Here is a 72,089-nt window from a genome sequence, read left to right as displayed (position 1 = left end):
GTTCTTGCATGCTAATGCTGCAATTTAATAATTCTAGCAAAACCAAGTGTCCGCGCTTGTCATAGAGCGCGTATGAGGGATTCCAACGCGGCAGAACATTAACAGTTTCCGCGATATTTACATGAAACCTACAATAAGTTTATTCCTTAGAATACAGTTTAATTTTCTCAAACTAGATGGAACTTTTACAGCAAAAGCGACCGGATATTTAACGATAAGTCATCTGATTTATTTTTGTTATTTAACAACCGAGCATTATTTTAAAAATTGTCTCATCAGCCAAGACGGCTATTTAGACAGCCCGACGCTTAGAAGCTTATAGAACCCGTTCTAAATTTTTCAAGCCTGAAACAAGTTAGCTGAACTCCTCATGAGCATTTAAGCACCAGGAAATAATCCGCACGATGAAAATACAACTGCTTGCCCAGAAAGCAAGCGCCCAGAGCAAAATCAATGTGAAACGGCTCAGATCTGTGTGCATCACATATATAATTCCAAAATCCACAAAATGAACGCACTGGCTCACTTACCTTGCCAGCATACCGCATCATTCAATCATCAATTTTCTCGTATATACATCATTACAGCAGCAAAAAAATAATAATAATAATAATAAACACGGCATAAATCTTGTACTGAGTCCTGGCACGAGCTTGCTTGGCAGTAGCGATGATGCTAGTACAGCTTCTGATCGCTCCTATGGCGAAGGGTGCTGCAATATTTATACCAGTGATAGCATTTGACATTTAACTGGGTTGCATGCGTCCCATCGATGTGAGTCGGATAAATTTTCCGGACAAAATCAGCGCTAATACCTGTCCGGCAAGTGCACCGCCATGAAGAAGCGAAAGACCAGCGTTTTAGTGTAGAGGAGACCAAGGACTTCGGGCTTCGGCGAAACGAGCTTCCACTGTCGAAGCCATTTTCCAGATCAGCTGATATCGCCTCCCTGCACGATCAGCGCAAGGCGCGCACACCAATTACAAAATATGCATTTACAGTAACAAGATGCGCATAAGTCTCAAAACAATACATAATTAGTTGCAGTACATTATCGTATAGAGGAAAATCAGCGATAATTTGACTTACCTGGTCGGTATACATGTCAGTGCATGCACTTCGATGTGAAGAAGTGAAAGACGGGCGTTTTGGGGCAGAGGAGATCGGACCTCGGACTGCAGCGAAAAGAGCTAATTCCACCGCCGCAGCATCGTTTACAAGTCGGCTCAGCACGTCTTCCTGCGCAATCAGAGCGAAATGCGAACACATCGATTATATTAAAAAAAAAATGTACGTAGTAACAAGATGCGTATATATATATACGCGCTCCAGAAACAGTTGCAGTATATTGTCGTATCGAACAAAATCTGTGCTAATTGGACTTACCTGATCGGTATAGTGAGTGTCCCTCCATATTAAAAGGCGAGCATTTTGGGGCAGGAGATACCCAAAGACCCAGACTGCAGCAAAATGAGCCAATTCTGCCACCGCAGCCAGCCGCAGCCTTGTTTCCAAACAGCTCAGCAAGTCTTCCTGTGCGATCAGCGCCCACACCAATTATATATATATATATATATATATATATATATATATATATATTATATATATATATATATATATATATATATAAAGATGCAAGGGGTATATAACAAGATGAAGATATGCTCCAAAAGAATACATTATTCTGTTCAGTATAATATCGAATCGAGCAAAAAGCTCCTCTGATCAAGACCGAAAGATCATGTACTTGCGCATGTTTTGGTGAACTTCGGCACGAAGAATCTGTACAGAGCGGCTGCAATCATCAGCTGCATATATGGGCTGTTCTTTTCAAACGCTGACTGCTGCAGGAGGTTGAGACAGATTGAATTTGCGCGAAATAAAAGCGGACGATAAAATTAGGCAGTAGGCATCCCGCGCGCCCACACGGACTCACGGAGCTGGCCGTCGACTGAGTGGCGCCGCGCATCTTTGCTCGCGCGGGATGTGTTTTCCCGCCATTTGGCCACTTGACCTTAAGAAAGAGGGGGGGGGGGAGAAGCAAAACCAAGCAAAACCAAGAGAGATTCTCGCTGCAAAAGCAGCGAGAATCTCTCTGTGTGCGGTGCATGCAATTCTTTCTTTTCTTTTTTTTTGCCGCTATTTGTCTCCGCTTCGGCATTCCTGTCGCCCCCGCGGTAGGGTGCCTGAATGCCTTTCGCCTCCCCGTGGTTCTTTCCGCTTTGCCGCAGGGAGAAGAAATGGACCGATGTGGGGCAGCGGGTCCCGCGCAGCAAGAAGCAGTTTTCTTTCTTCTTCACGCCCCCTCCCTCGTCGTTCAAGAAGGTTCGAGGTCGTTTCTTTTCTTTTTTCTAGGGCTTCTGCAGAGCCCTCTTCTTGATACCAGCGGCTGTAGTTCTTTGCATGAAAAAATATGGCTGGGGGCGAATGCATGTAATGTTCTTTTAACCGAATATCTTCCACACAAACCAAGTCTGGGTCAGTAGAATACCTGCAGCTTCATTTAGCCAAAATAGCAAGAAATACGTATATAGTGTTCAGCAACTTTATCGGAACCGTCTTGGAAAATGTTTCCACCGGTCAAGGTGTGAAAATTTTCCAAGACGGTTAAGTTTCAGAACACTATTATATTATGAGTACTTTTGCAGAAATTACAAGTCCATGCGGATTTATACTTCCCAAAGCAGTACGTGGGTTATTTAGAGTCCCTCGGGGTGTCATATTAACCGCAACCCACATTTCCGTTTTCGCGTTTGGTTTCCATCATAATGCGGCTTCTGCTGCTCGACTAAAGCCCGTGACCTCGAGCTCAAGCTGGTAAATACCGATTGAACCACATAGTAAGTGCTGCAAGTTTCTGACAAAAATATATTTTGTCCATTTGTTCTAGGAATGCATGAAAAGCAGTAGAAGGTCGCAGGGCAAAGTGCACCGGATCCGGATGAAAGCTCATAAAAGCTCACCGCCTCTTTTCTTGACCCCGTATGAAAGGTAAACTCACGGAGGCTGCGAAATGAATTTAAGGGCGTTTAGGATTGATAGGTTTCGAGGGCACTGGCAAAAGTAATTGACGGGTAACATATAAACCTTAAAGGCACGTGATATCTTCGGTTTACCGTGGGTTTGCTTAGGGTTATGTTATAGGTTAACTTTATGATAAGGTTGTTTAAATTCAGAGGTTACCATTTAACCATAAAAAAATGAACAATTACATTCCTAGGCTCATAGCAGTTTACCGCGCAAATCTTAGGCACTTAATACTACGTATGCTTCAAACAGACAATCAGCGCCTACCAGTTCACAAATTCAAGCTTAAGTTCATGACAACTCGCGATCAACTACAAAGTGTACCATATCCGCCGCGGCTCAATTAGCGCGCGGTTAAAGCTTTATTTCAAAATATGTATAAATAACAGTTAATTCCGCCTGTTGCGCAATGTAAAATTCTATCAGCAGGCTCAAATGATATAATGTCAATATATATCATGCACGCGGTATAATTCAATATTGCATAAAAATAGCTGTTTCAATGATACGAATTTTCCACTTTTCTCCTGCTAAGCCGACTGTCTCATGGAACGTAGAGGGGAAACCTGCTGTATTGCAGGGGACTTTACTTTGATATGCACAATGTTATTTAATGACATATTGTAGCAGCAGTGAATACGCGGCTGTGGAAAAGGGGATTCGAGGATCTTTATATATATTCTGGCATTTCATACCATATTTCTGCGTGTGAGGCTGACGTTGAAGAATTTAACACAATGTAGACCGCCACTGGTGCAGGAGCAGATCGATCCTCGTCATGTTGCGCGGGATTCTCAAAACGCAATCCCTTTGAATTTTCTCAAAAGAACGAAAGGTTACTTCTTGCACAATGCTTGTGTTCGCAGGAAGTTACGTTCGACAGGCGAATCGTCCGGGCGATCGGCTCTTTGCGTGCCTTTCATTTTTATTTGGAAACTATCAAGACCCCATTTGTGTTCTGGATAAAGACAGTCCGCCTCGGCATATTGATATATCAGGAATATAGCTTTCCTAATCCCCGTGTTTCAACTGAGGCGGGCAAATATTTGTCCCAAGCTGTTCCACTTACCCTCATGTCGGCAATATACCCGAGTTTCGTCTATCGAGAGTGTAGCATATATGTATATATGCGAAGCGTTACAGCTCATTTGGTCCAAAAGCCACCTCGCTAACCCGGTTTTCGCTTGAGTATTGTCGAGTTTTGTCAGAAATATTCGGAATGTGGTAGTAAATATGGAGATGCGGTCCAGGTTCCCACCGCGATCTGTGACAGATGCTGCGCCTTTGCTTTCCTATAACCAATTTACAATTAACTGCGGTTGTCCACCGAAATAGAGGGATAGAGAGAAGAATGAGAAAGCGTTGTATCCCGTCGAATGTTGAAGGGAAGCTTGAGCGTCCCCCTAATTTTTATTTCCTTCTTTCAATTATTATTAACTATTCCATCGTACCACTGTGTAAGGTCGTGGAACAATTTACTCTGTGCGACTGCAGACGTGCGTACGTGCATGCGTCACACACGGCTTCGTGCCGATGTCGGGATAGACTATTAACTCAATAATCTCGGACATTTTGTTCATCCTAAAGTTATAGCTAATTAACGTATGCGCGAAACTTCTGATAAAGCCTAGTGCACACAGGTGCCTACTTTCCCACATCTGTGTTCCTTGATTGTTTATTGATCCAGCCTCCCAATGATACGACCCTGCATGGCTTAGCACGTTTTCTTCTGTATTCCTCTTGCAAAGTCAATCTACTTTGATTATATTTTCACTATAGCTAGGTGGTGGCGCCTGTTTGGGTTCCACCTTGTCTTCATCCTGCCCTTTGTTGTGCGCTATTGGATATCCGAGTTAGTGGATCACATAGGTTAAGTTGGGCGGCCTTAACTTTTATACTGGCTTGGAAGTAGAAGGCAGATGTTTGTAGTGCATGATCAGGGGAAAGATAGGCGCACGTGTTCGCATAGTTAGAGGAGATGTTTGTAGACGGAGCATGGATAGCCATAGCAGTATCTAATCTCTGTGAAGCGCTCTGCTATTCTGCGCCCCTAGACATATGTGCCAAAAGTATGCGAAGTGGGAGACGCCTGTTGCACCCAATCTCCCGCATTCTGTAAGAGACTTTCGGTGGCGCCCTGAGTGTGGCGTATTCGATCCCCACCAAACTAAGACAGGCTTTACAGCTGGCATATTGATCCGCACTGTATCAACTTTGGTCAGGTCGAGTCTCACACACGTGTCCTTAAGGACTGCGTCGCAGCTTGGACATTCCGCTGCCTAGCGCCGTGAGCTTTTTCGTCTCACAGTGGAAGGCCGCGCGAAGCGTTCGAACAACGTGTAGTGAAGTCCGTGGGATTGATTATTTGGCAGAATAGGAACGCGGTCGATCGTATTCTTTCGGTGACCCCGTTGTGTACTGTTCCCCATGCTAGTGCGTCTCACCTAGATATAGCCATCTGTTAGCTCTTGGAGAGCAAAGCTTTATCCGGCGGTTGTTGACGCGGCACCTCCACCTCAGGAAGGTCACTTGTACATCGAAGTGATTTGAACTCGGTTCTTGTCTTGAAAGACGCAAGCCTGCGGCTCACGCGTATATGTGTGAGCACAAAGGATCGAGCAATCGACTGTCTGGAAATTTGTTAGGTGGTCATAGCTCCCGAGGGATTCCTGTTGCAGCTCCGCATTATTGATATACAACGTGTGACCAGAAACCCACTGCATTATATATTTATTGCCGCTACCTTATATGTTCGGTGCTGTTTGCTGCTTTACTGAAACATTATTTATTGTCCCAGTGTGCTTTGCTATTTCCATGTTTATCAATAAGATTTCTTTGGTTCCCTGCTATGCAAATGGTTGAAGTTCACGCCTATGACGTCATGATCGTTTCTACTTTCTTATCCCGGTACTTTTCAAGGAGAACTCTTAAGTTTCTGGACCTATGCAGCATTCCTTCCATATGCAGGGCTATTCTAGAAGCGATCTCTCGGCTTAGTACGTACGACAGATAATTCGCTTTAATCACTTACATGTTCACGCCTTAAAACAAAGTTCTCCATATTATTAGTCTGCAAGCCACAAAAAAACCCCCGAAATTGCGGCAGCTGCTTCAAGAAAGAATTCTTTTCAATTAGCTTCTTTTATTGCGCGTACTTCGTGTAGCTCTCAATAAATATTCTTAATTTTCAATCACTCTGTCTAACATAGGGGTCTCAAACTCATATTGATATGCAGGATGCGTTGAGAAAATATGTCTCTCGCGGACCAAGAGTGGACAGTAACAAGCAAGGAAATATAGAAGCCATAATTCAAAACAATCTGTAAAACAAAAGCGAAATACTAATAAAATAAATAAAAATCAACTGTTTCGTTCCTATGAAACCACACTCCCATTATTTGAGCAAAAAGAAAAAAGAAAAAAAAAACAGGAAAAGCGGAGCATCTTCGATTTTTTGTGTCCAAACGCGCCGGAGGAGCGCGTTACTTCAGGATGGCTTGGCGGAGTTACTGAAAGGATACAGCGGTTGAAAACTACTACAATCACTTGTCCTGACAATATATAAATGCGAATGAAAGAGAGGTCTGGTTGTCCAGCGCCTAGTTATTGAAGGTAACAAAGTTGACTGTCTTGTAATTTTAACTAATAACGCGCAACTTTGGAAAACGCGCTTACATTTCCAACATTTCGTTCGCACGTACAGCGTCCTCGCGCGCTCGAGATCGCGCTCTACACTTCTACAACGAACTTGAAAGCACGCACCCACGAGCACAAGCTGCCGAGGAACTTCTTAGGGTAGGGTCCAACCCCACCAAGGTGGACCTGACAGTAAGGTTAGAAGGCGAAAATATACCGGAAAGGGACATGATACGCATCCTAGGCATGTGGATCCAAGGAAGCAGAAGATGTACCCACATAATCAGTCTACTCAAGACGTCAACAGAACAAGTAAGCCGCATGATAAAGAGGGTATCGCAGAACAGAAGCGGGATGAAGGAAAGCGACACGATCAAGCTCGTCAAAAGCCTGATAGTCAGTAGAGTCACGTACTCGTTGCCATACCACCGCATGACCAAGAAAGACAAAGAACAGACGGAGGCGCTGCTAAGAATAGCGACAAGACGGCATTCCACCTACCAAAAAACACATCAAATGAAAAGCTGCTACAAATGGGCCTAAACAACACATTCGAAGAACTAACAGACGCCCAGCTAAGTGCGCAAATAGTCAGGCTCCAACAGACAGTCACCGGCCGCAAGCTCCTAGAGAGATTAGGACACGACGTAGAAGGGATCGTAGATAGAACAGCCACCATTCCAGACGAGGTCCGTCAAACACTGGATGTCAGCCCCCTGCCGAGGAACATGGATCCCAACCTGCCACAGAGGGCGGATATTCAAATACCCACCACCCCACACATCATTAACACAGCACGAGGCTGTATGCTGGCGGAGACTGCAAGCAGGGACATTCCACAATCTATACATACTACACAAGATGTTCCTTACACAATACAGGAACACATGTCCGTGGTGCGGGGCAACCCCCACACTATACCACATCACATGGGAATGCGAACGAAACAGAGCCTTCCACAAACTAAATAACCCGAGTGCGGAACAACGGGAGGGTCTGCTGACCAGCAGCGAGCTCACGGCCCAAAGGGCACTGGTGCGGCACGCCTGCGAAGCAGCAAGACTCAGCGGTGCCCTGGAATAGGGGCGCCGACCTTGTGAAGAGGCCGAAGATATGAAGACATCAGCCCGCCACTAAAACCAGAAACTTTTTAGAGCAATAAATGTTTTCTCTCTCTCTCTCTCCAAGAACTGCTGACAAGAAGCGGGGGAGGAAATGGGGGTAGTTTCCGGTCCATTGTAGAATCGGACCGCTCGCTGCGAAAATGCGCCCCTCCGACTTCCGAAAAAAAAAATGAAATGAGCCGCCCGTCCCACCCCGCCAGGTAGTAAAAGAGGATGAATGGGCCACACGCAAAGAAACAAAACCAAATGACAAGGACGCTAGCCCGTTTTCTCGCGGTTCTTAGCTTTACCTTCCTTCGTTTTTATTTTCGTTTTATTTTCCTTCGTTTTTTTTTCTTCATGTATTTGATCGTAAGACAACTTTGTTCGAAAAGAGCTCCTTCAAAAATAGTATACAAATGCCACAAAACTGCATGCTCTCTTCAAAGTCGGTGTGTACACATCTCTTCTCTCGCCCCGTCAGGAACGCTCGTCACCAACTTTCGAAGGAGGAGGAAAAAAACATTTATTTAAACCCAATAACTAGGCACTGGTGATTAGGTGGTCGTGTCCACTTCAGGCGGCCTCCTCAGTCCAGGATGCCGGCAGCTGCTGCTATCCCGCGCGCCCGCTCGATCAGTCGTTGCTGATCTTGCAGGTGTGAGCTAGACAGAGCAGCTTCCCAAGAGGAGACGGTGGGGTGGGGAATGGGCGGGAAGCCTTGCGGCTTTGGGCACGCCCATATGGAGTGGTATAGTGTTGGTTTGGTGCTGGCGCATGATTGGCAGATTGAAGGGTACCGCGAGGGAAAGAAAAGGTGTTTGTGGTAGAGGTTCGGGAATGTGTGCGTTTGAAGTTGTCGCCAAGCAGTGGCATCTGCTCTGGAGAGAGATTTGTGCGGTGCGGGGAGTGTTCTTCGTTGTTCTCTGTAGTATTCGAGGGTAAGTGTGTACGTGAGTGGTTCTGTGGTGGTTGATAGCTGAGAGCTTGATGATGGCCTCGGAGCAGCTTCCTCTCCGGTTTCCGTATTAGCTGGTAATCGGCCGTCTTCAGTCTTCCCTCCTGGTGCCCGGCAAGTTAGTTCGCGGGCGAGCGCGTGAGCGCGCTCGTTGCCAGAAAGAAATGCGTGACCTGGTGCCCAAAGTATTCGAATAAGCGGCGTTTGCGTCTTTTCTTTGCACTGACGAAGGATTTGGTGGGTTTTGGGAGACAGCATACCGTTTGAGAAGGCTCGGCATGCTGCCTGTGAGTCTGTGACAATAGTGCAGGTTTTCAAGTGTTTGTTCAGGGGGTTGGATGAGATGTATCGGATGGCGAGGGCTATGGCTGTCTCTTCCGCCGTTCTGATCGAGGTCGTGAGGATGGAGCCTGTTACTTGTACCTGACCGTCATCGTTCGTGACGGCCAGGCTCGTGGCAGGTTTGCCGGGGTAGCTTGTTGCGTCGGTGTATAATACGAATTCATTATGAATTCTTAATGTACGTTGAAGTGTCCGTACTCGGGCCTGCCGTCGGCCCGCGTTAAGGTCTGGATGCATGTTTTTCGGGATCGGGGCCACTTGGATCTTTGCTCTCATTAAGGGGTCCATGGGCTCCGGATCTGGTGGTAAGGGGGCGCTGGGGGCTGGATAGCCGAGTCTCGCGAGTAGGGCACGTCCGGTGCGTGTGCTTCGTAGTCTAGTTACTTGTTCTACCCGCTGTGCGTCAATTAATTCTTCCACCGTATTGTGGATGCCCAAGTGAAGAAGGCGTTGAGTGGCCGCGTGGGGAGGGACACCCAGTGCCGTCTTTACCGCCGACCGGAGTGCCGCGTCAAGTTTTTCTAGTTCGGCCCGATTGAGGTGATGGTACGGGAGGTGGTACGTGAGGCGACTGATGATGAGCGCCTGAACTATGCGAAGCGTTTCCCTCTCCTTAAGACCGCTTCGTCGGTTGGAGACCCGTCTTATCATGTGGGTGATTTGAGACATATTTGTTTGCGGAGAAGATGTACTGTGTGTGTGGCTCTACCATTAGATTGGAGTTGTAGCCCCAGCACCCGAAGTCTCTCCACTTGTGGTATTGGCGCACCTTTAAAGAAAAGGTCGATCTCTGGAGGCTGTTTTCTCCTTCCATGGCTGTTCTTGCTTATAACCAAGAGTTCGGACTTCTCCGCTGCGCAGGTTAGCCCGTCAGCGGCGGCGTACGTCTGGACCACGTCGATGGCTTCCTGAAGCGCGTCTTGCACATCGCCGTCAGAGCCCCCCGTGACCCAGATTGTGACGTCATCCGCGTAGAGAGCATGACGAACCCGGGGGATGTTGTCTAGCAGAGGTGGCAGTTTTGCCATCGCCACATTGAAAAGAGTCGGAGAGAGGACCGAGCCCTGTGGCGTCCCTCGGCCTGTAAGAGCGATATTGTCGGAGCGTTGTTCGCCTAGTCCTATGGTGGCCGTGCGGTCCGTCAGAAATGCTCTGATGTAGTTGTACATCCTATTCCCACAGTGGGACGATGCCAGGTTGTCAAGGATGAGGTCATGTGCAACGTTATCAAAAGCGCCTTTTAAGTCGAGCGCAAGTATCGCCCTCGTTTTCAGCTTGCTAGGATGGTCCATTACTTCCTCCTTCAGTTGCAGCATGACATCTTGTGTGGATAAATTTGGTCGGAAACCAAACAGCGTGTCCGGGAAGAATCTTCGTGCTTCGAGGTGGGGGTGGCGCCGGGATAATACGATGTGTTCGAATAGTTTTCCGATACACGAGGTGAGCGAGATTGGCCGAAGAGTTGCGAGTGAGAGTTGTTTGCCAGGTTTGGGCGTAATTTCGGCGTGCTTCCACTTTTGAGGGAGGGCTCCCGTCGTCCAGGCTTGGTTGTAGAACGACGTCAGCTGGGAGATTGATTGGTCGTCCAGGTTTCTAAGTACCTTGTATTGAATGTCATCCGTACCCGGCGCCGTATTCTTCGTGACATTTTGTAGAGCTGCTCGGACTTCGGCCTCTGTTATGTCAGCGTCGAGTGGACTGTTCTCGTCGTCGTAGGGGTAGTCCTTGTACTGGGGGCGCGGGCCAGAGCTGATGTAGCGCTGTTCTAGTTGGGCGAGGATAGCGTCGTCGTCACACTGTTCCTTGCACAGGAGCGTACGTATCGCCTTGCTCGTCTCGAATTTGGATTGTTTGGGGTCTAGTAAAGCGCGGAGCAGCGACTACGTGCGAGCCATGCCGAGTGCCTTGGAGATGGTCGCAGAAGCGGTGCCAGTTGTTATTTGTCAGCTCGGCAGCATAGTGGTGAGGGCGGATTGGGTGTTCCTTTTACCCCGTTACACCCTCTCTCCGTCGCGGTCCCTCCTGTCTGTCGATCCCGGCTGAAGGAGTCCCAGTTGGTTAATCTTATCTTGCGACCAACCTTGCGGGTGCCGGCTGTTTCAATATCGGCGGTTATTATGTAATGACCGCTACCCAACGTCTCTCCTAAGGCGATACTCAGGGCAAGATTGCGGTCTTTCGGGGTCTCCGATTCGTAGCCCCACATTGGATGGGCCGCGTTGAAGTCTCCCACAATTATAACTTGATTTCTCTTGCTGGCTAATTTTAGGGTCGCTTCTATTATTTCGTCGACTGCATCCCGTTTCCCTCCTTTAGGTGGACTGTACAAGTTAAGGATGAACAGGGATGCCTGGTTGCGTTTGGCGGGGACCACCTCGAGCAGAACGTGCGCGATGTGCGTGTTCTCGATAGTGTGTTCTATAGCGGTGAGGTGCTTGGATACCAAGGTAGCTACTTTGGGTGGCGTCGTGTCTGCTTCGTCGTGCGTTCTTGGCTTATTGGTGTGTGCTGTGAAGCCTGTGAGGGTGGGTTCGCAGTTTACTTCTTGCATTGCTATTATATCTGGAAGGGGAAGCGGGGAGGAAGGGTTAGATAGACTGTGTGAGGAGTCCCTTCTTGCGTCGGTATCCTCGACAGTTCCACTGCCATAGCCGAATGGGCGGATGGCCTACTTGTATTTTTGTTTTAGTTTTTCGTTCAGAGCTGCTATCCATGCTGTTGTTGTTGTTGGTGATTATGAGGCGGAGGCGTCAGATATGGCTTGACTGATGCCTGTGGTGAAGTTATCGCGGTATCGGCGGTGCCAGTGTCGGCTGCCGTCGGTAGGGCTGGTGCAGCGGCAGCGAATATCAGTGAGGTGGGAGGCGGTCGCGCATATGGGTGCAGGCGTCGTGCTTCACGGTTGTCGCGCTCGCCGTGCGTGTCTACCGGGAGGTTTACTTCAGGCGGACACTGTGCCGGAGGGGAGGGTGTAGGGGGTTGTTGATCTGTCGTGAGAAACTGGCGCAACAACACCGTCTGTTGATGAATCTGTTGTTGCATTCGCTGGTCAATATGTTGGAGAAGTCGTTCGAATGTATCTTCCCTTTCCCTCCTGACTTCCTCATGGAGGCTCCCTACCATCGTTTTTGTTTCGGCTCGAAGAGTAACGGTCATGGCCTCCATCGACCGGTCTATCATAGCTTGAATCTTTTCGATAGAGAGATCTGGGGAGGGAGGAGCAAGTGGCGCTGTTTTTGGAGTGAGGGGTTTGGTGTTAGGTTGTGATGAGGAGGTGTGAGAATTTTTAGTGGAGTTCGTGGCTTGCGTGATTTGTCTGCGGCGGTTGAATTGGGAGGAGTGGCTTTGGGGAAAGGGAGAGGAGGGAATTGTTCTGTCGAGCTCACCTTCAGATGGCTTCGATTTTCATAGCCCTTGTTTTTGGACGGGGGCTGTCGTGTCGGGCTTTCCCAGCGGGGCCCTCGACCGGTGCTAGGTTGTTGGGGTGGTGGCGCAGTAAAGTCCGTCCCCGGGCCTTTTTTTTCTTGAAGTGTTTCACGGTTGCCTTCTGGGTGCGAGCCTCTCGTCGTCGCTGTCACTGCAGCTGCCACGTCGTGGGCGTTGCTGCGCGACTGGTGCTGATTTTCCCGGTTTGAGTGTTGTGCTGGGGGACCGTTCGAGGCACTCCCTTGTAGTTGGGATTCTTTTTGCTGATTGTGTGCGACTGCCAACTTCTTGTTGAAGGGCTTCCGCTGTCGGCTTGGGCAGTGGGGGTCCGTGGCCGGGTGTTCGCCGCCGCAATTGATGCAGCAGGTTTGGCACTGGTGGCTTTATCCGGGATCGTTTGCGCCGCATTTGGCACATCTTGTTTTTTCCGGGTTGGGACACACGTCTGCCCTATGGCCCATGCCGAGGCATACACTGCACACTTGGTACCTGGGTTTGTGTGGCCGGCATCGATACTCGGCGCCGCCGTATTTGACGTAGTAAGGGACGTGGAATCCCTTGAAGGTGATCAGGGCGGCGGTGGATTTTCCCAACATTCTGGCGTGTAGAATCTTCGTGTTTTTTACTCGCAGTTCTGCCATGAGGTGTTCTATGCTGGTTCCCTCCTCCACGCCCGTGATCACCCCTTTGCATGAGGCTTCCGGGGTTGCCACGTACGCGACGACTTCATATTGCTTGTTGCCGAAGTCTAGCGAGTTGATACCGCGTAGCCGGTGAGCGAGCTCTTCACTCGGGGTGCTGATGACCGCCAGGTTTTGTTCTGGTCTTACTCGGATTATTAGTTCGCGCCGGATTTCTGCCGGAAGCTGTGCTGCAGCACCGATGGCTAGGGCAATTTGATGCGTTGTCCAATTTCGTAAATTAAGTCCGTCTCGGGGTCCTATCACAGTTTTGAGGTCGTCAATTGGGAGGGGTGGTGGCATTTGCTGCTTTTGTCGGCGTTGCTGTGGCTGTTTTTTTCATTTCATTGGCGGCTCTGTTGCTGCAGCAGTCGTCTCTCTGCGCGCCGTTGGCGCACGGTTTTGACAGTAAACCAGTCATCGCCGACGCGTCCGGTGTCTTCGTCATCTGCGTCAGATACCTCGTTGTTGCCCCCGGTGTCCATGGCAGCAGAGTACTGATCCGGGTCACCCATATGTTGAAGCCGCGCGGCTGACGTTCTGGGCGGTGTAGGTGTTAACACGCTGCCTCAATCCCTGGCCACGCCTGGACTGAAAGGTTTGTCCCTGCCTCGGCCACCGGGACGCAAATCCAGGGTGTCGGTGCAACGTCACTGCTGCGCCACGCAGAGGAGTCCACGGGATGCGGGCTCGGAGCCGGCGCTGCCCGCCGGACGGAGGAAACAGCCGCGGAGGCGCGAGGTTAGCCAGACGTTTTTCGGGGAAAAACTGGGGCCCCGTGCGGGCCGGCGGGGCTGTCGACAAACACCGGAGCTGTCGACAAACACGTCTGCTCTCGGTGCCTGCTCGGAGAGAACTCCACCAACTTTCGAGCTGCGGGGGTGACACAGTTGCCCCGCCCTTCCCACCATTTCCCCCCTCTTTTCCGCCCTTCCTTCGAAACGTCCGAGCGCAGGTCGGTTTGTTTCGTCCGGGTCCCTCCGTGTACGCATTTCTTCTCTAGCTGCGAAGTCGTGTTTTTAGAATTTGTCTCTTTGCTTGCCTGCCGGAGCGTTTGCCGCGGCCAAGGCTTGCCAGTGCCCTACGCATGTCTGCTCCCGTGTGCTTTTTCTTTTCTGTCCGCTTCTTTTATTTTACGCAATAGCCTTTTCCTCCCTTACAATGCGAAGTTGCGTCTACTCAAGTGCCCTGCCATATAGCGGACGAATTTCAGTGAGTGATACGGGCTAAATGGGATGTACGAGAGCTTGTGCGCCAAAATATAACTGATGTTACATCACCTACTGCTGCGCTTCGTAACAAGCAAACAGTATAATGACATGATCTACACATGAAATCGCGGTCACCTTGTGGCTTGCTGTTTATCAGAACTAGGTAAATAATTTTACAAACAGCTATAGGGTTCACTAAAATGTGAGCGACAAGATAGACAAACAATAGCATTAATTAATGTAACAAAACATTTACACTAAATAGCATGTATCATTGTGTTCCATACTAAGCGCAAATTACATAACATCGCGAAAAACCAAAGCCAAGTAACAGGGAGATTAAAAAAAAAAGTAGCAGTCGTGCTCTTCCTAACTTTTTTTCAATGTACCGCCTCAACAGTCGGGCCGACGCATTGCCGCACTCTTGCCATTAACCTGGCGCCGTGCGCGGCATTTTGGTCTGCCCGGAAAGTCGGGCCAAAGCCCGCTGCGAACTACTTGCCGAAATGGCTGGCGGCTACCTCCGGGCCGACCGCTTGCCGTGGTTTACTAGCCGACTAAGTAGGCTGCCGACCATTTTCCGAACGTCGGCCACAGGTAAATGGTCGGCCAAGGATGCTTGGGACCATGCGAAATGGCCACGTCAACGCAGTAAAAAGCGAAAGCGCCCCCCCCCCCCCTTTCTTTTTTCCTTCGGGGCGGAAATTAGTAACAGCGATTGCAGTTCCATGTTCACGCAGTATGGGGGAATGTTTCAGCGTTTTCACAATTCACTCATAGCGCATGCATTATACTGTCTTCGTATTGTAAGAGCGAGTAGCGCGGGCCATATATTTTCGATGTGACAGAATGAGACTCTCTCAGCGTGTAGATTCACGACCGACTTAAATTTATTGTAAAAAAAACAATCGAAGGATAGCGCTGAGGCAGAGAGAGAGAGTAGGATTTCAAAGGGAAAAGCAGCCAGGGGTTTGTTGATGCTGCAGAGCAAGGTGAAATCGTCACGTCCTAGCTGTGACTTACGAGCGGCGCATATGCGCGGGGTGTCTTAAGTTACCGAGCACAATGCGGTCACCGCGGTGCCGGCATGGTGCAATGAGCGTCGCTTCCTCCTCGCGTCATCTACAAGGTGCAGCTATAGGATTAATCATCAACGAAGCTCGGCAGAGAGGCACTTAATTATCCACACCCCCTGAACAGGGCATTGTCCCGGCCGCAATGCACACTTGCAGGAAACACGCTGATTTTTTTTTCTTTGGGGGGGGGGGGGCAATGAATGATTCAGAGCTGTAGCCGGTTTCTGCCCCCAGAACAGATGTGGTCGCAGTGGGGAAAAGGTTCTCGATTCTGTTGTGGAAGAATCCACAACCTTTCTGCCTCCGCAGCGATTTCTGCGGAATCGACGACTGCATGGTGACACAGGCACATCTACACATGCATCTGATGCGCATTTCGGTAGTTTGGGTCATGAACCAACGCTGTTCTACGTCCAGTCGAGCGCTCCGCTCCGCAAGTGAACGAGCATGAACCCTCCAGGAGACTCATTTAATTTGTGCCCGGCGGTTTCCGTGCCGTTCCAGACGTTTGGATGAGGCCGACGACTTTCAAGTTCCTTAATGTGCAGCTGATTGCGTACACCGAAGGTACAAAATCCGAATGCTTTGGCGAGAACGAAGGCGAGCTTATAAAAAGAAAAAAAAAAGCACTTGCGTCGTGCAAGGATATGTCAAGTGCGTCATATGCTCCGAGCGACAAAAACAGATACTACAGGTATGTATACATCTAAAGGAAATATGCATGGTTAAATGTACCTTTACTGGAGTTCGCACCAGGCTGTAATGCACACTGATAGCTGCAATGAGGATTTGTTCGGTGCGTGTTTGCTTTATATGTGCGACGGGGCCTGATGAGATATATTTTCTCGTTTGTTTCCTTTATGTGCGAAAGGGCCAGATAGCACAGATATCGCAGGCGGCTGTGTGCGCTAGACCATGATATTTATCATGTTTTATCGTGGCTGCAGCTGCCTGACTAACAAGAAAAACAATACGGCGTTTTTTATGATGCACCGCCGTTCGCGAGCCGAGTGAACGTTGAGCTGGTCATGAGGCTCGCGAACGGCGGTGCATCACAACAAATGCCGCATTTGTTTTTCTTGTTAGTCAGGCAGCAGTCGCGATAAAACATGCTAAATATTACGGTCTAGCGCACATAGCCGCCTTGCGCTACCCGGCCCCTTCGCACATAAAGAAAACAAACGACAAAATTAATACATCGCGATCAGGCCCCGTCGCTCATAAACCAAACACGCACCTAGCAAATCCTCATTGAGGCTATAACTGTTGGGTTACAGGTTTGGTGCTAACTTCAGTATGTACTTTTCATCATGCACATTTCGTTTAGATGCATACATATCTGCAACGAAGTGACAGTCGAGAGTACGCAGTCGGTTGCCGAGGTCGCCCATTCACATCTTGACGCTTCACGTCATTGTTGGTCGCGGCTACACGAAGGGAAACTCAAAAACCTCGTCTTGCATCCCGGCACGCCTCGAGAGTGGCAACCGTACGCGGCAGATGTGGTTGGCATCGCTTTGCCGAGCCTGTGACGGTCACCATGCTGCCAGCTCCCGTGCACTGGCTACGACGAGAAACTCCGTCGACGCCGGCCAATACGTTTCCATCAGTCGCCGGTGGGACTTCGCGCATGCGCATAGAAATCGCGAAAAAGGTAGTGAAGGGCAAAAGCCTGAGTGCCTCATTCTGCTGCGCAAGTGGCACTAATTAATAATGATTTATTAGTCATTGTGTAGGTAATTAATTTATCAATTAGTTAGTATTAATTAGTTAATAATTTGAAATACTTATTAATTAGTAATTAATTAAAATGAAAAGGAGGGTGTAGGTATATATATTGTCAGGATTTAGACTGGTCATTTTCCGTTCGTCTTCCGGACTTCACAATTTTTGAAGCGAGTACCGTAAAGGGGTACTCGCTTTACGGAAACTAGACTGCTTGTCAGAGAAAGAACGCTAGCAGACGACGAACAAGGAAGAGTGGGACACACACATGCGCTTTTTCTAAAGTGGCTGTAATTTCGACTCTCTATCCTTGTGTTCATCCCTCTCTTCGTCAGTGGATTCTGCAATTGTAAAAACCTTTCTCTCCTTGGTACCTCGACATTTGAAACTTGTACATATGGTATGGGTACCAGGCCACAGCAATGTGACTTTAAATGAATATGCTGATAGTTTGGCAAAAAGAGTCCCTCAATGGCCCCGTACTTATCCTTCCGGCGACAGCGTACATCACCGCAGTGAGGATTTGGAGGAACGTTCTATTAATTATGCAAACTGGACATCTTTTAAGATCTGATGACTACCTGCACTGAATTATTCTTGGAATAGGAAATTATGTCCTTCACGGCAACTTGATATTTCTCTAACAAGGCTGCGATGCCGTACCCCACTTTTAAATTTCTATCTTCACAGGACTGGTTTGGCACTTTCTCCTGTCTGCGCATCTTGCAGCGAACAGAAATCATTAGATCATTTTTTATTTTTTTGTCGCCGCTTCACTACGTTGAGAAGACAGATGATGAAAAGGCCATTGCAACAGCTTGGCCTCAGTTTAAGTAGCCCGATATTGTTATCATTTGGTGCTACCATCCTTGGGCAGTCACTAGGTATGTTTTCACCGCCATGCAAAATTTTTACTGGAATTAAATCGTTTGCCTTGCTAAATATTTCAACATCACTTGTTCTACAATTCCAGTGTCAATCTGGCCGTGTGTGTTACCACTTTTCATTTTATATTTCATTTATTTCCCTTTTTGTTTCCTTGCTCTACCCCACCAATCACATTCTTTTTTTTTTTTCTTTTTTTATTACATGAAGGTATACTTCAAAAAATTTCTTTGCTACCCAATTCTTGGCTGACCCCCTCTGTGGTTATGTGTTATATGTTATTTGGACAACAGCAACAGCCGTATATTTATGTCGCTCGGGTCTATCCGTTACTAACCTATGTGAGTCTTGTGGAGGAATTGAATCCATAGACCACGTTTTCCTCTTCTGCTGGCGGTTCGCATTTCCACGCAAAATTTACTTAGCAACTCCACTTTCTAGATTAGCACTTCCTTTTACCGTTCCAGTTCTCCTTTCCTGATCGGGGCAGACGTCACGGAATATTCCTTGAAACCAGTTTATTCCTATATGCTAGTGGTATTTCATTGCTTTTTTTCTTGTCCTCTTTATATTTCCAAATTCTAGTTAATCACCCATACTCCACTCTTTGACTGTATATATTTTGTATCTGCAATGTACAATCCCCTGCCATGGGTATGTGCCGTTTTGACAGGACATCATCATCATCAACACCCATCGTCCACCACTGAAACTATGGTCCCCGAAACGGTAGCGGGTGCAATGACTGCTTACAACAGATTATAATCTGGTGGCTGGCTAGCTCCTAGTTGATGGCGAGGAGGTGACGCGGCTGCGGCGAAGTATGCAAAGCGGGGTGGTAGTATACTTTCTTCTCAACGAGGGACTTTTTTCACTCACCACTGCAAGTCTAGGCCGTCAAGCCAGCTGGGTTTCCTCATCAGGGCTTTCTTTTTTTTAATCAAAGAGCAAACATCACATGTGCATTGTGAACACTTATGTAGTACCTTTTTAATGCCATGAAATTTCATTCATATGTGGCATGAAAGTAGAGAAATAACGGGGTTGCATCTTTGAATACTTTTATTATTATTTCACTTAAAAATCTGCGCAACCTATATTTAACTGTTTTTTTTTTCAGAAAGCAGCCCATCTCAGACCTCAAGTTCAGCGGTGAGAATATTGCCTTCATCAGCCAACCTCACTGCATGGAGCTTGCTGGTATGATCATCTTCAAGAATGAAAGCAGGCCTTGATATGCCATGAATAAAATTATTTAAATCTTCTTTGCAGTCAGTTTCATTGAGGTATGCATATGACATGGTTGGGTGTGTCTATATTTCGAGCATCCTCTGGGCTTAAGCCCACAGTCCCTGCCCGGTTTATTATGTAGGCTCCAGTGCCTTCATATCATGCCTTCATTCTTTTTGCAATGCGTGACATGTCAGATTTATATATTTTTGGCCTTATAATGAGTTCATGACATTATGCTGGATAATTATTGGCTGCGATCATTGAGGCCCGCTACATGAATGGACAAAAAGCTTTATATACATATTTCGTCTGTAGGTCTGCTGGGGACTTGAGGGATATGAGTCACTCGATGTCCATATGGGAGATCATTTTAATTGTAAGCCTTTCTAGGTTCCACATTTCTAGGCACCACCTACCACATGTTGTGGGCCTGCCAGAAGAACCCATCCCCACCCCATATCACCAACCCCACCCAAGAAAACTGAGAGGCGACCCTGTCTGGCTGCTGCACCCTCCCGGCTGCGGCAAACGACAATGGAGTGACTGTAATATAACAAATGTTTTCACCACCACCACCCATTGTGACGGGCGGTCCTTCATGTCCAACAGTTCCTGCTGATGGTAAAATAAATGCCTAGACAAACCGCCACGAGTTGCATTTTCGAGTTTTACAGGCCCAGAAACGCAGCCTTTAAAAGAGTCCCAGTCAAAGCCCCTGTTATTTATTCAGGTTACCCCTAAATAAATAAAAATAAAAGGGGCTTTGATTGGGATTCTTTTGCTAGAGGTTATAATCATTTAAGCCTATGAAAAGTCAAATGAATATGGAGCTGCGCCGACGTGATGCCCGCGCTTTGATAAAAAAAAAAAGCCTGAAGATGGTGGCTTGACGGCCGAGACTTCAGGACGTGATATCTATGCCTGCCATGCCGTACTTTCCAGCCGTTTTTGCTGTTGTCATTCGGGTGTACGTCGCCCTTACGGATGGCAAAGCTTGGCAAGCTCGCCGCCGCTTCCTACGTGGAGCCAGCTGGCCAATGTCAGCCTCTCTCGTATCGAGTACTGTACGTGGGAGAGGTTATCTGCAGTACGTGCCACATGGGTCTGCTCTGCGCATGCGCGGCCGTCGCCTAGCGACGGAGACGCTCGCTTTTTCTCGCCGCACTTTTATTTTTATTGTTTCTCGCGCCTGGGCACGCCGCTCGCACGACCTGTGTGCACCCGCTTCCTGCAACGCTACGGTGTACCGATGGCGCTTTCTTTCTCCGTGCTGGATATGACTGCTGTGGAAAGTTGCGCTGTGTGCGCGGCAGCGCTCCTCGTGCAGTGCATCAAGGGACAGCCAGACGCACCAACGATGCCTCCGCCTGCACGGGGCAATGCAACAGCTGCGTGCTCGCCGTCGGGGGGTACGGGTCAATGAGCGGCGGGCTTTTGTCCAATATCCTCTACCTCATGTCCTTTCTCACTATCCACTCCCCTATATTTACTTCTCTCCTGCCTTTCTACTCCCTGTCCGCGCTGGCTGCGGCTTAGGGGCCTCTAGATATATTGGTAGATGCTGCAGCCAGCAATAATCTTTTTCCTTCCTTTTAATTATTATTTTAATAAAACCACTTACTTACTCAATCGTTCTTCCCTGCCACTTTTCCTCCTGGCGCAATGCGAATTTTCGCCTTTCGCGTCGTCCTGCACCGCTTGCAAAGTTGCTGCATTACAGGTAATTTCAGTTAGGTGCGCTTCTGGAGTGGCTGGGGGTTATCTAAATAACACCCTTAGGGACGCCGTAGTGCAGCTCCGGATTATTTCGACCACCTGGGGTTCTTTAACGCGTACTGCATGTCAACACACAGTACACGGTTCCCTGGCATTTCGCCTCCATCAAAATTCGACCGCTACAGCCGGGATCGAACCTGCGTCTTTCGGGTCAGTGCAGCTCCGGATTATTTCGACCATCTGGGGTTCTTTAACGTGTACTGCATGTCAACACACAGTACACGGTTCCCTGGCATTTCGCCTCCATCAAAATTCGACCGCTACAGCCGGGATCGAACCTGCGTCTTTCGGGTCAGTGCAGCTCCGGATTATTTCGACCATCTGGGGTTCTTTAACGTGTACTGCATGTCAACACACAGTACACGGTTCCCTGGCATTTCGCCTCCATCAAAATTCAACCGCTACGGCTGGGATCGAACCTGCGTCTTTCGGGTCAGTGCAGCTCCGGATTATTTCGACCACCTGGGGTTCTTTAACGGGTACTGCATGTCAACACACAGTACACGGTTCCCTGGCATTTCGCCTCCATCAAAATTCGACCGCTACGGCCGGGATCGAACCTGCGTCTTTCGGGTCAGTGCAGCTCCGGATTATTTCGACCACCTGGGGTTCTTTAACGTGTACTGCATGTCAACACACAGTACACGGTTCCCTGGCATTTCGCCTCCATCAAAATTCAACCGCTACGGCTGGGATCGAACCTGCGTTTTTCGGGTCAGTGCAGCTCCGGATTATTTTGACCACCTGGGGTTCTTTAACGGGTACTGCATGTCAACACACAGTACACGGTTCCCTGGCATTTCGCCTCCATCAAAATTCAACCGCTACGGCTGGGATCGAACCTGCGTCTTTCGGGTCAGTGCAGCTCCGGATTATTTCGACCACCTGGGGTTCTTTAACGGGTGGCATTTCGCCTCCATCAAAATTCAACCGCTACGGCTGGGATCGAACCTGCATCTTTCGGGTCAGTGCAGCTCCGGATTATTTCGACCACCTGGGGTTCTTTAACGGGTACTGCATGTCAACACACAGTACACGGTTCCCTGGCATTTCGCCTCCATCAAAATTCGACCGCTACGACCGGGATCGAACCTGCGTCTTTCGGGTCAGCAGCCGAGCTACTATGGGCTATCACAACGGCTGTAGACGGATGTATCGTGCGGCATGTGTATGAGCCTTAAATGCTAACCATGCAAGACGGCCATGCATGAACAAGCAAAACATGTCGCCCCCACCCCCCTCCAAAAAATAGAAAGACAACACTTGCAGCCGCGCTGGTAAATTATGAAGGCTGGCGGACACAATGCAATTCAGCCTGTTTCCCTGCCAAGTCTATGCGCACGTTTGCTCCGGCTGTGTGCACTGTTTTTATCGCAGTAATGTTTGCAAGAATCGGAGTACAGGCTGCTGAACATGGGATATCAAAATTAGATAAAGTTTATTTTTTACTAATACTTGGTACTTATACAAAGCACAGAAAACGGTCATATATTTTAAGGGCTTATTGTAGGAATTATCAACCAGGAAGAAGAATGTTGCACAAGAAAACTACATTAGAGGCAAAGTTTACATTTTTTTTAGTGTTACAAATTGATGTCCCAAATTCTTAAATCAGCTTCAAAAATAAATTCAAAAGCAATGAATAATATGCATGAGGTAAATATGTATTGGAACACAGAAATATATTATGAGCCATGAAATAATACTACCCAAACAAAATTACAGCAACTCATAACACAAAAGAACAAGTAAAAAACACTGGTATGTGTGAGAGATGCTAGTGAAGACAGTGCAGAAGAGCAAAATCATGAAACACTGTTAATGAAATGCGAAGAAAAGAAATAAGGTGTGTCTCTGGCATGTCAAGGACTACAGTTTGCCAGCACGCCGTCTTTCATAAACTCTAGTTGTATGAGCCAACAAAGAATACTACACAAGTTATTTGCCACAAAAAATATTACACAGAAGGTCAAGAAAAACAAAAACAAGAAATCAAATGGTGTGACAGATGCAGGTGAACATTGTGAATGGAGCATGAGAGAGAATAAACATGCACATGCCAAAGGCTTGCTGTCTGCCAGTACGTCTTTTACTAACTCTAACAGTGCGAACCAATAAAGAATATCACATGAACTTAATTACAGCAAAGAATATTAGACAAAAGGTGTAGCAAAAAAATAAACTTTGTCGTACAAAGAACGAAGAGCGCCAAACATTTTCTGTCGGCTTGCAAATCACAACAGCGGGGATTTGTAACTTTCCCTCATAATTTCGGCCTTTCTGCCCACCCTTCCTCACGAGAACCAGTGTTCCTTCTGCGGCAGATAATCCTTGTGCAACCGCAGTTTTTTCACTGCAATTCCAGTTGCTAGTGATCCCGATGTTCCTTGTTTTTGCTTTAACTCCAGAGCATCCTTTTATTGGTGAGCCTCTGACAGCAATTCCATTGCTCGTGCTCACATTTTCTTCAGCAAAGACGCTTGCTTCGTGTAACTTGCCGGATAATTGCTGCAACGCTGTGTCATGAATGTAGTGCAGGGAAGATAGTATGCGCTCGATTTCAGCCCTTATCTTCAGTTTGAAATGGCACCTGCTCTGTTCAGATGCTTTCTGCAAACCACATTGACGCTGTTCAGTGTCTACATCAGCTGGGACTTCAGTGTCTTCTGTATCAACAGATGTGCAGACAGCATGGGCAGCCATGTTCGGCCCTTCCCTATATCCCTCAGGCAGACGTGAGAAGCCCCACCCATCAACAAGCAAAAAAACAGCGGCAAAGTGCTTGCACGGTAATTTCGACTTATTGAAGTCGAAGCATGTACAGCTTGGGGTGCTGAAGTTAACTTCATGAAAGCCCCTACTCTGGTTGACGGAACGAATGAGAAAAGTTCCTTCTTCACTGCCAACTTGCACGTCCTGAGATCTGTATTCAGATGCTCGTTCAAGCCGTTCCATAATGTGTTTTGCTACAACAGGAGGCCTTCCGTGGAGGAAATCGGGCACAGCATGATGATACAGGCGGTAAGAGGGAACTCGGGCACAGCATGATGATACAGGCGGTAAGAAGGTGAAAAACTCAGATTTGCCTGCAGGAATTGCTTCTCTTTCTCAGGAAAAAAAATTTTCAACCAGAACTCTCAAAAGACCCTGCAGGCTACGACGACCACTATTTCCAGCTAAGTAGGCCTTGAGCTCCTTGTTTTTTGATTCCGTTCCGTTGTTTGTGCCGAAAGGGAGGTCGAACCTATACATCTTCACCCACATTTCCTTTACTGATAGCCATTAACTGTTTACATAGGTTTGCAACTTCTCGTTTTCTTCCCATTGTGGTGACTGCTTTAGGGTTTCAATTAATTTTTTTAGGTCATTTTCATTTGCACTGGCTGCCACTTGCATCAGCATTTTCTTGACAATGTCGACATCTGCCACTTCATTTTCTTTTTTCGAAAGGCATCTGTGCCAAGTGTGAAAGTCGCACTGGACTGGCAGACTATTTGGGAAGGCAGCAGAAAGTGCGCTTATCTCCGCTTTGCTATAGTCCACCATCCAAAATTTAGGACTCAGAGTCGGGTTGCACGCCTTGAAGATGTTAAGTGCCTCTTCGATGCAGTGAGCGGTTTCAAATTGTACGATGAAGGCACCTGCAACAGCATATGAGATTGCCGTCTTCACCACAATCAGGAAGAGTGGAAGTGCATAATCCGTTGTCTTGTACATAGCATCTAGACATACCACATTGTCGCTATACTTGAGTATCAGCTCCTTCATAAACTCGGTCTGAACGCAAAGGAGCAGTGTCTGCTCACATTTCTGTGCCACAGTCTCCAAAACGTCGCAGTCAGGTAAATCGGCCTGTGGTTCCCTTTGACCTTGTGAATCATTTTTCACAGACTTGACATTATAAGCTCGAAAAAAACATTTTGTTCCTGGTGCTTTCTTTTCCAGGTTCTCTAGTACATTGCCACATTCTCTTGATCAACTGAACTAAATCTGTCTTTACGAAGCGCCTTCTGGATATGGTTTCTTACGTCTGTCTTTGTAGGGTAAAAAATCTCTGCATGTGGTTGGGGGGCACTGCTTGTTTGCAAACAGAACGTCTCGGACAAAGAACCTTAGGCAACTCTCAACCGTTTTTACAGATGTCACGCCTTGTTGCACAAGCTCAGAAATTTTTTTGGACACCTGAGTTTATTGGCTGTGTGTAGCCTGCACAACGAGCATCAATGTCATGGTTGCAGTGCCTTTCCCAGTCGGACATACAGACATAGAAGCGATGCTGGCGCAGCACAGGTTTACCGCTACCTTCTTCTTGCAATGCCAACCTCAGTCGGGACATCACTTCCTTTGAAGCAGCTTCGTGCTGCCATTGTGTACATTGCTGTGATGTGTTGATCTAAAAAGATAAGAAAAGATGGTACACAGTGTTAAGCAAATTGATTGGATTTGAAAATTGGCTGAAGAAAACGAGAATGTTTCTTAGTGATAGAGAATAGAGGCACGTATTTGAGATAGGAAAGCCCGAAGAATATGACCACTAAAACATATAAACAACAGAAGGCCGTGTCATGATAACGGTGACATTGCAGAGAAATACTCTCAATATGTAATTGTAAAAATAATTCCAAACAATCGCTTCTACAGCTTTAGCTGTATTTGCCAGGAATCTACGCATAGCCAAATATCATTTATCCCCGAATACTGCACTTCGACTTTATTTTATTATTAGAGCATACTTTATTTTCTAATGCTTCTCCATTGAAGTTCAATCAGTGTCATCAAACTTAAGATCTGCTAAGATCTTGGAGCAAGGATTGCAGTATCAATAAATAAAGAGATGCAAAAAAAGAATAACAATGACAAGACAATTTCGTACATAACCGCTCATAGAGAGTGCTACAAAATGACGAATGCCAAAGAAATCAACAAATGTATTTGTTAAAAAGAGTTACAAGATGTTTGTACCACACTCTCCTCGGGCCTCGTAATATGCCGTAGTTATCATACTACTAAACTAAACTCGTGCACTTATTGGTGTTCAAAAAGAAGTGTAGTGAGTGATATATCTCATCTCACCAGGCATTCCTGGGATTATAAAGCTATTGTTAAAACATTAAGGAAAAGTTATTACAGTTGAATCCCGCTATAACGAAATTCACGATGCACGAAAAAAAATTCGTTCTCGCGGAACTTCGTTATCGCAAAAATTTGACGTGAAACGCAGAAAGAATTGCCCAAGCAGCAGCAAAGGCGTTTAATGCCAAAAATCTGTAAGCTTGGTTTGCTTACGCTTCACGGCGAGCAACGCCGTCACGCGATTTTCGCACTCGGTCAGCAAACCCATTGCAACATCGTCGTCTCGGACAGCAACGAAATTCCTGATGACATCAAAAGCGTCCATCACCTGTACGGCGGTTGCCGCAGCCGGCGCTTCCTGTACGTCGTCGTCTTCTTCATCGGAAGAGTCCTTATCATTCCGGGCAGCTTTTATGATCTGCTCATCACTCACATCTTCGTGAACAACAACACAAGCGTCAGCGCCGATGTATTCGTCGAGCTCGAGATTAGGCGGCACGGTTCCTATTTCTCCCAGCGTTTTCCAGGCGGCCGCGATCCCCGGAGCCGGTGACGCCTCTTCGTCGTCGTCTGTAACGCCTGGTGTTAGGCCAGCAGAGTGTACGAGTCGACCTTCGGCAAATCCGGCGTGCCTGAAACAGTTCACAATTACTGAGCGCCCCAGTGTGCTCCAGGCAGCAGACATAATCTGCAGTGCCACGTACAAGTCCACCTTCGTGTCTCGGCCGGTTTCAGTGTTAAAAAGCAGCCGCTGAATTAACCTCCCGCGATAAGCGCGCTTCAGGCTAAGAATCACGCCCTGATCGAGAGGCTGTAAGACAGACGTGCAATTGGGAGGGAAAAACCTCAGCTCCGTGTTAGTGAGCTTGACTTCGTCGGAGTGATGCGCTGAACAATTGTCCAAAAGCAAGCAAACTTTATGGCCCTGCCGCTTCATGTCGCGGTCGAATGCCATCATCCACTCGGTGAAAATAGCGCGGGTCATCCATGACTTGTTGTTCGCCTTGTACTGCACAGGTAGGCTACGAGTTCCCTTAAAACAGCGCGGCTTGGCACTTTTGCCTATGACTAACGGCGGACGCTTGTCCGAGCCATCCATGTTTGTGCAAAGCAGCACTGTGATGCGTTTTTTGCCGTGTTTGCCGCCGTGACAGCGCTGCCCCTTGAAGTCGAGCGTCCTAGCCGGCAACATCTCGTAGAATAGCCCGGTCTCGTCGGCGTTGTAAATGTCTGCAGGCGCGAAGTTGCTTAAAATTCCGGCCATGTTACTCGCCTTCCAAGCAGCTGCTCCGTCCACGTCTGCTGACATTGACTCGCCGCACAACACTTTTCCAACGATGTTATGGCGGGCCTTGAAACGGTTTAGCCAGCCAATGCTGGCTTTAAAATCATCAATGCCAAGTAGGCATGCATAGTTCAAGGCTTTCTGCTGGACGATGCTTCCGGACAGGGGGACGTTGCTGGCTCGTGCTTCCACAAACCACGCATGCACTGCTTTGTCCAACTCTTCATGGAGGGGCCGCGTCACCTTTTTGTGCTTCGAGGATGTGCCTGAAGCAAGTGCCATTCTCACGCTGTCCTTATTGCCTAGAATCGTTGACAGCGAACTTGCAGGAATTCCGAAGTTTTCAGCAATTGCCGCTTTCTTCCTTCCGCTTTCTGCTTGGGCGATTATTTGAGCTTTTTGCTCAAGGGAAAGAGTTTTGCGTTTTTTCACTTGCGTTGCCATCGTGTCCTGCGGATGAAAACTCGTCGTTGTCGAAGAGAAAGGCAGCGAGTGAACGCGACCACGACACAAAGCCAAAATGGCGGAACTGCAATCACGTGATTTCATGCTTAATGTGGCTTTGGATTTGACTTGGACTTCTCGCCAATAAAACTAGTTTCGGTTTCGATTTTGAACGCAAAAATTTCGTTGAAGCGGAAACGCTCTGCAAAAATGGTTCGTTGTGCAGAGAAATTTAGGCCATTAATTCTTATAGGATACTCGCGGGGAATAAAAAATTATTCGTTGTCGCGGAAATTTCGTTGTGGCGGTATTCGTTGTGGCGGGATTATACTATAAAGAGAGTTGCAACGTTCACAAATTTAATATCGTTTCATTCCGTGATTGCAACAACAGTACTTGCTAAAGCAAGAAATCTTGTTATAAGTTGAATTATCATCCATGCAATATTTTCGAAAACATGGCCGTTAAAATAGAGGTGTACTTAAAATATACAGATCCTCATACTCGCAGACTATACCCCGTTGTTTTGGCCAGTTTCAACCAGACACATTTATGCAATCGGAGATGTGCAAAACATGTCACTTAGTGCTGACTGCAATGCCAATGCATTCACAAAAACATGTATCATGGTGCATATTTTAAACCACAAGTTAATTTTAAAACATTATCGCGGACTAGCTTTATTTAGTGGACAGCGGCGAGGTCCCTCAGCAGCTCTTCATATACCCCTCTGGAGTCTGCACAGCCGGTTCAAGTGTTTTCACACTTTTTCAAGTCCCTCAGATGCCTCCTTAGGATTTCTCCTTCAGGTGCCGTAAGTACAGCAGACTCATGATGCCCCCGCCACAGCGAAAGTGGTGTGAAAACTTACTCGCACAAAAAAAGTCCGGTCAACATAGTCGCGGCAGTCGAACGGCACTAACGAAACGCCTGGCTCTGTGCGCGGACCGCGCGTCTCCATCGCTAGGTGACGGCCGTGCATGTGCAGAACGCAGCCATGTGGCACGTCCTGCAGTTAACCTCTCCCACTGTACGTACCGGGAGGCTGTTTTTGCAGGTCCTGAGTGTGCAATTGCGTGACACAAAAATGACGTAGGGTCTAAGTCCCTTTTGCGCGCCCTATGGGTGTTCATTTTTTTTTTTCTGTTTTACTGGAAAGAGCGAGAGGGTGGTTGCAAGCTAGGTGGCGTTGTGTTAAGTCCAAAGCGTGGGAAAGATGAAAGGAGGCGCTTGGCCGTCGGAGAGGGGCTTCGAGCTGGAGGAGGGGGAGCGCCTAGCCTACGTCCTGAGAGCAAAGAAAGCACTCAGCAGCACACACACAATGAGGTTCCTGTTGAGGGGGGGAAATGAATAGGGGGTTTACACGGCCCTATAACTGTCTCCTGGACTTGCAGGGATACACCGAAACAGGGCCGAGTGAAGGGGGTATGAAAGAGTTGAATGGAAAGGGGGAGTGAAAGCATTGTCACTGATGGTCGATGTCGAAGACCTCTGGAGGAAAATGCCAGACAAGGAAAAGGTAAACACTCGTAGGACGAGGGTTGGTGAATTTTGATGCGGGGACGTGCCGCGCAGAGGGGAAAGCCTGCGTAACATATGCACAGACAATTGACAGATTAAAAAAAAAAGGAGGGATGTCCGATAGCATGTTGAACCTCGATATAACAAACCTCGATAGAACGAAGTTCGCGATGCGACAAAGCTTTCTTTGTTTCAGTTTCTTGCTTCCATTGAAATGCATGTTTTTTCCCTCGATTTAAGGAAGTGGTTTCGCACCAGAGTTTCGAAAAACTATTTTGGAAAAACTTCGCCACTTTGTAAAGTAAATTCAAATTTTATTTTGTAAAAACGTGTTTGTAGAGGAGAATGTTTCCCCATTGCGGCGCCCCGGGCGCACAGACGTGTAAACAGTGCCCCCTCTGACGTTTCCACGTCTTGAGCAACCTTGTCAATCCAATCCAATCCAAGCCTAGAGCTTCTCGTTGTCGTTGGCACGGGAAGGCACGCTGCGGCAGTCATTTCCTTCTCTGATCGTGGTGCTCTTTTGTGCAACAATGAGTGGTGCGCCCCGGAAAAGGAAAGTGCTTTCTCTTGATCTTAAAGTTAAAATGATCAAGGAAGTAGCCGCCGGCGAGAAGAAAAAGAAAGTGACGGACAGGTACGATATATCGCTGAGTACCCTTTCAACCATTTTAAAGGCAAAGGACAGCATAATGTGCGCTGTCAGCGACAGCGGCCTGAGTGAAAAGAAAGAGGCTGAAAGCGGCTACGTATGGTGACGTGGAGAAAGCCACATTCACATGGTTCATGGAAATGCGCGCTAAGAACATGCCTCTGAGTGGCGCCATACTTCAGCAGAAAGCCCTGGACTTTGCAAGTGTGCTTGGGTGCGACGAATTTAAGGCTAGCAGCGGGTGGCTACAACGTTTCAAAGAGCACCACAATATCGTTGGCAAAGCAATCAGTGGTGAAAGTGCGGAGGCGAATGCCATTAGAGCTGCTGACTGGCTTCGTAATCGCGTTCCAGACATTCTCGCCCGCTACGACATCGCGGACATTTATAACGCCGATGAAACGGCTTTATTCTATCGCCTTTTGCCGAAGAGGACCCTGGCTCTGAAAAATGAACGTTGCCATGGCGGCAAACAGAGCAAGCAACGTCTGACTGTGTTGCTATGTGCGAACATGGACGGAACGGATAAACGCAAGCCGCTAGTTATCGGAGTTAGTGGAAGACCACGTTGTTTCACTGGAAGGGTGATGCCCGTCAAGTACGTCAGCAACACAAAGGCGTGGATGACACGAGCCCTGTTCAGCGACTGGCTTAAAGAGCTGGATGAGGAAATGGGCCAGCAGAAGAGAAAAATCTGCCCTCTCCTAGACAACTGTTCAGCGCATCATGTTGACGTGGAGCTGTCAAACGTGGACTTGGAATTTTTTCCCACAAGTTGCACATCTCTAATCCAGCCATTGGATCAAGGTGTAATGAACAGCGTAAAGTGTGCTTATAAAAAGTGCATGATCGAGAATTTTGCTCAACATGCGCTTTAAACGGGACACCAAGATTGACGTGTTTATGGGCATTGAAATGCTATCTGCGTCCTGGCAGTCTACGAGCAAGGAAACTATAGTAAACTGCTTTAGAAAGGCTGGCATAAAAGCTGAGTGCGACTCTTTGGATGCGGCAGACAACGATGAAGCAAGCGAAGGAGAGACGCCTGCACAGTCAGATTTCGCTGATGCGTGGCAGCAGCTGAGCGACGAAGGCGGCGTTCCCGAGGACGTAAGCCTTACAGACTTCATCACCAGTGATGAAAATACTGTCACAACAGAAGAACTGGACGACACCGGAATAATCGAAAGCGTTCAAGAAAAAAACGTTGTAGAGGACGGTGATGACATCGACCAAGGCACTGAGGAGGCAACGCAGGCGCCTACAGCAACAGAAGTGCTCAATGCCATAGACATTTTGCGGAGGCATGCCGGCGCGCAAGAGCACGAACAAGCATTGGTAGCGGTAGCCACCTATGAACGCCTCATTACGCCGACGCTCATGAGCAAACCTCAGGCAAAAATAACTGACTTCATGAAGTGATTTGATGCAGTCATGAAGTCAGTTGCCTTTTGCAAAGATTTGACAGTAAAGATTCTTGGTTTTTGAACTCACGTCAATCTCGCCCGGTCACGGTGGCTCTACGGCGCTGTACAGCTGATCCAGACGCGGCGGCCGTGTTTCGATGGAGGTGAAATGCAAGGCGCCCGTGTATTGCGTGACGTAACGCAGGTTAAACCCCATGTGGTCGTAATTTTCGGAGCCCTCCGCTACGCCCTGTCCTGTGAAGTTACAGCTGAAAGTCAGTAAATCAAGCCCCGCACCGCATGCGCTGCACGCCAGCCAAACCACCTGCGCTATTTTGCGGGGCCTCCTACTTGCACGTCCCATTCCCATCAGCCCCCGCGAGAGCACGTGATGGATCGCAGTGTTGCTTGACGCCATTAATGGATTTCCGCGCCGCTCGGTTTCGTTTTCGGTGATACCGCACGCTTCGTGACATGTCTTCGCAGCAACACGCGAAGCTCGCTTTAATTTTTCAATGGCGGCATTTGTCTCCATCTCTCAGTCAAGATTTAAAGATGCCCGCAATTCGCTGAGAAAACACTATAAGGTAATGGGTAACAACATGCACGGCACCGCGGGGAGCAGCTCGGCTCTACAGAAAATTTCAACTGAAGCAATATTTTGAGATTTGCGATTTCGAGGCAACGAAGCTTGACTGACCTACTATTGCCGCTCTATTTGCTTATCGTTACTTCTAAAATCGGTTGTAATATTGTCATGAACGCACAGGAGCGGAATAAATAGAATAGCGAATGTTGTTTGAATGCACAATTTCATTAGCAGCACTGAAAGACAAAAACCTCGATGCAACGAAGTGCGCAATATAACGAAGTTTTTCCCTGAAACGTACTACTTCGTTATATCGAGGTTCAACTGTATTTGGAATGCTACAGAAGCGTTTAGCGAGCAGTTGGTTGCGCGCAGGGAGAGGAGAAGAGCCTTTGAAGAAGATGCATAGGGCCTTATAGCATAATTAAAGGAGGAAATAATAATAATAAAAAAGAAGAGATTCTGAGTGCATTATTTGGAATGCTACAGATAAAAGTAGACGCGTAGAGAGGACGCGTTTTGCGGGCAGTTGGTTGTGCGTGGGAATGGGAGAAGGACCTTTCACAAAAGATTTTAGGGCTTTGCACTAAGTCCACTGTCCCGTAGGAATAGCAGGAGCATTTTAAGGGCGCTTTCCACTTTGTGGGGAGGGCCAGAAGGGTGAAGCGTTTCACATGTGTTAGTACAGGGAAGTCCAAGCTTTCAGTAACCTTCCCGTAGGAGATGTTGTGGTTGCGAGTACGCGGGGCACACACACAGAACGTGCTCAAGTGTTTCTGCATCCCCGCATGACGCACACAAGGGAGAAGTTCCTCGAAGGCGGTTTGCGCGCACATCGGTCCACACACATCCGATGCGGAGGTGCAGGAGCAAAACATAGTCTCTCCGGGTGAAGAGGCGAGTATTGACTGTGCGGGAGGGAAGGCCGCTGGCGATGCGAGGATCGGGATGGTGGCAAATGATGTGTCGCACAATTGCGAGACGAGCACAGTCATATGGGGTGTTGTCCGCGCACATGGGAATGGGTGGGTGGTGAGCTGATCGAGCGAGCTCATCACCAATTTCATTGCCCCGTATCCCGCAGTGCGATGGGACCCATTGTAGCACTGTGTCGCACCCGGATTCAGCGAGGCATTGAAAGTTACAAGTGCATACTTGTAGTAGACGAGAGCCTTTGATGGGCTGTGCAAAGGCCTGAAGCACTGCCCTTGAGTCGGTCAGAATGGCAGCAATTTTAATTTCAGGGCGTTCTAGAAGGAGAGTGGCTGCAAGATTGAGCACAGCTATCTCAGCCGTTTGTGACGAGGCAGGAAAGTGTAGTCTGCCTAATCTAGAGGTGTCCACGTCAGGAATGACACATGCGGCAGCTGCCGATTTTTCTTTCTGACGGACTGACCCATCAGTAAAGATGAGTGTCCGGTGACAAAAATCCATATGAATTTTGGATGCGGCCTCTTGTTGAAGGGCGCATAAAGGTGTGTTTCGTTTGCTCTTGACCCCTGGGAGACCCTGATAAATGCGGGGTGGACGGATTTCATGAGGGAGTTTTGGAGCACAAGGGGTGGTGGAGGGTTACCCAGTATTTCGCGGAAGAGTCACATGACGCGCCCGATGCGTGTGTTCGGTTCGGCTGAAATTCTGCGTAGAATTTCAGTGCCGTCTTGTGCTCGGTGAAGCCGCTCGATGTGATTGAGGGCAGTTTTGTGTGCTCTTAGTGAGAGGGGGGTGGTGCGAGTTTCTGCATAGGTCGCTGTCACCTGAGACCCGTTGGAGAGGCCATAAATCTGTCGTATGGCGTTCCTGTGACATGTGTCCAGCCTCTTCCATTGCAATGGAGTGAGGCTGAGGAGGGGGAGGGCATACAAGGCTCTGGCTGAGGCGATCGCTTCGCGGATTCTTGCACAAAGCGAGGGAGAGGCTCCTTCACCATTGGCAAGGAGAAGAAGCGCTAGTTTTCCTATGCACTTAGTGTCAGCACACACCTTATTTACAGCTGGGCGCCAAGTGATACGGGCATCGATCTTGAGGCCAAGGTATATAACTGTTGCGCACCAAGGCAGGGGGTTCCGTCTAGGTGAAGGGGGCGTGTTTTGTTGCGGGCTGCAGCACCACAGGGATAGTACAGGAGAGCTTCAGTTTTTTCGGCTGACACTGCGAGGCCGACACTGCGAATAAACACAGTGACAGCATCGAGAGCACACTGGAGGTCGCGAAGCAATGTGGCATTGCTGCGGATTGCTGACGAGGCGAACAAAGCGACATCGTCCGTGTACACACACGCACAAATTCGCGCACAGCACGAGGAAGATACAAGGGGAGTTGGGCCAAAACGATGTTAAAAAGGAAGGGGCTCAGCACACTTCCCCGAGGCACAACACGTGGCACTGGTCGGAGGGCACTAGAGGTGTTGCCCACCTTCACGGAAAGGGTCCGATCACGGAGGAAAGCACACACAAAGTTGAGGAGGCGGCCAGTCGCACTAATGTTTTGTAGCGCGTCAATCACTGCCCAGTGAGGGAGGGAATCGAACGCGCTTTTAATGTCAAGCAGGATGAGGTCGGAAGGAGACTGCAGCCATGAAATTAGGAGACGCCTGCTTCTGGGAAAGAGAGCAATGGTTAGCCTTGACCGCCTAGTAAAGAGCAGAGACATTAGTCTGCCAACCAAGATCCATATAACTCGTGCTATGGTCTTTCCAGTTGTGATGTATGGATGCGAGAGTTGGACTGTGAAAAAGGCTGACCGCCGAAGAATTGACGCGTTTGAATTGTGGTGCTGGCGAAGACTCTTGAGAGTTCCTTGGACTGCCAGAAGATCAAATCAGTCAATATTGTCGACCATAAACCCTGACTGCTCATTGGAGGGTCAAATTCTAAAGTTAAAGCTCAGCTATTTTGGTCATCTGAGGAAAAGAGAGGAGTCGCTGGAGAAAGATTTGATGTTGGGAAAGGTTGAGGGTCGCCGAAGAAGGGGTAGGCAGCAAACGCGATGGTTAGATGGCATCCTCGAGGCACTGCAGATGAAGTTATGTGATGTTAGGAAGATAGTGAGAGACAGGAAAGCGTGGCGTGACATGGTCCATAGGGTCACGAAGAGTCGGACACGACTGAACTGAACTGAGGATGAGGCATCCCGCTTGGCTGGTGTTGTGGGTTAGTTCAAGGGTGCTGACAACGTCCGCAATGCAGTCTGCAGTTGCTCGAAGGGGGCGGGAACCGCTCTGCTGTGGTGCCAAGGACCCGTTGTTTATGGCAAGCCACTCCAGTCTGCGGAGTGTCATATGTTCGATCATTTTTTCCGCAGATGATGTGAGGGAAATGGGGCAATAAGAAGAGAGGGAACGCTGAGGCTTGCCTCTCTTTAAAATGGGTACTATGATGGAGCATCGCCAGTGGGCGTCCAGGAACCTCCGGTGCGGAGGCGTAGGAGGAGAGCTCGCTCCCTGCGGGCGAGCTTGTCAGACAGGCGGTGAAACGTCCTCCCCTCGGCAATGCGCCGATCAGGGTGCAGGGCCCTCACTGCCTTCTTTAGGGGGAGCCTGGAAAAGTCAGACAGATACATGGTGAGTTATACTTACCTGATCGGAGTGGGCCGCTTTGGCAAGTGCGTCGGCCTCGTCGTTGCCCTGGATGCCCGCATGGCCCGGTATCCAGTGCAGTGAGAGGACGAAGCCGGCATTCTCCAGGGCCCGAAGGCGCACTCGTAGGTTGCAAGCCGATAGCTGGAAGCAGGACGGCTTGCGCAGGAGCTGCGGTGCTGGCCTCGAGTTACACAGGATGGTGTAGAAGCCTGGGGGCTGACCAGTCTCCAGGTAGTCCGCCGCCAGGTGGAGGCCCGCCAGCTCGGCTGCAGTAGAGCTACCTGGAAAGGAGAGCCTGCAAGAGCTGGACACCCCCACCTGTGGGGCCGTCATAGCCGCTGCAGCCTGGCCCGTGGAAGGCAGGACCGAGTCGTCGGTGAAGAGGAGGGTACTCCCTTTGCACTCTTCAATCAGGGCTGCAGCGGCCTGGCCCAGGGCAACAGGAGAGCAGCGCTTGCTGACCCCCTCCAAGTCGAGGGTGACCTGCAAAGGAGGACGTGTTGGTGGAGGAGGGAGGATGGAATACACTGGGGCGTTTCCGATGAGGTCCTTGTACACAGCCGTCAGTTGTCCCATCCGTGAATGGGGGGTGCTGCGCAGCAGTGCCAGGAGGGAAGCTCCGTCAGGGGCATGGTGAAGGCGGTCCCCATGAGTGAGGCCTCCATGGAGGAGCTGCAGGGTCAGGGAGTAGACACCGGCTTCCGCAAGTGTTGCCACAATCCTAGAGCACTGCGTTGCTCCCAGAAGGCGTCGGATCCATTTCCTGCGTGCTCCGTCCAGGATGTTCACTCTGGTGGGCCTGAGGGAAACAAAAGGGAGGGCATAGAGTATGGAAGAGGTGGCGGCCGCCTCAAACAGTTGGATTGCCCATGATGTTGAGCAGCCAATGCCTCCTGCGAGAAGACATTGGGCTGCTCGGCCAACCCGGTTCAGATGACCCAGTAGGCCTTGTCTGCAGGGATCCATGTGAGGCGGTGATCGATCACTAGCCCCAGGTACTTGACCTGGCATCACCAGGGCAGGCTGGTGCCGTCGATCATCAGGGTGGTTGGTTGCGTGGGCTGACGCTCCCCATGAGGGCCTCCGACTTTGCGGCAGAGAGCTTGAGCCCCCTGTCGAGGAGGAACTGCTGCACGGAGTCGAGGGCTCGTTGCAGGGCTTTCCTAGCAGAGATCATCCGTCTCCTTGGGGCCCGCACCGAGAGCGCCACGTCGTCGGCGTAGACCGAGGTCAGCACTCTGTGGTTCCGACCCTGTTTGATGGCGCTCGGGAGACCGGCCAGGACCAGGTTGAACAAGAAGGGCTGAGAACGGACCCCTTGGGCACTCCGGTGTTGATGGGGCGAGGCGAGCTCAGGGTCTGTCCACCCGGACCTGCAAGGAACGATTGGAAAGGAAGGCTGTTATAAAACGCCGCAGGTTACCTGTGACTCCTAGGTCATCCAAAGCCTGTTGGATGGCCTGGTGTGGTAGATGGTCGAAGGCGGACTCGACATCCAGAAGGGCGATGTCGCCCACGTGCTGTGCCTCTTCCAGAGTGGACACCACGTCCGCGATGGAGTCCGCAGTGCACCTGTGTCTCCGGAACCCGGACGCTTTCAGGGCGAAAGTTTTTCACCCGGGCAATCCAAGAGAGGTGCTCCAGGGCCACGGACTACATGGCCTTGTAGGCTGCGGATGTCAGGGACACGGGCCGGTAGGAGGAGAGCTGCTGGGGGGGCTTCTTCCCCTTGAGGATGGGGACCACGATGGCCATAGTCCAACTCTCGGGAAGGATGCCGCTGTCCCAGATCCCGTTGAACACCTGCAGGAGGCGGGCCTTTTCTGGGGTGTCTAGGTTGCGCAGCATTTGGAGGGTGATCCCATCTGCACCTGGAGCCGTCTTTTTCTTGGACTGGTTGAGGGCCCGAAGAAGCTCGTGGTAGGTGATGGAATCCGAGCACTGGGCAGCGACCATGAAGGTTGCTGCGGCAGGAAGGGAGTGGCGGGTCTGAGGCTGACGTAGCGGAGGGCTTGGTAGAGGGCCTAGGGCAGGGCGGGCGGCCTTGGACAGGTGGTCTGCCAGCTCCTCGGCTAACACCTGGTAGGACACTCCTCTGGCAATGGCTGCGCCCAGGCAAGGATAGCGGTTGACGGTGACCTGCAGGAGAGATCGAAAGAGACGCCATGCTGTCACTGACTGCCGGGCGGTTTGTAGCTTGTGGCAGATGCTGGCCCAGCCTTCTCAACCCCACCGGCTGGCTTGTCGGTGGCAGCAGGCGTCGACCTTCCTCCATTTGGACCAGTCCTTGGGGAGCTCCGTCCGCTTGGCTATGCGTTCCGCCCTTCGCCTAGCTGCTCGAAGGCCCAGTAGCCGGAGGTCAGGCACCGGGGTCAGTCTGGGGACATGGCCAGACACGGTGGCACTCTGGGCGCATTCTCCTAAGAGGGTCAAGAAGTCACTTGCGTGCGGGCTACCCTCGGTCAGCTCCCTGAACTAAGACCACCTCGTTACCCGATACACCCTGTCTCGTCGGCGCTGCTTGGTAGGTGCCAGGTAGATGGGGAAGTGGTCGGAGCCCAAGGAGTCTGCCGCTAATTCCCAGGTGTAGAAGCAGGCCTCCGTCAGCAGGGCCAGGTCAAGGATGGACAAGCATCGAGGCCTGATGAAGGTTGGGGCCGTGGGCCTCAGGAACCGCAGGCCAGCAGCTGAGATGGAATCCAGCAGCATCTTACCTCTGGCTGTTGATGTCTGGCTGCCCCAGGCCCTGTGGTGGGAGTTGAAATTGCCACAGATTACAGCATCATTACCTAGGCGGCAATGCAGGGCCGTGAGGCAGGAAGGATCCCATGGGACGCCCGGGGGGACATAGACCGAGGCCACCGAGGTGTCTGTGTTGCCCAGACTGACACGGATGGCACCAATCTTGAGGCGGCCCAGGTCTTTGGCAGCGACATCTAGCACCGTGTGCGGGATGGAGTTGCGCACGTAGATGGCGGTGCGGGGTCGGTCCTGAGGATGGGACGGGTCCAGGCATGGGTCATCTGCACATGGACCGAGGGCACAGCAGGACAGGTCAGAGTAGCCAGTGTAGCCCGGTAGGCGAGCAGATTCCGCAGGTATCCTGGTTTCCTGAAGCGCCAGGACGTCAACTTTCAGGGTTCCCTGCAAAATCATGTCTCGTAGGTTAGCGTGGCGAGCGCGTAGGGAATGCACATTCCACTGGAGGGCGCGTGGCCTCTCTGCGGTTCCTCTACGGCTCGCCATGATTAAGGAGAGAAGGGCTCTCTGCAAGGAGAGCTGCCTCGTACAGCTTACGTGTCCCTGAGTTGGGGGGAAGCTGGGAGAGGAGGGTTTGGACCGCCAGTCGGATGGCAGCGGTCACACCTGTTTGCACCGCCCCCACCGTGGCAGGAGGCTTGGCAGGGCCTTGGGCTGCAGGGCGAGGTCTGGTCTTGAGGACCCCTGCGTAGTTACCTTTTCCCCCTTGGGGAGCTGTGGCTCGAGGGGGGCGTTGGCTCGGCTGCTGTGAGCGCAGCTCGGCGAGGATGGTCCGCCTTGCCTCTGGGTTGGGGTTCCTGCGCAGGGCAGTGGTCAGCTTACTCTGCTGTTTCCAGCGTGGACAGGACGGGTCCGAGGCCTTGTGGCGTCCACTGCTGTGGATGCACTTCGGAGCGGGAGCCATGCAGTCCTTCCGGAGGTGGGGCCCACTGCAGGTGGTGCAGCGTGGTGGTTGGGTACAGGCAGACCTGGTGTGGTTGTACCCTCCGCATAGGGGACACTGCAAGGGGTGGGCCATGAGGGGGCGGACACGGAACAGCATCCCGGAGATGAGGACGTGGTCTGGAGGTGGAGCAGCAAACTGTATCGTCACGGCTTGGTCGCTGTGCCTCAGGCTGACGATCCCCACGTCGGCCTCGATGGAGTCGGCCACGACGCTGTCGCTCACCTCCCAGTTGGCGCCGTACACCATTTCCACGTAGCTGTTACGTTGGGAGGCCTCGAACGCACACACCTGTGTGGTCGACAGTGAGGAGAGGGCCAGGAGCTGGTCACGGGCAGCCTCCGTGGACACGTCTGCGGCGATTATATTCCACTTCGCGTTCACTCGAAGCTCCAGGACTGCAGGGAAGCCGTAGGGGAAGGCGCTGTAGTCCTCCTTCACGATGTCCCTGGGGGAGAGGCCGCGTTCCAATGAACAGAAGAGGACGGTGGTCAGCCTAGGCAGGTTGCGACTGCGCTTGCGTCTGGCCTTGCGCTGCACCTGTATCTAGCCGCCAATGATCCTGATTCCCTGCGGGGGCAGAAGCCTCATTAGGAGGAGGGAAAGAGGAAATACTTACCTCTGTTGTAGGGGCATCAGCTTGGGACTCCTGTCCATGAGCTACGTTGGATGCCAGGCTGTTCGCTGCTTTGGCCTGGTGATCGGCAGGTGGGTCAGCAGTCTTAGCCGAGGTGAGGGTTGAGTCACCTGCCAAGTGGGGGTGGCACTGGACGGGGAGTCCGACGTTTGGTCTTCTGTGTCTGCGGGCTCCGGTGCCGAAGCGGCAGTTGTACATTCTGCCTTAACCTCACCCACAACCAAATATACATGGCTTGCACTGACATCATACGTCATTCGGGGAAACGCGTCGACCATGTTGGCGACCCAGTTGACCCACCATTACCCAGTGGCGGCATGGCCGTGGTGCGCGCAGTCGCTTTCGAGCAAGCCCGCATTGTTTTCCGTGCGTTTGTGAACTCTCTTGTGTAAACATGGTTAATTGCACTATTGTAGGCTGCTCCAATCACAGCAACGTCAAAGGGAGGAAGAGAGAGCCAACCAGTATGAGGTTCTTTTCTCTGGCAAAAGTCATACCAAACCAATGCGAGAAGACCAGAACCTTGGTTGACGCGCATCAAACGCACTCAGTTCAATCACAAAGGTCGTAATATGCGAGTATGCGGCATCCATTTCATAACAAGTGAGTCAACTCTTACTTTACAATCTCTTTAAAAACAAGGCAACGCGAACGCGCAGACACCAGTTCCGAGTGCGTTCATTTTACTGTTTCAGAGTTGCGCGTGTCCGTGTAATTTTTTTGCCCCTTACGATGTTTTAGTTAAGACCAGCTATGCTATGCCTCATTTCTACTCACGTACGCCGACTTTCAAATGAAGACGTTCCAAAGAAGCGTGGAAAGCTTGTAAACTTTCATCCGCAGGCGAACCATCGAAACTCTTCGACAAAACAAATCCTGATTGGGCCCCGTCTCTCAACCTCGGCTATGGAACCAGGCATGCCGATTCTCTGCGGCACGATCGCAGAGAGAAGCGATATGCACAAAAGCGGCAGACTGATGCTGATGAAGTAACTTCAGATGAATCGCCAGAGAAGCAAGTCGATCATACCGATGAATGTGAGACAGGTTCGTTTTTTTTTTTTTTGCGGGAAGGAAATTAAGGGGTGGTGTGGGGTGGGGGCAAAAGTACTTGTTCGTGTCTGTTTAAAAGCCCTTGGATTGCAGTTCTGCCTATGGGGGCATGATGCCTAGCCATTCATACCTTTCTCTATGCAGCTACTGGTAATGAATTTGCAAAGATTCTTTTTTCCTCTAGGGATCTTCATTCAGACCGACATGACAATGGAAGACATAAAGGCGCTGGAGCTGCATTCTGTGACTGTCAACGAACAACTTTATGCGCTGCAGAAAGAAAAAGAGCAACTTGAGATGTCCGAAGCCAAACTGAAAAATTTGATGCAAAAGTGTGGCTTTACAGTGGAATGGCAAACTTTACAGTTTTGTTTGCTGTATTCCAAGCTCTCACAAGCTTTGTTTCACACAATGATAACAACAGCCTCTCCAAGTTTCAGGAATTCATTGTTTTTATGATAAAGCTGAAACAAAACCTTCAAAATGCTGATCTTAGCTTTCGCTTTAACGTTTCAGAGGCAATAGTATCTCGCATCTTTAACAAATGGCTGCATGTGGCATATTGCAGGCTTACAGATGAAATTGTCTGGCCAACACGAAACGCCTTGCAGCAGACTATGCCACAGGCATTCTATGATTCATTCGGCAGCAATGTGGCAGTCATTATAGACCCTTGCATTCAAGCGTGTGTGGGCGCCGCCATATTTGGACTACTGGCTCCGTCTAGCGTCTGCTTGGAAGCGCGGCCATTTTGGACAGTCGGCGTTCATGTAGAGTTGGCCCTCAGCACCGTGGCTGCTGTCTGCATCTGTGTTTCTATCTTCTGTCATCACAGCATCATTCTGCAACATTCGGCTAATCTCACCAGTGTCTTGAGTCATCGCCGACACACCGAGACACACACTGCTTCTGACAGCGTCCGTATACGACTGCCTAGCGACTGCCGAACGGCAGCGGAAAGTGTCGGTTCAGTGCTGTATTGCTGTTTGTATCTGTGTGCCTTTCGACATCTCAGTATCGCTTTTGACCTTTAGGGCTAGTCACCCGGTGTTGAGGTTTACTCATCGAGGCGAATAGTTTCCTACTGTGAGTGCCTGAGGCGGCGGATCAATCCGTGCGACTGCCGGATGGCGTCGGCGTCAGCCACTGTTAGGTTGCCGCCGGACTCCGAGGCACCTGTCGATATCGGAGGTAAGTATAATGGTTCACCCTTTATTCATTGCTATCTGCGGAAATCACGACATTGAATGCCATCGGTGCCGTTCGGTGCAAATCTACAGTTTTCGATGCAGATTTTTACGAGAAACGAGGAAGTGCATGCCAGAAAGTAATGGTTGGCATTTGAACTTCATTGCATCATTGCTTCAGCGTAAATAACTATAGAATTCGTGATAAATCTCGCCAGGAACGACCGGGATCGTGATTCACGCGCTACGTGTGAAGTCTGATCGCTTTTCGCCATCAAACCTGTAGCTGCTGATCAGTTAATGAGGCAGGTTATGTACCGTACCGCGCCATAACATACTTCACGTAGGCTATAAATATACGCTTGGTGCCCCGCCGGGGTGGTGCAGTGGTAAGACGCCCGACCACTGTGCCGGAGTACCTGGGTTCGAACCCGACCTCGGCGGCTGCGTTTCGATGGAGGGGAAACGAAGATGCGTCCGTGTGCTGTGCGATGTCAGCGCACGATAAAAATCCCCAGTTAAATTAAATTGGTTCACAGGAAGGGAAAGGCGCAGTAACTGTCACACTTGCTCTGTGGACACCCGAACCGCGCCGTAAGGGAAGGGAGGAAGGTGGGAATGAAAGTGGAAAGAGAGAAAGAGGAGTCGTAGTGGAGGGCTACGGAGTAATTTCGACCACCTGGGGATCTTTAACGTGCGCTGACATCGCACAGCACACGGACGCCACTTCGTTTCGCCTCCATCGAAACGCAGCCGCCGAGGTCGGGTTCGAACCCGGGAACTCCGGCACAGTAGGTGGTCGAAATTACTCCGTAGCCCTCCACTACGGCTCCTCTTTCTCCCTTTACCCTTTCACTCTCACCTTCCTCCCTTCCCTTATGTCGCGGTTGAGGTGTCCACAGAAAACAAGTGAGACAATTATCGCGCCTTTCCCTCTCTATAAATAAATCAGTTTTTTTTTGTGTGTGTTGTTGGCTGTTCGTTGCTAACTGACGCGGAAATGCATTCAGAACAGTGTTTACACATACATCGTAGCTACAAGTGTACTTCCAACTACCGCTGTCAGGGAGGTTCACTCTAGACAAAGTGCCAAAGAGAAAGACGCCGGGTACAGTAATCTGACGCATATTCCTTCCTTTACTTACAAGGCATAGATTACTGTTACTTTCAAAGGCAGGGAGATCAGATTCTCAGTGTTACTCTCATCGCGCATGCAATCCGCCCTTCTACATTCGATTATCACTCGTCTTTGTGATAAATTACGCCTATGTTTGCTTCATCTGTGTGCACTTTTCTATGTATTTCTCTCTTGCAGCACAAAAGTAATGAAGTTGCAAACATTTTTTTTTTCAAACAATCTCACATACAGCCACCCTGATGCAGTCACTGCATGGACAGAAGACATTCGCGAATGGCCGTGTGTTTCTGCTGCGGATATCATCTTTTACTTGGTGAATTCTAAAGCGTGTGATCTTAACAGATGAGAAACTTCAGGTCCCTGGAGTCATACAACTATCTGCAAAGTGGGTGGGTGGGTAAAATCCTCACGCACAAAATATCTAGTGACCTGTGCTATGGAAAGGCACGGTATGCCCATCTCAATCTTTGAGTGCAACGCCAAGAACTGCTTGGGCATGCATCAAGCAACAAGGAGGAGTTATAACCGCCGGATGCACTTGTATGGCCGGGAAAGGGAAAGTCATGTTGGCGCAGTGCTGTGGAAAATAGAAATGGCGGTTTCAAAAGGCTTGACCGCATCATCTTGCACCGACAGGGCAGCTCTATGGAACAGCGGCACGAAACGCAACGTAGAGCCAGCCATGCTTGAGGACATATCCTTTAAGATTCAAAAGCAGGTTGTGGATAATCCCTCCACAAAGCGTCGGAGGCCATCATTCATGCCAATGACCAGAGAGAGATCCGGAAATTCCATGCAGAGTCACCATTTCCTTACTTGTTTGAAACCCCGGGTAATTAGAATTGACAATATCTTGTATGTTGTGATTAACTCCTCAAATTACTGCAAATATCTGACTTAATTGTCCCTGGACAGCTTTGCAGTTAAAAGGCGATAGCACTGCTCAGTGATACTTAAAAGCACAAACTCGAGCATTATTCCCTGTGTTCATCTTTTGAGCTCCTTTCGATATCTCTGACCATCACTGAAGGCAAAAACTAAGTACATGATAAGTTCAAAGTAGAATGCTAACATAGACTTGAAAAAAAAGAATTGTGCAGTGCCACGGCACGGCATGCTCTCTTGGTTCAGGTCTCTACAGTTGCATGTGTAGTATAAAAACAGTAGTGCTTCTTAAAGAACTGTTGCTTAAAGTGCTTCTCCTAGTTTCACGTTCACATCGTACACTAGCAGAAACATTCAGTTCACTACAAGCTCTAAGCTACTTACTAAAGAGCTTGCCCAATAAACAATTAGTTTTGAGGCTAAGACACTCAAACTGGCTCACTGACTTATGTCGTGAGGGACGGGATGGAGAAGGACTTAGACTTCAGCCACAAAGATTTTTATGTGCACTAACATTGCACAGCATGCAGGTACCTTTCGGCAAATTTGGCTCACTATAAATTGGTTTTAGAGCTTATTTTAAGTTTTTACCATGAGATAAACTTGTTTCACGTGATTTATGATCTATTCTATTTTGTGCAGGCACTCTTCTTTACGAGACGTTTCACCCGCAAGTACAGCGGCAAGTGCCTTCCCTGCCCAGCAATGATGGAGACAAGCATGGTGACCACAGCAGCGACAACTGTGCAGTGTGCAATACGTTTTATGAGCAGTATGTGGTATTCTCATCCCGAGGAGCAGAAATGCTTCAGTTAGAGGCAGCTACCCAAGCAACGCCACTGTGGTTTCTTTCCCGTAAACTTCGTTTGACCGCTTCAAATGTAAGTAAAGTCCCAAAAAGGGAAAGCACAGTATGTGAGAAGGCGGCGGTGAGGATGCTTTCTCCCAGCTTTTCTGGCAATGCCGCTACCAGATATGGCAAACAAATGGAGCCTGTTGCCCGCAAGCAGTTCTCGAAAAAGACTGGGCTGACTGTTAGGCAAACTGGAACCGTCGTAAACACTGAGCTTCCATGGCTCAGCACCAGTCCTGATGGGCTTATTGAAGGCATGGATGCAATAATTGAAATCAAATGTCCCCATACTGCTGCTGAAGAAGCTGACGTTGAGAGCTTTTATGCGGACCTACAATGCCTTTTAGACCGCACCCCATCATCAGACGTCGTTTTTCTCATAGGAGACTGGAATGCTAAGGTCGGGAGTGAAGAAATATCCGGAATTACAGGCAAGTTCGGTCTTGGTGAGCCAAATGAAGCTGGGCAGAGGCTAGTAGAGTTCTGTCAAGAAAACAACCTGACCATAGCGAATACTCATTTTCAACAGCACAAGAGGCGCCTGTACACATGGATTTCACCGGACGGTCTGTACAGGAATCAGATCGATTATATTATTTGCCGGCAGAGATGGAGAAGCGCTATACAAGCAGTAAAAACAAGGCCTGGGGCCGATTGTGGCACCGATCATCAGCTTCTTGTTGCTAAAATTAAGCTTCGATTAAGGACAACGCAGAAAACTAGAAGGCCTTTCAGGTATGATCTGGATCAGATTCCATTAGAATATGCTGTGGAAGTGAGGAATCGATTTCAAGAATTAGATCTAGAAGACAAAGAGCCCGAAGAGATGTGGACTGATGTTCGTGATATAATACAAGAAGTTGCTACTAAGGTAGTTCCAAAGCAAAAGAAATGCAAAAAAGCAAACTGGTTATCTGAAGAGGCATTGCAAATAGCTGAGGAAAGGAGGATGGCAAAAGGTATGGGGGAAAGAGAAAGATACAAGGTTCTCAATGCGGATTTTCAGAAAATAGCAAGGAGAGATAAGAATGCCTTCCTGAACATACAGTGTCAAGCAGTTGAGGACAACAGCCAATTAAGGAACACAAGAGCTCTGTATAAGACAATCAAAGATATCAAAGGAAGCTTCTGTGCTAAGCTGGGCGTGATAAAGGACAAACAAGGCAAGGACCTCACTGAAGCCTCAGAGATAAAGAAGAGGTGGCAGGAATACACAGAAGAACTGTACAAGAAGGACCCGGATGTGCAAACCCAACATAGGACGGTTGTGTTTACTGATCTCGAGCCGGGCATCCTGAAGAGTGAAGTTGAATGGGCCTTAGCCAGCCTTGCTAAGAACAAAGCTAGCGGAATTGATGGTATTCCAGCTGAGTTGCTTCAAAACCTCAACCACGACGCTGTTAACACACTGCATACATTATGTCAAAAGATTTGGACAACCCTGCAGTGGCCACAGGATTGGAGGAGGTCAGTTTACATCCCCATTCCAAAGAAAGGCAGTGCCAAAGATTGTTCCAACTACCGCACGATCGCGCTTATTTCGCATGCTAGCAAGGTGATGTTAAAAATCCTGCAAGGTAGGCTGCAGCAGTATGTGGATCGGGAGCTTCCGGACGTGCAAGCTGGGTTTCGCAAGGGCAGAGGAACTAGAGACCAAATTGCCAACCTTCGCTGGATCATGGAAAAAGCAAGAGAGTTCCAGAAACCCATTTACTTCTGCTTTATTGATTATGCGAAAGCGTTTGACTGCGTAGATCACAGCAGATTGTGGCAAGCTCTCCGAGAGATGGGAGTTCCAATTCACCTCATCTGTCTCCTCAGGAACCTTTATGAAGGGCAAGAGGCCACAGTCAGAACTGGGCATGGTCTTACTGATTGGTTTCCGATTGAGAAAGGGGTGAGGCAAGGCTGCATACTGTCGCCCTGCCTATTTAACCTATATGCAGAGTGCATCATGAGGAAGGCCGGTCTGGACGAGTCTTCAGCTGGAGTGAAGATTGCTGGAAAACGTATCAACAACCTTAGATATGCGGATGATACCACTTTAATGGCAGAAAGTGAAGTGGAACTCAAGAGACTTCTGATGCGCGTACAAGAAGAGAGTGAGAAGTTTGGGCTTAAACTGAACATTAAAAAGACGAAGATCATGGCGTCTTGCCCTATCAAGTCCTGGAGCATCAATGAACAAGAAGTGGAAGCTGTGACAGATTTTCTGTTCTTGGGCGCCAAGATTACCTCGGAAGGAGACTGCAGCCATGAAATTAGGAGACGCCTGCTTCTGGGAAAGAGAGCAATGGTTAGCCTTGACCGCCTAGTAAAGAGCAGAGACATTAGTCTTCCAACCAAGATCCGTATAACCCGTGCTATGGTCTTTCCAGTTGTGATGTATGGATGCGAGAGTTGGACTGTGAAAAAGGCTGACCGCCGAAGAATTGACGCGTTTGAATTGTGGTGCTGGCGAAGACTCTTAAGAGTTCCTTGGACTGCCAGAAGATCAAATCAGTCGATATTGTCGACCATAAACCCTGACTGCTCATTGGAGGGTCAAATTCTAAAGTTAAAGCTCAGCTACTTTGGTCATCTGATGAGAAGAGAGGAGTCGCTGGAGAAAGATTTGATGCTGGGAAAGGTTGAGGGTCGCCGGAGAAGGGGTAGGCAGCGAACGCGATGGTTAGATGGCATTCTCGAGGCATTGCAGATGAAGCTATGTGATGTTAAGAAGATAGTGAGAGACCGGAAAGCGTGGCGTGACATGGTCCATAGGGTCACGAAGAGTCGGACACGACTGAACGCCTGAACTGAACTGTCCCCATACAAATAACTGTGTACCATTAATCGGCAGTGGGAAGTATGATGTTAGGCTCAACAAAGATGCCGAACTAGAGCTTCAGGACTGTGGACCAAATGGCTATTACAGCCAGGTCCAGTTTCAGATGTTCTGTACAAAGACCCAGGTGTGCTTTTTTTATGTGTGGAGTGTAGAAAATGATGTGATTGTTCAAGTTCCTTATGATGCAAAGTATGTGTCACGGGCTCTACCGCGGCTGAAAAAATTCTATTTTTCAGAGCTACTTCCGCGCTTGACAGACTTACACATCAGTGGCAGGATGGATGTGCTGCATCAGTACTAGCAAATCTGCTCAGTGTAGTTAAATGTGAGCAGTCGCTCATTATAAAGGAGGGCACACTAAGTTTGCAATTCACTTGTTGAGCACTTACTTAGGCCCCATGAAAGTTCACTCCAATTTATTTCCTTCAGTACCACACTTTCACATAAGAAGGTTCACAAATAAGGCAGAGTAATAGTGTTTACGATTGAGAATGCCAGCATACTGATGGAAGAGACTAAAATTTCTAATCACTTGAGTTTGCAAAAAAATGAGAAGTTAACATTATTTTGGTGAACAATGTACAACCAAGAGCTAAATTTTTAATGTCCATTACAACATTGCATTTCACCTTTTACTGAAACAATGTGTCTCAGTATCTCACCAAAGGACAAATCAGTTATTTTTCATACATTAATGATCTTTGCCTTGACGATGAAGTTATACAGTAGAATTGTGTGCATATTTTTTCAATTTGGTGAGCTTTGCTTTAGTTGATCACAATAGTAATTTGTAAGACTGTTGTACACATGAGCTTTGTGCACAACTTTCTGAGATCTGCAATAGCCATCAGGAACACACTGGTAGCCTGCAAATGAAGTTCACAGTAAGCCCCTAAACCCTAAGAGTTAAATAAATTATGATGAAGCAGTGTGGTGAAATATATCAACAGTTAAGATGCTACTTTTAAAAAGTACTGGAGTAAAACATTCAAGAGTAAAACACTTTAATGCAAAGTCCAACAGTTGCACCATTTTTGCTGTGAAGTTGAAACCATTGCTCCTTCAACCCTCTCTGCATTTAACAAGGTGTCGAGCAAATTACCCTATTGATGTCTTGAACAATGCGTTTTCTTGCCATTAAGGAAAGAGAAAAATTGTAATCAACGAAAATGGACAATATACAAAAGCTGATGTAGCAGTAACCTATGCACTGCAAGTGTTGCTCTGAACACATGTTTGCTCTTCAAGTTTGTTGATATATATATTTTTTATACTCATTTTATGCTCTTTAAGTACATTACAGGTTGAGTGTATGAGTATCATGTACTTGTGAAGTGCCCAAGATGAAACTAGGAAAAGGTATAAACCGAGCCTTTGGGATAATCTAATATTACAGTGTGAAGGCTCGTACAGGCAAGAAAGCCACTGAATATTACCCTGAAACGCTAAGCTGCCACACTTGTTCTCCAAGTATGCAGTCCTTACCTCACTTCAGTACTTGAATACTACTAAGAAGAGAGTATCTCTTGCCAGTGACTAGCTCTGCAATGTTGGAGCAGCTAAAAGCTTGCTTTCAGAGAGGTATGGCTTTGTATATTGGTACGAAAAAGGTGAAAAACAAGTAAGGACTGAGCCTGCAATGTTAGTGATGCTTTAGAGAAACCGCCCCTTCAACTCCTCCACTATTTTGGTTGTTACAACTCTGCTGCTGTCAGTACAATCATTCATTTGGGTGGATGATGAGAACTAAATGAGATCAAATGAATATAACTATCATGGACTCATAGTTAATTGCAGAAGAAGACAATACATAGACAACGCTGTCCTAATCTTGTTTCAAACCTGTATACATCTCAGCCCGTACTTAAAGCAGAGTGAGGTTAATAATATCTGAGCATGCAAAAGTGCAGCTGTATGGCTTTGTGAGTTAAGTAATAGTGACTGGCACTAACAAGCCTTAATGCTAGCATCATTGCAGCCACTGAAATGTTATCTGTATTGCTAGATTCGTAAAACTACAGTTCTGCTGAAGAAGCTCGGTGGTTATGGTGCTCGGCTGCTGAACACAAGGATGCGGAAATCCTCATTGGCTTTTGATGGTGGCAAAAAGCAAGGTGCCCATCAGTGCACATTAGGACATATAGTGGTCGATATTTCCAGAGCCCTTCACTATGGCGCCTCTCATAATTCAAATCACTTCACAACGTTAAACTCTTAACGCCTTTAAATACTCATTTTTTCCACGCACCAGTGAGGAGTGGAACAGGTGTCCACCAGATCTTTTAACCAGAGCTGATTCTTTTGACTCAATGTTTTCGTCACAGCATTTAATTTGAGAGCCATTTATTTCTACGTTTACTTTTTGTATTTTGCATATGAGCCTTGTATTTATTGTTGTATTTTGTGTTACAACTTGTATTACCCATTTTTCAATTTTGCTAATCCTGTTCTTTTTGCATATATTATGTATTCGCCCCTCCTGCTTGGGCCTACTGTAGGCCTGCAGTATGTTCTAAATAAATAAATAAATAAACCAAACTAAACCATCAAATTGCACATCCACTTTTGTCATTCCAGTTTTGTAGTCTCCTTACAGCAGGCATCAACAACTTACTGCTGTGCTTTTACAATGGTGGTTTTCAAATGCGAATCGGAGTGCTTTCTTCATACTTTACGTCTTTTATGCCTCCAAGAAACAAACAACTGGCTTTCATAAGACTATCATCATTGATAAACAAGTGCAGGTTTAGTTAAATTAAAGAGCAATTCTACCTACGAGGACTACAGGATATGCCCCAGTTGCCTCCATATTAGATTACTGAAAGCACCTTCTTTAGGTCATGCGAAATTGGCAGTACAGTGCCCAATTTGATGAGGGAACTGAAACCAAGTCAGAGAAAATAAGCCAGATGTGCATTGACTGCATGCTGTGCACTATTACAACACCCAATATCAGGCCATCACATTAATTTTAGTTTTTAATGATATTCTTGACATTTCCTTGATTTCCTAGTACATGCAATTTGCCCCTGTCAACTTCACATTGCTAGACACCCTGTTTAATGAGAGCATCCTTAAGGTTGCACAACCCTGCACAGACAAAAACCATATCACTAATTGTCTTCTTTGATGTGATTGGAAGAGCTTGCTTGAAAATCCTGTAGGTCTTGATTCTGTTGATTCTGAGTCGGGCATTTTGTTCAGGTAAACAGGTTTCGCCAAGTGGCATGTTGAGCAAGTTCGGTGCCAGATGCGCTGCTTTGCCTACTCCACAAAATTAAGAGTGGCACGAAAACACTCCCGTATTGCATTACTCGAGATGCACTCGGAGATTAGATGCGCTACTGCCGAATTCAGGTGCCAGAAAACAAGTAGTTCCGTAATTGAAATCGCTAGGGTATAGTGCCTACAAGGATCTAGGGTATAGTGCCTAGAATAAATGTGAACATAATCAGCAGTGGAAATGTTCATTGCAATGTTTTTTACGGACAGTCACGCTAACAATAAAGAAGAAATGCAAAACTTAAGAAAAAACAATTGAGTCGATTATCACAAACGAAACCGAAACACGAACTAAACCAAGTTCGCATGTTTTTCGTTCCAAGATCTCAGATTTCAGTCCACCGTTCTCAGTGCTGCTCGCTCAACCTGTAAAGGCAACTAATAGCCAGTTTGGACAGTGATCCCAGTGGTGATCACCGGTGGCTCTAAGTGCTTTGCTTGTTCCTCCTTACTGCGCTTTCCTAGTTACCGAAGGTCGTATAATTCACTGAGTGCGCCTCCGACTTGGGCCCGCGGAACTGTCATTCTCAGACTTGCGCCTGTGTGTGCCAGGTAGGCCGCCCGAACCAAGAAAGCCACCAGTTTCACCACACCTCCTCTGGACAGAGCTACACCGTAGCATTCTGTTGCTAGAGCGTCTTCGGAGAGAATAATGGCGGAGGCAGGCACCTTTGAATGTGTGGAGGACCGAGAGTCCTCTACCTCCGAGATAAATGTATTGCGTTGCAATTTGCTTGATGCATCAGATGCTGATTAATGGATGCAGCGGTACAGCATGACGACAAACACATCCCGGATTATTGAAGTGAGCACAAAATGCACACGGTAAGCTATAGTATGTTTTCTTGTCTTGTGAACACAGAGATGAGCACATATCCAAGTGTATTGGTGCATTGTTTCACAAGGCCTTGAATTTTCGAATTATTTTTTTCTCTTAATTCCCTTGATGCAAAATATTCCGGACATGCAAGATAACCACCGCTACATTGTTCAGTGTTTTGTCTTCTTTTATTAATTTATTTATACATACTGCAGCCCTTGCTTAGGCTGTTAGCAGAGCAGGTAAAAATGAATACTGAAAAAATGAAAACATGCACCTGTACAACTTCTGCACTTTATATATATATATTATGGAGGGGGAGGGGGGCAGCTTTTTATCCATGCGGCACCATAGTTTACCATCTGAAAAATGCACATTTATCATATCTCATTTTTATTTGTTCTTTCTCTTCCTGCTTTTTACTGCAGACCGCCATCACATATGCCTCTTGCCATTTACAGGCTTGAGCACAAAGCAAGAACTGAAACAGGATTTCATATAATTCTTAGTTTACACTGTAAAAACCATCCTTTCTTCTCCCTGATATATCTCCTTGGTTCTTACACAGCAGAAGAACATCAGGGTGTGTAATATTTATCAACTAAACACATTCAACAGCATTAGTGCAATGGTATGCAAATCTGATAAGTACTGTTTCATATATCTGGAAAATCTGCAATACTAAAGGGACCCGTAAGCAAGATTCTTAGGCTAGTACTGCATTCACTGCCAGCAAAATAATCTTTTAGAATTCGTGCCAATCAAAAATAAGAATTTCTGAACTGCAAACAACTTCTTTTCTCATTGCAGAATGGTCTTCCACAAAGTCTGGCGGTGCCAGCACCACCGGCGCAACAAGGTGTCAGACGGGCGCAACGCCAACTGCCCTGCAAAGCTTGACATTAAGATAAAAAAGGTGAATGCAGACACCAAAAAAAAACCGACAAATACCTATGCAGTGATATCCCACTTCCTGCCGTCAAGGGGCAACCACAATCATAGCACGCAATCAGCCAATGCATTGAGGATGCTTCGTGCTAGTCCGGAAACACGAGAAAAATTTGCAAGCTACTTTGAAGCCGGAATGACGGCAGCAGGTGCCATTCACCATCACGAAGAGGTGCTAACCCAAGATGCCGAGAGTCACGTTCTACTGGCAAATGCTGCCATAAATCCAACCAAGAGAACTGTGTACTACTGGTATGAACAATGGAAAAACAACAAGTATGGTCTGGTGGGAGATCTCTTGCCCAAGATTAATGAAAAAATGGCTCAGTACGCAGCTCAAGGTAAGATTGCTCATACAAAAACCTTGTGTAAGTGAGAAAATGTTTTTTTCATCTGAAATTTCCTGCTCCTTTGAACACTGTCACTGAAACAATGCAATTAACTGGCTGAGGAGAAGCTTGCCTCAAACACTCATAACCTTTGTGCTGTATTCAAAACCTATGATTCTATTACAGTAGAACGCCGCTATAGTAAACTCGGATATAGTAAAAACTGATATAGTAAAGTGAAACTGAAGTCCCAGTTCATCTTCCATAGAAAACTGTACATATTTCCCCCTATATAGTAAAGACATTTTTGGCAAAACTCGGTTATAGTAAAGTGCGCCTGACCGCGGCGACGACTCCCACGATATGACATTATCGCCCGCGCACTACCTAGAATCGCGAAGAAAATATATACATTTATTTGTATTTGAAAACAGAAAAATAACAGCGAGTGTCCTCTTAAGTGGCTTTACCACCAGGCTTAGCAGCATTCAGGACAAGCCTACTTTACAGAGGCACTGGAGCCGTGAGGGAAAGCATGCAGCGCGTAGGACAAAAAAAAAGTAAAGCTGTCTACAAACATAAAAAGGAGGCGGCGCAGTCCATTAAGAAAGTAAGGGAGAGTAAAAGTGCAGCAAGAAATGGTAAAGGGGAATAAACGGGCTAGCATTCACAGTACTGTGCAGCACAAAGCATGAGGCAGCGGAGGCAAGAAGTGTAGGTGCAGCGTGTGCGATCTTGCAGCACTTGACTGCCATGCGCATTTATCATTTATTGCCTTTTAAAAGACAGAAACAGCGAAAAGTGACGCTGTGTTTCTGCAAGGCTTTGGTTTTCACATGAAATTGAACTCGGTTGTATTCGTAGCCACGTCCTCATGCTTAAGAGGTACTTCGACAAGATGTAAGAAATTTTTGTAACAAAAAAATTGCACGAGGAGATAAGAGAGAGATGAAAACCATATCAGAGTGTTTTTTCTCATTAAGCGACAAGAAACGTTCAGTAAGTGGCCATTTAACTATCACGCAACATCTTTAAGACAATGTCATTACCAACAACTGATATAGTAAAGACCCAGATATAGTACAGATTTTTGCTAGACCCAGTGACTATACTAAAAAGGGGTTCTACTGTACACCTACCTTTTAACGTGGGTTGAAGCAATTAATACACAATATTTAAAGTTTACATAGAGAAGTCACATATACAAGCCAGGAAGCTTTCTCTGACAGTTTTGTCTAGCGCTTAAAACGTGGCAGAGCAGTATCTGTTCATGAAAAGAAATGCTACAAGACTGACATTCATAAAAGCCCCCACTATCTGAACCTCTCCAGGAACTTTTTTTTTTCATCTCTTCAGAAGAAACTTTTTATAACAAAGCCTGTCACGCTTGTTCAGAATATCTAAATATCTGTGAAAAAAAAATCTTATACTACTTTCTGTTTTCACAGGAGTAATGGTGCACACCACATCAAACCAAGGAAACTGCTGAACAGTACTTGTCACAACACCAATAATGTGCCATGCTCAGAGCTTAGCCTCAGCACAACAGATTATTTTTGTTGACTCTACTGCATCATGTGACTCAACGAGAAGCACAGCAACTGTGCTACTCACTGCAACCAAGGCTGGAGCAGTGCCGATAGCTGTGCTGCTACACAGCTCACAGACCAAGGAGGGCTACAGCCTAGCATTTCACCTGCTGAAGGAGCACTATCCTCTATGCTTTGGAGGAAACAGGTATGTGGTATTATCTGATTGCACTAGAGCTAGTAAAAGGAAACACTCCTGAAGTATCTTGCCTACAGAGCATGTTAAATTACTTATGATGAAGGAACATCAAATGCTTGGTGATGACAGCAGGGGATTGGCATTGCCCTCCTAAGGCAGCAATTTATACAAATTTTCTGGAAATATTCATAGAAGGACTCTGGCATACTTTTCTGATGATAGTACACTGGTTTCTAAGCTCTTGATATCAGTACATATATTTACCCATTCCTTGATATGGGAAAGATTTACTGTTTTTAATACGTATGGTATATGGTATATAACCTGAGTCTCACATAGACTCAGTTTATGAAAGATGCCACTCTCCAGACCACCGGGGAACCTTTAATGCACACTGACATTGTACAACATATGGGCAATTTTTGCCTTTTGCGTCTATGCAAATGCAGCCGCCACAGCCAATAGTATCTGGGTGCCCTAACTACTGAGCCACCAGAGCAGGTTAGTTTTTTTTACGCCAAGTTACAAACAATATAGCTACATGAAACACGAGTAGACTTCAGTCACAGTGACTCAGTTTCCTATGGCCCGCGGACTGGGAGCAAGTACTTCCATGCAAGCTGTCCCCCCCCCCCCCCTTCCTGGTCATTTGCTTGTGGCAGCGGATGGTCGTCTGGTTTCTCGTCTTCATAACTGCTTGTTTGCAAGATTCAAGGAGGCAAAAAAAATTCAATGATGTGGAGAGTTCATGTACTTTCACATAGTTTAAACATTAACAGATTTTCTTCAAAAATGTTAACCCGGTCTTGTGCTAGCTGCATCCATTTGACCCTGCGAATTTCTTAATCTCATCCACCTACCTAATTTTTTGCAGTTCCCTGCTAGGCTTACCTTCCCTTGGAATCCAATTGGTTACTCTTAGAGACCATCGGTTAGCCTCTCTTTGCACTACATGCCTTGCCCATACCCATTTCTTCTCCTTACAATTTCCACTAGAATATCAGTAACTTGAGTTATTTTTCTTACTTACTCTGTACACTTCTTATATTTTAACGTTACACCTACCCCTTTCCGTTCCATAGCTCTCTGCGTTGCCCTCAACTTAAGTAGAACCCTTTTCGTTAACCTCCGTGTTTCAGCCCCATCGGTCAGTACCGGTAGGATGGAACTGTCATACTTTTCCTCTTGAGTGATACCGGTAAGCTGCTAGTCATAAAGTTCAAGTACCTTCCAAATGCACTCCATCGCAATCTTATTCTCCTAGTTATTTGCCTTTTGTGGTCCGGATCTGCGGCCGCTACCTGTCCTATTCGCCTACCACTTCCAACGCTTCGCTCCCTATTTTAAACTGCTGTTCCTTTTCCAGGCTGTTCCGCCTTACCTTAGTGTTCTGCATATTAATCTTTAGGCCTACATTTCTGCTTTTCCCGTCTAGATCATTCATCATTAGTTGCAGTTGATCTCGAGTTACTGAACTGAGTTACTTGTGTTTATACGCATGCATATGCTGATCTGCATAGATCTGGTCAGACTCCTCATGTGGTTAGAATTTTTGGTTACAAGAAACATCTTTCTCAGGTCCTATGAGTGTCTGTTGTAACGAGGTCTTATTGTGCTGTGTTGGGTTTTATGATGCATAAGCAACTAAGGCCATCATGCACCAAACACGAGGTGTGCAAGGTATTACTGTACAAGCACAAGGTACTGAAGGTTGGCTTATATTTTTATCACTACTCAACAATTTTGTTTACTTACAAGAAGCCCCAGGCCAAAAATATAATTGGAAGGAAAACATTCATGAATAATTTTTTTCAACCTTTGAGATTCTCACTTATGATGAAAGGACGAACTCTTACTTAGAACAAATAAGGCATAAACCCTACTGAGTGCCAACCTATTCAACCTGCTTTCCATCTCGCTGAACCTCATTTCTTGTACCAGGAATCACATGTTCCAACAAGTTGCAGTTCTATTTGAATCACTGCCTGTCATCACAATGGTGTGATGCTACATGCAAAGGTTAAGCCTTTTAAAGGTCACATTAAATGCACTTATTGAACTTGCAACACATAAAACTTCTGACTGCAGGCACCTATGGCATTCATGAGCGACAACTCCAGGCCAGAGAAGGACGCCTTGAACGAGACATGGCCTGCAGCTCAACAGTTGCTCTGCCATTTCCATGTGCTCCAAGCCGAGTGGTGCTGGTTGACATCTGCGCACAACAAGGTGGCCAAAGACAACAGGCAACAACTGATGGCAGCCTTCCAACATGTATAACAAGCTTATTTTCCATTTATTTATTTTCTGAAGATTCGACCGCTCATTCAACAGCCACAGAGAGATTTGGTTGCGTAATATGGTAGAAATCAAAATACCGTGGAAATTTGGTGGACATTTACCTGTACCCTTCAGGGTACGAAACCAGTGTCTTTGGCTCCCCTTACAGATCCTCATTTGCATACATGCACTTTGTCACTTCCTTAATCAATCCCCGCTTTAAACAAGCTGTACGAATGTGCCTGCGTGATCTAAGGGCAGCATGCCTGACACAGTATTCAAAGTTCCTGAAAGGATGAATCATGTATCACCTTTCGACCACAAATGAGCAACTTGAGTTCGCAGCTCCTCCCAACCATGTCATATGATGTGGTCACATTACATCACACACGCTGGCCATTTCACCTGCTAAATACCGTCTGCTAGAGACATGCCCGCTATTTTTCACTCATAACACTAATGTAAAAACCAACAATGATGCTGGATTATCTGCAGCATGGGACCTTTCACACTATCTTACTAAATGAGGAATCTTAGGTTACAAGCAGAATGAATGAGGAATCTTAGAGGTTACAAGCAGAATGTGCATTGGCTGCACATGCTTTAAAGTTCAGTGAAGCAATAATGCTTTGTACCTAACTGTAATTTCTATTTTATTTCCAGATCCTGTACTCAAAGGATACTGAGGCACTTGAGGAATCAAAGGAGCACCTAAGTCTTCTCCCATACCCTTCATATATTCAAAGGGTTGAGGCATTCCTCAGGTGTGAGAAGGAGTGGGTGCTTTTGTACCGAACTGGCTTCACATCAACTAGAGGCCACAACACAAATATTTACTCGGAGGCCTCAATCCGAGTATTAAAAGGCATTGTGCTCTGCCGCACCAAGGCATATAATGCAGTTGCTTTGGTGGAAACAATTGCGACAACTCGGGAAAAGTACTTTGAAGCAAGGCTTCTCCGGCATGCTCACCACTGAGAAGCAACTCATAGCCTCACGTTTGAGCACCTGCTCCAGAAACTCCCAGAAATATCTGCTGCACCATACAAGAAATTGGCAAGAACGTCTATGCAGTGCCAAATACTGAGAATACCACAGCATACAAAGTTCACATCGACATAGGTTTTTGCAGCTGCTGGAGAGGGAACCAAGGGGCCTTCTGCAAGCATCAGGCAGCAGTGCAGAAAGCTTTTGGGGGGCCCTTTCCCAACAGTCCCGAGCTGACGCCTGAAGACTGCTGCCAGCTAGGACACCTTGCGCTCGGCAAGAAATGCCCACCCTTGGAATTTTTCATGCCCATGAGGTGCAGCCAGCAAGGTTTGGGGACTGCAGTCCCTTCCACAAGCTGCGATGAACCAAGCATGGAGGATGACTGCAGCTGCAGTGAGCCACTTCTAGTGTCACAGGGTCCATCTTCAGTTCCTTGCTCAAGTCTCCAACCTGAGGTACCTAGCTGGCATTACCATTGAATCCCACCCATAAGGTGTTATCACCAGATTGTAAAGCAACAAAGGCAAACAAGGCTTGATAAGTGTGCCTCAAATTATGACAGTTTTGACAGCAGCTTTATAATGGTGCTTCCCAAGATTTTTATCATAATTCAGCAGTCATAACCCAAGTTATTGAAGAGGCATGTGATGATAAAAAAATTTAATTATGAGGCTATTCCGTGATTATGCCTTGCAGTGATCAGCCATTGCTATGTTCATTAGTGACACAGAGAGTAAGATGGAGTCCATAGTCAGACTCCTCCCACTCATTAGTGACAGTAGGAAGTACCACATGTCATGCAATATGAGCTTATCAGTAAAAGAAAAAAGTCTTTCCTGCTTTTTTTTGCCCCTCACTAGGTAGCTGTCACCTAGTAGCCATGTGGAGCAGTGGACAGCCATGAAAACATTGTAGTCATAAGTAGGTACTCTCTTCTTTTAAGGAATTTAATGATTTTGGTTTGGTTTGTTTTGTGGAGTTTAACGTCCCAGAGTGACTCAGGCTATGAAGGGCACTGTAGTGGAGGACTCTGGAAATTTCGACCACCTGGGGTTCTTTAAAGCGCACTGACATCGCACAGCACACTGGTACCTTGCTTTTCAACTCCATCGAAAAAGGGCAAATGTGGCCAGGATTCGATACCACATCCTCAAGCACAGCAGTTGAGTGCTTTAAACATAGGACCACCGTGGCGGGGTGAATTTAATGGTTTCATGCTTACTCATGCTGCATTGCAAGCAATAAAATTGTTTGCATGGCAAACCTAATTTTCAAAAAATTGTTTTACAGGTTGTTGAAGAGACGTATGTTGGTCTTGAACAGGCACTGCGCCGAATGCACAGTCTAGCAGATGGAAATTCTGCTTACATTGCCTTGTTAGAAAACGTCACAACCGAAATTAACAAGGTAAACAGCAGTTGTGGCGCATTCACAACGATGATGTAGCTGAAGGCTGCGACTGCCACGGACAGACGAAGGGGCAGGAAGATAAAGGTACAGCCAACAAGTGTGGCGAGGCGTCGTGCTGGACAACCGCGGGGTTCAGCACAGATTCTGGCCGGTCGACTAGCCAAGCCAGGACAGCCAAGAAAGGCAAAACGCACACACAAGTTGAGCCACTGTGTACGAGAAAATGTGCCAGGGGCCAAATGTCACTGAATGTGCTTTAAAGTCAAAGAAAACGAAAGGATTGAAGGGGAGCCTCACCCAGGTAGGCAACGTTTCTACAGTAATACTTGTCTTCTCCTCGGCAGTGTGGTCATCCCTGCTGGGGCTTATATAGGCTTTTGTTTCCAATGAAGAAATTCAGGGAAGGAGGGAGAAGGTAAGTAAGGTGAGGAATAGTGAAATGGAAAAATGTTGCTTTTGTCCGAGCTGGACATTTGTTATTTCCTGACCTGCAAAAGGCAAAATCGGCAACAGCATAGGAAAGAATAATCTGATGATGAATCACTACAAGAAGCAGGCTCAGTGTATGCACGTTAGTAGGAGTGGGTTAGCAATTCCCAAAACAGACCTTGAGAGAAATACGGTTGCAGCACAATACCTGAGGACAGTGCTCCTGAAATGGTGACCTGCCAGCATAGGCTGACCAACAATATTAATGCAGAAAAAGTAGTATAAAAATGAGTGATTTACCTACAGCTAAACACAAGTTTTACATGTAATAGTTAGAAGTGCTTCCAAATTAAATAGGCTTGGCCTATTAGGCTTACCTGAGCCTAAGAAAGGTGAATTAGACTTATGAAGGTGTAATTTTATGTTCAGGCAGCAGCATACTGCATGTTGTACAATTATATGCCCGTCGTAGAATGCTTTTCCTAGCTAAAGTTCTGAATCTTTAGAGCCCAGAATTTTGCGCACTAGTGTTGTTTTACACATGTCTGGGGTACTAGCCTGTTGAATCGAAAAGAGTTCGATACTTGCATTGTCTGTTGCAAGAGTAAAGAAAAGTAAGCTGCCATCCCAGCTATGTACCGGTGGCATCATTTGTTTTTTTGCAACAACACTGCCTTAATATTCAGCGAAGTGAGGTAGGTGAAAGGGTTATTTTGCAGAAGGGCTGAAGAGCATTATCAATATTTATCATCAAAGCTTGTTTTGGCCAAAACTGCACTAAATTCGAACAGTTTTGTTTGTGGCTCGCAATAAAACCTTTCGAGCTCCGAACTCAAGCAGATTGTGCCACTGGTGCCATTGCTGGGACAACAGCATGTTTTGCATCGCCATTACTGCAGACAATGAAAATATCTAACTGCTTCAGATTCAATCAGGCAAGTACCCTAACCTTTTCAGTACAAACGAGACTGCTGACTAAACCCCATATCAAGCAAAATTTTATTTCTAAGGATTCAGTGGTTCAGCTGGAAAATGTAGTCTATGCGATGTGTATAAATGGGCACTATGGAGTACTATAGTAATGTCACTATAGAGAGCTTTTGTAGGTTTGCCACCATTGGCTAATATCTGTTTCTCTAAACAACTTAGTTTTTTGCAGAGATCTACCGTTCTTTTCCTTTCGTTGCAGTCTGAAAAAAAAAATTTTTTTGAAAGTGCCCTGCCCTGCTTCAAAACTTGCACATGTGTAGTCAGACCTTCAGCATCGAGAAACGTGTTCGGGGAACTCTGCTGACAATAATTTCCACGTATCACTTTGGACATCAGCAGATTTGGCACTGCCAGCCAATGGCGTGGCAACATTCTGGTGTCTGGTGTCATACTGTTTAGTAGTGCCAATGCATCGAAGGTCTTGCGCTCACTAGCATTCAACATTCAAGTGCTTTCGAAGACATTATACAATGTCTACCAGAAAGGCTGTCTTCTCCCAGCCATAAAGAAGGTAACTAGAACGTGCATGTAACTTGCACATATCTGATCCTCAGTAATCATGTAGGTACGGACCACAGAGCAAGCTTCACTTATTGAAGCAATGGGTGACAACAGCCTTCATTTACTTGGAGATGGAAGATGCAATTCGCCAGGACACTGCAAGGTACTTGACGTAAAGCTTTATGGATGCTGAAACATTCAACACTGTTCATTTTGTTCAAGTCCAAGTTGGAGAGGTAAGAATGCTGTTTTACATGTTTTTTAGAGTACGTTTGTCAAAATGCTTGATGAAATTTCTTTGTTGCATGCTGAATGAAGTCACCAGATGTAAAGACGAGCCCACAAATGGAACGGGGAGGCTTTGTGCAAGGGCTGAATGACTTGAAAAGAATGAAACTCGTGGTCGCCACACTGACGACCAACAGGCATCTTGGCATAAGGAAGTGGTGAGGTGGTTGTTGACAGCACCAATGACTGAGGCGGGGGCATCCTCTTAATGTCGCTGTTCTGCGCGTGTGCTCTCTACCCCTTTTCCCCCCTATCACCGGCGGCGTGATCTCCTTATGAGAGTTATCTCATGCGTGACATCACTGAAAGTTGGGGGTGGCATATCACAATGAGCAATGTTTTTATTATGCATTATGTAACCAGTCGTGTTTGCAAATCATTTCTATCAATATGCAATATCAACGATCAGCTTGAAGCATGCATCCCAAGAATAACCTTGCTTCTAGAGACGCAGTGCCAAGATGTTTGTCTAGTTGTAGTTGCAATACATTATCATAACATTTATTTCATCCATGTGATTGAACGGCAACACATTTGTGAACATTTTATACAAAGCCATTCCCATGCTCCACACCACCGAGGACTCGGCGTAAAATATTTAATTTTTACACCATTCAGGAGGAGAATAAAGTGGGGTACCAGCGTACTTGGTGCAGAACCTATAAATATTTTTACGCTGTGCAAATTCAACGTCTACGACCCTAATGCGATTATAATCGAACGGATCAATTAATACATTACCATCCTTGAAATCGCAATGCACCAGGTTTAAATCCCTGTAAGCTTTAAACGTCGCTGTGGAATGTATTTTTCTGTAGAATTATAACGTACAGCGTGATCAAGAGTTGAGATTCGTCAACGCCTAAGGCAGTAACTGGTGAACAGGGCAGAGCCGAGTGTTCTCTGAACATCTCCCAGTTGGCCATATATTCTTTAAATTCGTGGGACTAGACACATTTACATTTTTATTGCCTATGTACTTCACAAAGATGGGAAAATGGTCGCTTCCATATAGATTGCCAATAACAACCCACTCTGTAGCTGCCAAGAGCACCGGAGAGCCAATGGCTAAATAATTGGCTGTGTATGTATTATGAGCTGAGCTGTAGTATGTTCGCTGTTTTGAGTTGAGCAAACATGATCCTGAGGACAACACGAACTTTTCAATTAGTGCATCTCAGAAGTCCGTTCTTGTACATCCCCATAATGGATGGTGGGCATTAAAGTCTCCGACCAGCAGCCATGGTTCTGGAAGTTGGTCAATCAGCTTTTCAAAATTTTTGTTACATAGTATATGATCTGGTGGAATATACAGCTAACATAGTCTTTATTTTACCGAATATTAAGGGTTTTATTCTGACCTGAAACTTCTAACAAGTTCTTGCCATGACTTGATTTGAATTATTACTAAGATTGTGAGTATAGAGCGATTCCTAGCTTAGACAAGCAATTGAGTAGGTGTAAGTGCCTTGCGACCTGCATTTTAGTGAAAGGTATGTCATGTGGGTATACGCCCACGTGAAAGATTCTTCGTGGCTGGCCGTGCCCTTTCCAAAGGCCCAGGCACAGGGGCAGCCCTGCAGACCTGTACCAGCTGCACCAGTTTGACACTGGTTGCATGTCGGGGCAGGTGCAGCAATGCCTTCCCAGCTATTCAGTGTATTCGTTGAAGTTGGTTATCGTAAAAACCAGAATTGGGTCTAACTAGTTTTGTTTTCAAAAACCCATGGCGAAAAGTTGACGCCCATCCTATGTACCAGCCACTGCCAGAAAAATTATGCATCTTCCAACAATGGGCAGCTGAAGACAAAAGTTTCCATCGCCATCAGCAGCATTGCGGTGTTCCGAAGTGAGGGCCCCGCTACATTGCATTTCCGCTGTCGCAAACTTCTTTCAGTTAACCCTTTGTGAGACAGTAGGATCGTGGCATCCCACTTTTTCGCAGCTTGGAATAACGTTCGGAATTCAAATCTCGCGGTACATTCGCACTTTTAGATACCTTGCGCCATCTCTTGAGGAGCTTAGGAAGCTTTTTATATGTTTTTTGATACTTTCCCAACAGATGGCAGCACATTTTTATGTTGTTTTGAGCGTTCCGAAGGTCGCCACAGCGTTCATTTGTTTGGGATTTTCGTCGCTTTACTGCGCAAGTTCTGAATGAAGGGTAAGTGTCAAAAGTTTACTTTTTACTGGTAGCACATTCTAGAGTAAATATAGCCGTATTTTGTGCACCATATTCTCCAAGTTTCATTGAAAATTTGAGCAACGTGTTGTTCAGTGTGTTTTCGGAGGGTATATCGCTAAGCCTAACACTGACACTAGGTTCCCTGGCTTATTCCGCTTTGTTTACATAGCTAGGAAGCAGTGTTTTGACACAGATAATTATTTTTTTTTACAGGGAGGTCACTGTCAGTCGAGGAGGCGGTGGAGCTCATTTTCAGCCTTCCAGATGATCCAATCCAGAGTGATGTAGAAGTAAGTAGTGATGAAGAGTTCGTCCCCGTGCTTGCGCCTGTGGATAGCGATAGATCCTGTGATGATATTGAGGAACCTTCGACAAGCACAGGAAAGAAACGGAAGAAATCCTATGTGAGGAAAAAGCCCAAGAAGCGAAAAAGGCGCGTAACTTCTCCACAGCCAGACGAAGACCAAATGACACAAGTGAGCGATGAAGGCACGGAAGGGATTCCCGATCCCTGGTCTACAATCTCGCCAACCATTTGTCGATCTCCTCGTGTGTGGAAGCCGCAATATTCTGATAAGCTCACTGCCGCATCCAGACCATCGGAGGCATTCCAGCTGTACTTCGATGATGAAGTCCTGGACATGATAGTGGTTGAGACAAACCGCTATGCAAGCCAGCGGGCTAGGAAAAGCTGGCGTGAAATAACAAAAGATGAGCTGAACGCTTACTTAGGGCTCCTCATTCTCATGAGCATCAACCCATCACACCATTTGTACCTCTACTGGAGCAGCGACCCATTCTTCAATGTCACAGAGATTTCAAGTGTCATGAGCTTCAAGCGATTTCAAGCTATTACAAATTGCCTGCATCTCAATGATGACGAGAAAATAAAGCGCAGGGATGAAGAAGGGTTTGATCGCTTAGCCAAAATACGGCCACTAGTGGATGCGATGAACACGCGCTTTCTATACGAGTACAAGCCATCCAGTCACCAGGCAGTTGACGAAAGCATGGTCCGATTCAAAGGCCGTTCTGCTCTAAAGCAGTATGCACCAATGAAGCCCATAAAAAGAGGATACAAAATATGGTGCCGAGCTGATTCCGCTACTGGGAGCTCTGTGAATTTCAAATATATGAGGGAAAGTCCACAGAACGTGAACCTGATCTTACATTAGGGGAGCACGTTGTTCTGGCCCTTTCAAAGAATGTCAATGCGGAAACTGAGCTATTCTTCGACAACTTTTTTACATCGACTAGGCTCATGGAGAAGCTATCTGAGAGAAACATCCATGCCGCAGGCACAGTTCGTTCGAACCGGAAAGATCTTCCGAAGGAAGTTATGAATGCCCGGCAACTGAAGAGGGGAGAATATGTTTGGCGAGCAAAGGAGCAGGTTTCTGCTTATCAGTGGCGAGACAACCGGAATGTCACAATGCTCTCAAATTTTCATGACCCGTTGGAAGTGGTGGAAGTAAAGCGCACACTTTCGAATGGATGCAAGATAGGCGTCTCGTGCCCTAAAGTCGTGGCTGACTATAACAAGTACATGGGGAGTGTAGACCGCTTTGATCAGAAGCGAAACGCTTATATCGCTGATCGCAGGTCGAAGAAGGGTTGGCACAGGCTGTTTTATTATATCTTGGATGCAGCTGTTGTTAATTCTTTTATTCAGTATTGTCACCACAAGCCCGTGCAGTACTTGTGGTTCCGTTTGATCCTTGGACGAGAATTAGTCGGGGGCCAGACATTCAAGTCCAGGAGAGGAACACCGGCCTTCAAGTACAAGAAAAACGGCCGCCAGAGTGGACAAAAAATGATGGGTGTGCCACATGAAGTCCGTTTTCAAGGAAACGAACATCACCCCATAAAGGTTCTTGGCAGGAGGAGGTGCCGGTGGTGTTCCACCAAAGAAAAGGAAGTGAGAACGGCATTTGTATGTCGAAAGTGTGAAGTGCCTCTTTGTGCAGCTTGTTTCCTGCCATTCCATAATGAAAAGTGAGATGTTTCTGCCATTTTGGCTTGACTTCTTCCTTGATGTCCAAATAAAATGCGTTATTGTGAGCAAATTACAGTTGATGTTATGTTCTTGCTTGCGGCTAGTAGGACGGGGTCGTTCTACTTTTCGCTCAAGGTATTCAAATGCACAACACAATCATCAGCCTCAATGCACCTGAGATAAAATTATTAAAGCAGTTATACATATAGCTTGATAACTGAATATAATTTGCTGAAAATAAAAAATATATATACTTGATTACGTCAGTGGGACAATAGCATCCCACTTTGAAAAGTGTTTCATAGGGGCAGTGGGACACTTATGTCCCACTTTTATTATGAAAACTAGAGGGTGTAAAATGATAATTCTTTTTGTTTCCAGTGTAAAAGAAGCCACAGATTTCGATATTGTGATCGAATTGCATGTGATATCCACAGGCACCTTTTGTCCCATAAAGGGTTAAGGCTGCTTTTTAATCTTTTATTTCAAAATAAGAGCAACACGAGGGCAATTCACCACTTCCTTCAAGAAAAATGCGACTGGGTACGCGGAAGCTCATGGCAAACTAGCGGCACAATGAGAATTTGGAGTATTTGAAAAGAGCCGACTGGCAGAAGCAGAAGCTGCATATTACAACTTGCCGCAACCAGAACAGAAAACGTCATTTCGTGGATTGACAGCAACGTATCCAGAACTACATGGCAAGATGCGGAGTTCATCTGGGAGTTGCATGTAAGATCGCTGCCTGCGACGGCCGAATGCATCCGCATGAAAGCGATAGAGATCGCACGTACCTCTGAACTCACGAGGGCGCAATCCAAGGACTCGTCATCTTGGCCGCATAGGTTCATAAAGAGGAAGGGCTTTGCACTATGGCGCCATACCTCTGTGTGCCATAAACTCCCTGGAGAATTCGAAGACAAGATCATCAAGCTTCAGCACAATGTAATTGCCCTCCGGTGCCAACGTGACTGCATGATGGGACAGATCAGAAATGCCGACAAAATGCTAGTGTGGTTAGAGATGCCCTCAAGCCGGACTGTTTCCGAAAAAGGAACTAAGCAAGTCAAGCTTCTAACAAAAGGCAACGAGCACGCGATTCACTGATACTCTCGTGAACAGCCGATAAGAAGGTTTGCCCTTTCACCATTTTTAAAAGAGTGCAGAAAGGGGAGTAACCCTGTGACACCTTCTGGGTTAATGAAATAAGTTTTAAGAATGAATCGTTAATGCTGGAATGGATCCAGCTCGTCTCGAAGCGGTGGCCTGGTGCTCTCCTAGAGAAAGCGAAAATGCTCGTTCTTAACTTATTTCGAGGCCACCTCACAGGGAACATAAAGCGGGACCTGTGGGGTGGCAATACAGACCTTGTGGTCATCCCTAGTGGACTGACATCAGTGCTGCAGAACAGCAGCGTCGTCCGCCGCACAGGACATTCCAACCTCGCAAGACAGTGTCAGCGACAAATGGTGTGGGCCCACTCCTACTATGCCACCGCCGTTCAGGTTCCAGCGAGGGTAGGGCTGCAGAATGCCCTTCGCTGGTCAGTCGTCTCGCGGCCGAGCTGGCTGACTATAGCACGCGATCCGCGCTCCACAAGACCAACTGCCACTTGACGGCCCATGCAGCTCATCGGCAACTTGTGGCGTACAAAATCTTCGATTTAATAGACGCAGAGAAAACACCATGGCATCTCCGCACACGTCATCACAGCATTCCCAGTACCGTCGTCCAGAGAACTCCTCACCGCGGCCCCAGGAGCGGCGACGTCACCTGTTATACGTCATAGTGCACAGCTATCCGGGCGGTACCCCATGGAGTTCTGAAGAGCAGCAGAGTCGCATTGTGGACAGGACTCTCCCACTACGCAAGCCAGCATCATCGACAGATGAAAGGATTAGCGGTGCCGTACGCAAGGAGCAACAGCATCGCGTGCTGCACAGGACTCACAAACTACGCCAGCCAATATCATTGGCAAATGAAAGGATTATCAGCGGCGGAAATCAAGAGCAGCAGTGTCACCTGCTGCAAAGGACGCTCCAACTAAGCAGGTCAGTGTCATCGGCAAATGAGAAGATTTTAGGCGGCGTTAGCAACGACAAGTGGGCGCACAACTTGCGGCGCAGCATCCTTGATTATCGTAAGATTTGCAACAAGCGACGGAGTACGCACCAAAGAGAAGGCGACGAGAAGCGTCGAAGGCGCAGTGAATCCCCGACGAGACGTCGCAGTAAATCCAGGAGGAGACATCGCAGTACATTGAGGACGAGACGTCTGAGTGAATCATCTTTGACAGGAAGGCGCCGTGTATCGGAAACCAAGCTGCACACTTCCGAGACTGCTGCAATGCCTACTAGTGGAGCCAGCGGACATGCCCCATCCGTTTCTGGCACCAGCACAAAGGACAACAGAGGTCGCACTAAATCACATGCCAAGTCAAAGCGTTGCTGGCGTTGCGGCCGCAAGCGAAAGAGGGAGCGCAGTCATTCAGAAGCTGCCAAGCCTGATGCGCCTGCTCACTTAAAAACCAGCAAGCCTCTCAGCAGTGGGCATCAGGTTAAATCAAGGCGCACAGGCAGCACTGCGTGAGGAAGCAGACTCATGCTGGATTTTAAGAAGCAGCAGGAAGCCTGCAGATAGTGTGAGTACTGCGTACAGCTTAATCTTTCACACGCGTGAACGTGCTGCTTCATCTTCATCGTGCTCTCTCTTGTAGATAATCGCCATCCCGGAGTGTGGTTCGCTACAGTGTGCCACCAGGGCTTCAGGTCTCCAATAAAACCTGATCCGCAAAGCCCGACCTACTCGTAACCTTACAATATTATATATTGTATGCTGCCCTGACTTCAGGAGAGCCTAGAACTCCAATCCAGTCCTTATTCATGCCAAGCATATGTCATGCACTGGTTCCATAGAGCAGACAAAAAAGAAACTGCATGCATGAAAAACTGCATGCTCTCAGACCATCTGCACATATTGGCAGAGTCAGTCACTGATTCCAGTATTGAGGAGAGGACTACTGCAAGCCCATGGAACAGGAAATGAGGCCCTGGAGAAACTCCAACCTATATTGGTTTTATGTGGCCCCATTTCAGAATTCATGGGCTCCAAGATGACACTGGCAATGCTACCTTCTTGTAAGCACGCCAGCTAATAGCAGTGACTGTTTGTAAACCACTCATAGTGCATGCCTGTCACGCACTCTCTCTCCCTCCTGCCGGCCGACTATTGACAGCTGAGAGCAAAACCAGATGCTGCAATCATCTCCCATCCTGGGACACCAATGGTTGCTATGCGCACCGCATGCAACAGCTACTAGCTGTGCCTCTGGCCAGCATCACGCTGGCCAGTATTCTGGCAAATGGCAGTCATTCAGTGGCTCTTTCGTGACTTCTACTCATACGCAACGTAAGCACTACAAAAGTATTTACCAAGTTGATTTTTACTTTACTGTATAAGGCATTTAAGGCATAGGCTATGACCACCACCTCCTCAGGGCTGGTAGCCATACATAATACAGCCCTCATTACGATGGCATATAGTTTGCTCTGTGACAGGCAGGAGTGGCCATCTAAACTATGTAAGGGCCTACTAAAGGCCACAATAAATGCTATCAATGGCCAGCAGCTGGTAAGAAAGACTGCCACTGGTGTCTTTCTAAAACCCTAAAACCCTTTCACCTGCTACATTCCCAACAGCAATGCAAATGTGCGAGTAGGCACATAGTTTCACAGAGGCTAAAACAACATATGGCTCGCCTACAGAGCTATCAATACATGCGTGCGTATGCGACATAAACATTTCATTTTATTTGATTTATTCAATATTTTTCTAACAACATTAGCGCTGGAAGGGATATGTAGCCATAAAGCCAGATTAAAGGCTTGACTGGGGCTCACACCCTGGTCAGGAAGTTGTGACCGCGAATATATTGTTGTAACAAAGTAGTGAGGGATGAATGGCACACACAACATTATATAATAGATATCTGGTGGGTACTGCAAAAAACAAAAACGATTTGAAATATAGCTAGGAGAAAGCCGTGGAGATACTTATGCAACAAACTAAATGGTTGAAAAGCAGAAACATGATCAAGAAGCACATTCAAAATTCATCTGTAAATGCTAACAATACACCCAGACAACAGTGCAACTAGAAATAAGCTTGAAGCAAGAGCTTGGTTCTATTCATGTAGCCTACCTCTTCCTCAAGCTCCACACAGGAAGAGCCAAATGACAGCACCGTCATTTATTGGGACGATCCCCCCGCCGATGAAACCGGGGAGCCCCAAGACCCACTACAGAGCAGCACCAGAGCTGCAGCACTGACTACAACGCTCTAATTGGCACATCAACACAGGGCAGTCAGACAACATTTTCAATGAAGACAGCTGCTCCCAGACCTGCCCAAGAGAAAGCCATGACAGCTGTCTCATCCACTCCCCATGCAAGCACCCAGGCAGGTAGCACAGCGGGCTACAGCCTCGGCCAACTCAAATCCCCTGCAGAGGCAGCCCCAGAAAAGTGGATGACCGAAGCTGATTATGTACTCACTGAAGCTGACTGTGCCTTTTCCGGAGCTGATTATACATCACAACCTCGATGGGGCGAGGCCTCGGCACGGCAGAGCAATAAAGCAAAAGCGGCTCCCTTGTCCTTTCAGCCTGCCTCGGACTCCGTTGCGCGGCGACAACGCAACCAGAGCAGGGCTGCCTCTGCACCAATCTAGAGGACCCCCACAATCAATCGGGCGCATATACCGTGCATTACTGGACACAACTCTTCCAAGGTGCCCAGTTTTCGAAGTGGCCATCCAACTCAGCATAGGAGTGGAGGAGCTGGTGGAGCGCATGGCGGTGCGGTTTCTCCCAACGGCGCCAGCGGCATGGCCACCCCCATCGGCGCTCGCATTGCCAGCGCTCCATTGCATGCCGCAGGTGCACAAGCGAGTGCGCGTCCTGTGCGAGGCGGAATTTGTCCTGCAAGAACTGGACAGGGCACTGGCCTCAAAGAAGAGACGCAGTGCACTGGGAGAGGACGGCATCACCTATCAGATGCTCAGGAATCTGGATTCTCAACAACGAGCTGCCCTACTGGACACCTACAACGAGGCGTGGGAGAGTGGCAACCTTTCGGAGAGCTTGCGCAGAGCGGTGGTCATTCCGATTCGCAAAAAAAAACAACAAAGTAGCTGTTTCCATAGCGCCCGATTTCTCTGACATCGGCAGCGGGGAAGGCGATGGAGACCATGGCGCTGCGCCAGCTCGACTGGATAACTGCAGCAAGTGAGACAACAATCGCCTCCCAGCAGAGCGGTTTCCACCGAAACCGCGCCACGGCGGACTGCATTGTGGACCTCGTGGCGACACTGGAACAGGTGAGGAAAACAGGACAGGCTGGATTCCTGGTGTTAATAGACGTAAAAAGTGCGTTTGACATGCTGCCGCACTGGGCAATTACAGATGCGCTCGCTGCCATGGGAATACACGACATATTATATAAGTACATTGAGGCCTTCCTCTGCAATCGATCAATGTGTGTGCGCGTGGGATCCACAACGAGCACTGACCCCCCAGTGCCTTGTGGAGTGCCGCAGGAAAGCGAGATCAGCCCATTCCTTTTCAACATTGCCCTAGTGCAGCTGCCAAGAAGCATCCCCAAAAAGGCCAGGAAGATTGTGCGTGTGGCCCTATAAGCGGACGACATCATGGTCTTGGTGCGCTCTCCAATTTGGCACAGCCGCAAAACAAGACGCGCACTGCAAACGACTCCGATGCAATACCGGGCCACCTACAAGCACTGCGGCTGGAGCTCCCACCATGGAACTGTGAAGCACTCCTCCCGTACTCAAATAACTATAAGGCACGGTGAGGCGCCAGGCCGCTCTATAAAGGCGGCAGCCCTCTCCCCTGGAGGAAGACGGTGACCTACCTTGGTGTTAAAATCTACGCACACCTCAGGTGGAACCAGGAGGTCAAGTGGCAGTGCCAGGAAGCCAAA

The 72,089-nt window shown here is 47.6% G+C and overlaps 3 pseudogenes across 1 annotated transcript; 2 read left to right on the top strand and 1 right to left on the bottom strand.

Moving 5' to 3' along the window:
• Nucleotides 1–23,717: 23,717 nt before the first annotated feature.
• On the bottom strand, nt 23,718–28,841 carry LOC146174570 (uncharacterized; annotated as a pseudogene).
• An 11,357-nt stretch (nt 28,842–40,198) lies between these two features.
• Nucleotides 40,199–54,996, top strand: LOC146174569 (uncharacterized; annotated as a pseudogene).
• Nucleotides 54,997–57,115: 2,119 nt separating this feature from the next.
• Nucleotides 57,116–59,737, top strand: LOC146174568 (uncharacterized; annotated as a pseudogene). The gene is made up of 3 exons (XR_014702338.1): nt 57,116–57,295; nt 57,965–58,746; nt 59,582–59,737. The product of XR_014702338.1 is annotated as an uncharacterized LOC146174568 (transcript).
• Nucleotides 59,738–72,089: the final 12,352 nt, after the last annotated feature.

This window comes from Amblyomma maculatum, chromosome 11 (genome assembly GCF_055883805.1).
Source record: "Amblyomma maculatum isolate TAMU_Amacu chromosome 11, ASM5588380v1, whole genome shotgun sequence".
Classification (NCBI taxonomy): Eukaryota; Metazoa; Arthropoda; class Arachnida; order Ixodida; family Ixodidae; genus Amblyomma; species Amblyomma maculatum.
The sequence above is the reverse complement of the archived record's forward strand: the minus strand, read 5'-3'. Positions and strand labels throughout refer to the sequence as shown.